Source organism: Arachis ipaensis, chromosome B10, assembly GCF_059453495.1.
Source record: "Arachis ipaensis isolate K30076 ecotype BB chromosome B10, ASM5945349v1, whole genome shotgun sequence".
Lineage (NCBI taxonomy): Eukaryota > Viridiplantae > Streptophyta > Magnoliopsida > Fabales > Fabaceae > Arachis > Arachis ipaensis.
Genome location: NC_142435.1, coordinates 9,952,871 through 10,009,949, shown reverse-complemented (window position 1 = coordinate 10,009,949; position 57,079 = coordinate 9,952,871). Strand labels below are relative to the sequence as shown.

At 33.7% G+C, this 57,079-nt stretch overlaps 2 protein-coding genes across 6 annotated transcripts; both read left to right on the top strand.

Moving 5' to 3' along the window:
* The first annotated feature begins 22,688 nt into the window (after positions 1–22,688).
* Positions 22,689–46,522, top strand: LOC107624440 (MADS-box protein JOINTLESS). 5 transcript variants are annotated; one of them, XM_088505419.1, is made up of 10 exons: positions 22,692–23,118; positions 23,335–23,482; positions 32,260–32,445; positions 36,062–36,143; positions 36,270–36,307; positions 44,926–45,025; positions 45,320–45,361; positions 45,517–45,555; positions 45,639–45,692; positions 46,263–46,522. In XM_088505419.1, the coding sequence occupies exons 3-9, from the start codon at positions 32,264–32,266 to the stop codon at positions 45,663–45,665; spliced, it is 510 nt and encodes a 169-aa protein (XP_088361545.1). In that variant the 5' UTR covers positions 22,692–23,118; positions 23,335–23,482; positions 32,260–32,263; the 3' UTR covers positions 45,666–45,692; positions 46,263–46,522. The 5 variants fall into 5 exon arrangements, with proteins under 5 accessions (XP_088361563.1, XP_088361545.1, XP_088361555.1 ...); XM_088505429.1 differs by lacking the exons at positions 22,692–23,118; positions 23,335–23,482 and adding exons at positions 26,224–26,567; positions 26,840–26,871; XM_088505437.1 differs by lacking the exon at positions 45,320–45,361 and having other exon boundaries at positions 22,689–23,118.
* A 7,543-nt stretch (positions 46,523–54,065) lies between these two features.
* LOC148579123 (uncharacterized) lies at positions 54,066–54,566 on the top strand. Its single transcript, XM_088488702.1, has one exon. The coding sequence runs from the start codon at positions 54,066–54,068 to the stop codon at positions 54,564–54,566; it is 501 nt and encodes a 166-aa protein (XP_088344828.1).
* The last annotated feature ends 2,513 nt before the right edge of the window (positions 54,567–57,079 follow it).

Below are 57,079 nucleotides of genomic sequence, written 5' to 3'. Positions count from 1 at the left end.
ATTGGAAAGGACCCTACAAAGTTAGCGAGGTCTTAGGAAAAAGTTATTATAAGGTGACCGACTTAAACGGCACCGAGCTACCAAGGGCGTGGCATGCTTGTAACATGAAAAGGTACTATAGCTAAAAGCGAACTCTACTCCCTGATGTACTCTTTTCCCAACTTCATGATTTTTTCCCAAAAATTAAAGGGTTTTTTCTGAAGAAGGGTTTTTAACGAGGCATCATAGTAGAGGCTAAGGGGGGAATAGATCATTAAACCCTTAGTAGCCGTAAAGTACCTTCCCAAATAAATAAAGATCTTTTTTACAATATTTCTTATAAATTCCTTCTCGTTTACTTTTCTACGAAACGCGCCGACTTAAGCTCGACAAAACGTGAAAATCCCATGAACCGACCTAGATGGTCGTCAGGATAAAACGATGAGGTACAAGTCGGTGTAAAGAGGTTATAAAAGTTGATCGTGAGAAACTCGGAAACATTCCGACTCATAAGTCGAAATGAAAAACCGAGTAGAAAAGAAAACGCATCGCAAAAATAACCTAAGTCATAAGAACTCAATAAAACAAAGTTGAGTATAAGGACTAACAAAAAAAGGGATCGAAAAAACCTAGAAAAAGCTTAAAAGCTGTCCTAAAGTCCTTCAAGCGAAAAGGCTCAGAAAGACAGACAAGCCAAAGAAAAGGTTTTCAGAAAAGATCAAGGGGACTTCGAAAAATCAAAATAAAAAAAGCATGCACACAGAAAGGTAGCTGAAACCTTTATACCAAAAAGCGCATTTTTGTTAAATAAAACCCTTATCCAAAAAAAAGGGGCAATTATAAATATTTTTATTTATGGCCATAAAAGACCAACACAAATGTCAACATACCACCACCACGAATATAAAGAGTTTAAAAAAGAGGGACCCACAGGCCGGGCCCCATATAGCCAACAAATTTTTAAAGAGTATCACCACCAGGACCGAAGGGAGTAGTCGGATCACCGCCAGAGTCGGAAAGAGAAGTCGGAGCGCCATCAGGACCAGGGAGAGAAGTATCCATAGGAGTCGGAGAAGAGGTGCCGTGAGGTCTTGAGGAACTCGGAACATCCTTTGGACGAGGAGGGGACTCAATGATTCTCTGCCCCCGAGTCTTCAAATCTGACTCGGTGACGACCTTGGGAGCTGGGGGATAAACTATGGCACCATCAATAACGACCTTGTCAGGATCCAAAGGAGAGAGATCCAGGTCGGGAGCAAGAACTCCGACCTGCTCCTTAAAAATCCTCCAGGCCTCCTCGGCCCCCTCAGCAATAGAGTCCTCCAACTCGGCGTAGGCAGTCCGAGAGTTCAACAAATCCCTCCTTACAGCCACAAGGTCCTCAAATAAACTCTGATAACTCTCCTGCGCCTTCTTTCTCAAGCCCTCCTCCATGTTACATTGGGCTTGTAACTTGCTCTCCTTCTCTCGGAGGCCATCCCTCTCCTCCTTCAATTTGGCGACCTCCATCTTCAACTCTTTCTCATGTTCCTGATATATGAGAAGCCTTCCCTCCAACTCTTCAACCCTAGAGGTTGAACCCAAAGAGCTAAGAGGAGTCTTCTCAAAAATATTGAGGAACTTGGCACACATCCGGCATCCCCGCCACCCTGATGCTCTCCTCAGCCAGAATAGTGAGGTGGTTCCGAATAGAAACATCATTCATACCTATACGGGTATGGGGGTAGATGAATCTTCGGATAAATGCAGGAGCATCTACCTTAGCCTCACCTTCAAAAGAAGAGCCAGACTCTAAAGCCTTGCGCTTCTTCTTCTCTGGCTCAGGGGAAGGTCGGGGAGGAGGGGACGGCTGAGAAGAAGCCGAGGAGGAGATAACAATGGGTTGAGAAGGAGTCTCCAAATTTCGGGAAGAAGGGGGAGGAAGAGGAAGATGAGAGCTAGTTACCCTGGCACTACCGGTTCTGGCGCGAGACCTCGCCTTGGCCTCCTGGACTCTCTGGTAAAACTCATTGGAATTCTTCCTCGCCATCTCTGTAAAAGAAAACAATTAGTAAAACAAGTCGGTAAACTTCAAGTCGGTAGAAACAAGTCGGAAACAAAGTAGATAAAAGCTACCTAGTTGTGTTTGGACAAAAGACGACGACCCCTGGAGAAATTTTTTGGTATCCAGATATGGGGCCCTCCCCCATACTTCTCGGAGGAACCCTATAATGGCTGCCTCCACCTCATCCAGATCCTCCAAACCATATTTCTCACAGGGGGCCTCTAACCAGTACAAGGGAAAGCAAGGAGAAGAATTCTCATCCAAGAAAAAGGGGTGGTGACCCTTTACGGCTTGAACTTTGAAAAAATAATTTTTGAAGTCATGGAAAGATTCATCAAAAAGGGTAAATACCCTCCGACCTTGTATAGCTCGGAAGGACACCCATTGTTGCTTATTATTCTGCCCACTGAAGGGCTTGGTCATGTGGAAAAGAAAGAAGAAAATCCTCAAAGAAGTCGGAAATTCCAAGGCATGGCTGATAAATTGATAAATTTTCAGAAAACCCCAAGAATTGGGATGAAGCTGGGTAGGTGCAACACGGCAGTGACGTAAAACAGCAACCTCAAAATCGGAGAAAGGGAAAAAAACGCCCAGGCGGGTAATCATACTCTCATACATATAAAAGAAATGAGGGGCTACCTCTGAAGCCATGCCAAAGCAAACCCGGTCTTCCGGACCCGGGGCAAGCAGTTCATACTTTGTCTCATCCTCATCAGAGGTGCAGAGCCGGTGACGAGTGCGAAGGTCAGTAATAAAATCAGTGTCAACTAGAGGTTCCTCTCCTAAGACTGTGACATCAACCCACTGAGCAAGAATTTCTACGGAAGAGATTTCTTTTCCTAAAAAGGTGAGTGAAACCTACAAAGAAAAAAGAAAAGAAAATAAAAAACATGGTCTCTAAGGGGAAATACGGAATCAGAGCCTACGAATCAACTTCTCTCTATCTAAAGAATAAAAGCATGCAAACAGAAAGCACGTCATAAAGAAGAGAAGAAAAGACTAACCTTTATCTGGGAGTAAGGTAGAGGAAGATAAAAGCCTTCAAACAAGGGGTACTCCACGAACGGATGAGAAGAAGAAAATTTGAAAAATCGCAGAAACGAAGCAACGAAAGAGAAGGAAAGTATTTATAAACACATTAGGGGCATAATGGTAAAAACGGACACAGTCATTAATGGGTGCACCGTTACCAAGACAATCCCTACGCAAACCTCTAACGGACGCGACATTTGATTAGACGTAACTGTGAAAATCAAAAGTCACAAAAAGTCACGTCGGTTCCAAACCATCACGTCGATCCTCCAACAAGTCGGCTACGACCCCGAGTAGAATACTCGAACCCAAGTCCTAAAAAGAAATTGGGCTCGAGTAGGGGCACTGTTCATACCCTGGCCCAATGATAAGGCCCAGGTCCAAACGAAAGGCCCAATCCAAAGGATTGAGCCTCGCCCTACACCGACCTTCACCCTACGAAGTCGGTCCCTACCACGGCTTGCTCTAAAGAAGTCGGGACGAAGATTAGCTGGCAGATAAACACCCATTCGAATGAGTAACTGCCCCTAAAATCTCTCTACCCACTTCCTGGAGCCATATCTCAACCTCCCTAAGATAAAGGGACGGTTATCCCCCATAAATAACGGAACTACACCAACGGTGGTTATGGGTTCACCACTATAAATACACTGACACTTCTCAGGTATCTCAGAAGTCCCAATACTCTATAGACCTGCTTATCCCCCTTTGTTGACTTAGGCATCGGAGTGTCTTTGCAGGTACCATCCCCCATTCACTCGTATTCACAAGTCGGACGGAGATCCTGAAGACGCGAATTCGCCCGAAGGCTTCTCTCCATAGACGATTGGGTCAACCCAGCAAGTCCAGCCCAATAATCTCCGGTTACCCATCGTAACAACTAGATTTTTGTTTCTCATTGTATTTAACTGTTAACATTCTTACTAAGTTCAAAGAAAGATGACAAAATTGCCCCTTAAAAAGGGAAATTTTTTAATACGTTAAAATAAAAATTTTAATAACTTTTAATGTCCTCACTTTCTCTCCAAGAAGAGAGTTGCTATTCTATCACTGAGACAACAGTTTTCGACTAATACAGTAAGTCGGTAACTTTTGGAAGAGAGACAATCGAAAAATTGGGACTGAATTATAGAAACTAAAATAAATTTTGGTATTATATTTGGTATAAAGTGAGAGACAGATTAAAATAAAAATAAATTTTTAATTTAATTTATACAAAAAATAAAGCTAGAATTAATTATTTAAAATAAAAATATTTTAAATATAAAATATTATTAAAATTTTAATTTCAATTTTTAAAAATTTTAGTCTCAGGATATTTAATAATTATGAGATATTTTATGAAGGTTTTTAATAATTATTTTAAGACACTCTTTAGATAGCATAAATTTAAAAGTTGAATAAAACTACTTTTTTATGAGTTTTTAGTAGGGGTGTGCATGACCCGGCCCGGTTCGAAGACCCGGCCCGGTCCCAAACACTTTAGGGGCTAATTTGGTGTGATTTCATCGGGTCTAGGGTCGGGTATGGGTCTCAAAAATAGACCCGGTCATAATTTCGGGTCGGGTCCGGGCCATAGCTCGGGTCACCCGAAATCGGCCCGATGGCCCGGTCATCATATATAATTAATATTTTGTGTTATTAGTGATGGATGATGGCTATTATTATGTGAAATTTAAGTGTTGTAAACCTTAATATTTTGTGTTATTAGTCATTATATATAAGACTATAAGTTAATATTTTATGTTTAAAATGCATAAGACTTTAGACTAATGCATAATATTGTGTTATTTGTATTGATTTAAATATTTGGTGTTATTAGGCAATATTAGTATTGATTATGGTTATGTTTTAATTTTAGAGAAGAGTTGGTTCTTAGTATATATATTTCTAAGTGAATTTTATCATGTCAAATAATGATTGGAGTCTTGGAAATTTGGATATTTTTACATGCTAACTTACAAGAAGGTATCAAGGTAATATAATGTTAACGGCCCGGTTTTCACCCGGTTTTTACCCGGTATAATCGTGGCCCGAAAGTGTATAGATTTCATCGGGTCTAGGGTCGGGTTCGGGTTTTAAAAATAGGCCCGGTATATATTTCGGGTCGGGTCTGGGTCACACCAAACCCGGTTTCACCCGGCCCATGCACACCCCTAGTTTTTAGTGTATTTAAATAATAGGGTTGCACACGGATCGGATTGGATATAGTGTAAAATTCTATCTGATCCACACTGCACTCATTAGATCGAATCGGATACGATATCTGTATTTTTTTAAGCCCGATATCGGATCGGATATTGAGTATATCCGCATAATTCAAAAAAACTATTTTAAGATTTTGTTTGGCTATTTTTACAAAAAAATATCCAAAAAATTTATTTTGTATCTGTTTAAACTTATTTACTCCTAAAATATTATCAATAATAGTTCTTTTGAATAACAAAAACAAAATAATAACATAAGATTTAAGTTTAATTATTCTAAGTTGAAGTAAAGTATAAAAAATTAAAAAAAAATATCATAAAATTCATAAAATAACACACTAAAATTCATATCACATTAGGGTTTACTTTCTTAAACTATGCTATTTATATGTGATGGGCGGATATGCAGATTTGCGAATCGAATCCGCTGATATCACAGCCGAATCCGCAATCCGATCCTACCAGAGTGTGGATCCAATGACTTTGCGGATCAGATAATATTCACAAAATTCGGATGGGATGCGAATAATTATTGTGGATATTATTCGATTTATGTGCAGCCCTACTAAATAGTCAAAAACTTATATTTTAAATTTTTTTTCACTAATATGTTCAAGAATCAATCTTTTTTTAAAAAACAAAATAAAAACTACGTTGAACTTGTAATTGAGTCGGCAACGAATATTACCTTACCTTCATTCTTCAACGTCTTAATTTGTTATTTAGTTGCCTTAGGATTTTTTTCTCTTTTATTTTTTGGTCAGAGTTTTTTTTTTCTTAACAAAAATAACTATCTTTTCATTTCTCCTTTTATTTCGCATTGTTTATTAGTATTTTAAAAAATTTTGAAATTTCAAACGGTATTCCACATTTAACAGTTTATTATATTTCACCATGTCAATGTTTTGTTTTGGTTTTCACTTTTGATGCTTACTAGGAAATTTTATTTTTCTTTTAAAAATGCCCAAATATTTTTAAAGTTTGTTTATGTTTATTAATATAAATATAAACATAAGCACATAACTCTTAGTATAAATTGATTTGTCTCGTCCCAACTTTCTCTCTTTTCCAGTTAATCTCTTTCTACTACCTTTTAATTACTTTTAAGTTTTATTTTAACCAATTATTTATTCGTCCACCACAATTTGCCCACCAACCCATTGTTTACTTATATTTATATAAATGAATTTTCATTTTCTATTAATTATATTTTCCTGATTATTGTGTTTTTTTTTCCCCTGTGATTATTGTTGTTTTTCAACCAGCACTATTCTTTCTTATATTTTCCGGGTCCAAATTCTTTCTTTCTTCCTTTCCTTTTTTTTTTTTTTTTTTGTGTTTTGTTTGATGAATTCAAACTCAATTCACTTTTTATTATTACAAAGTCATCATATGTTTTGGGTCATACATTGCAAATTCTCTTTTTGGACGTTGCTCGTGGATTCATTTACGATGGCAACCATATTGGGTGCATGGGCAGTGGGCTTATAGAAACGCATCATACTTGTTGAAACTGCTCAACAAGTTTTCTTTATCATATTAACAAAAAAAAAAAGTTTTCTTTATCAAGTTTCCAAGACAGACCCCTTTCCCTTTCTCTCTTAAAAATATAAGAAATAGTAACATAATTCAAGCAAAAAAATTTCTTTGAAGTTATAAAATAATAAAATAAAATAAACCCATAGCACATGAACTTTTCTAATTTCTATTCAAGAATAACTAGATTTTTGTTTCTCATTGTATTAACTATTAACATTCTTACTACTTTGACTCAAAGACCTGCAAGAAAGACAACAAATTAAGAATATTTTAGTATTAAAATATATTCTTTTTCTATTCTATTTTTATTCTCTTTTTCTATTCGAAATCTTATTCATTTGATAATGTCATATGAATAGTTAAAAACATGTGAAATATACTACTAACTCAATAATAAAAGTTTTGCAAAGAAACGGAAACAAGCTACCAATCACTCTAATTTTTTAAATGAAATTCAAATTAATTTAATCTTTTTATGATAATTATATTTTTTAATACTAATTCGACATATTTAATCTTTTGAAGATTATATAAATGCACTCTTAAGATTTGTTTGGGCGTTTTTAAATCGATAAATTTTTTTTTTATTTTTTAATATGTTTGACAAATTTTTAATAGTAAAAATAAAAATACTGGAAAAATAAAAATAAAACATCTTTTTTAAAAAATTATAATTTACATTTTTTTTAAAAAAATATTTTTCTTTAAAAAAATTATTTTTTCTTTAAACAAATTATTTTTCACATACTAAATAAACAAAAAAATAATTTTATTTTATTTTACTCAAATATAATTAATAAATAAATTTTTTTTAATATAAAATATCTAAACATAAATTATAAAAGATCTTTTCAAAAATTATCATAAAAAAAAAAGTTTTTTCGAAAATGGCGCCAAAGAAATTCTTAATCTTCCATAAACTATTTTCACTATTAAACCAAAAATAATAATAATAATAATAATGCAAAGAATACGGTTACCACAAAAGGAAGGATCAATCACAATGGGAAATGATTATTTTATTGATATATTTAGATAAAAGAAATAGGAAAGAGTACGTACTCCGTACTCAGAGAGAATGAGAGAAGGAGAGAGCGGGAACGAGTGTTTGAGGGCGAAACACAGTGAGCATGGCGGCCATGCCGTCGGAAGAGATAAGGGGGAGAGTGTGGGTGGGGGTGCATCCGGTGTCAAGGAGGGTTTTTCACGAGGGGGTTTTTCAAATCCTACAAAGATCTCCTTTAGAGATAAAGTTATTGGTCCAGAGAAATCGAAGGCGTTTGCACTTGCAGGATCTCTATCTGGGGATAGTATAGCCACGGTGGTGGGCAAGCAGGGCGATTCCCAACCTCCATGTGTAAACTTCACTGAAGAAGCCAAGCTTTGTTTGGCAGAGCCTTATCGAGAAGCTTTAGTGATTAAGGTTCTTGATAAAAATTATAGTTACACAGCTCTTTCACACAAGCTTCGGATGGTTTGGCGCATCAAAGGTGGCTTTGATCTGCTTGATGTGGGGTTTGGGTACTTCATGGTAAAATTCGATGCATGTGAAGATCGTGAGAAGGTCATGCTTGGTGGTCCGTGGTTGATTGAGGGGCACTATGTTGCTGTAAAACCGTGGGATATAGATTTTCGGCCATGTGAGCAATCCTTCGGGTCTACGCTTGTATGGGTTCGGATTTCGGGGCTCCCAATCTGGTGCTATCAGGAACAGGCCATGATGCGTATTGCTTCTGCAATAGGAGTTCCCATCAAAGTGGACTTAGCCACTAAATTGGCTGAGAGAGGACGATATGCCCGAGTATGTGTTCAAATAAATTTAGGACTGCCAGTGATCAAGCATATCATTGTGGAAGGCGTAACTCATGTAGTGGAGTATGAAAGTTTAAATTTAATTTGTAACTCTTGTGCACGTTATGGTCACGATATGGCACAGTGCTTGGGTAGAGACTCTAGGGAAGGAAAGAGTGTTGATTCCGATGCCACCAAGCCACGGGACGGTACAAAGGCAGTGCCACATCCTGAGACCAAAAGTCATAATTTAAATGAAGTAGAACCTAATGTGGTAGGTGGCGTTACTGGCGAGAATCCTGCATCGAATTTGCAAGAAGATTTGGAGGCTAATAATTTGGAAAGAAATAATGTTGAGGAGGCTTGCATGCATGATGAACCAGGCTGGGAGCAAGTTGTGAGGAAAGGTAAAACCAAGCTGGGTCAGAAGCAATCTAACAAGGTCCAAAGAGGCATTCAATCCAGAATCGATTCGGGTAGAGTAATCAGGCCCACCATTCACTTCTCTCACACGAATGGATCAAGCTCCTATCGTGCTAGGGTCGGGTCACGAGTCAAGGTCGGACACAGCGCTTCCCGTGTTGGTGAGACGTCGATCTCCTCAACCCGACACACCCCAGTGCCTTGCGGGTCCTCTCTCCGGAAACGACCAAGGCCGGGGTCCCTACAGAGCTCGCCAGTTGAGAAGAATGGAGGCACGGTGGTGGAAGCATCGTCATGTCTTCCTGCAACCGTGAAGGAGGGTGTTACCGTGGCGGTTCCATTGGAGAAGGAAGGCGCATTGCCGGCTGTTACTGCGTCGGTAGGCGGGATTAAGGAGATATTCCAGGGAGATCCGGCAAACCTGAAGGTCACGGGAGTCACTTCCGCTGGGCAAGCCTCGGTTTGAGGTTGGTGAAGCACTTTGATTTCCTTGTTTTATATTTTTATATTTTATATTATGGATAGTTTAAATATAATAGCTTGGAATATTAGGGGTGCTTCTAATAAGTTAGCCCGGGTGAATTGTAAAGAGCTGGTTAGGAAATTTAAACCTGTAATTTTTATTGTGGTTGAAACTCACTGTCCTTTTCAACACTTGAAAATGTTCTGGGAAAGACTTGGTTATCACCCTATTGGTATAGTGGAGGCGTCAGGACACAAGGGGGGTATTTGGTTCCTTTCTGCAATACAGGGTGTTCACTGCAAATGGGTTGATGCTTTCGATCAGTGTGTTACAGTTGAGGTTCAGGTAAATAATGTGATTTGGAGGTGCAGTGGTATCTATGGTAGTCCTCAATTTAATACCAGAGTTTTGCTATGGGATTATCTTGTTACTCAATCTTCGTCTTTCTGCGGGCCATGGATTGTTCTTGGTGATTTTAATGAAGTACTATTCTCTCATGAATCTAAGGGTTGCCTCTTCTCGAGTCATCATGCAGATCGGCTTGCTGCCTCTCTAGGGGATAGTAATCTGTTTGACTTGAAGACTATTGGAAGACAATTTTCTTGGTACAGAAGGGTTAAAAATGGTGTTGAGGTGGCGAAAAAACTTGACCGGGTTTGTATCAATAGTGGCTGGCTATCTCTATTTCCAGAAGCTTACGCAGAAATTTTAAATAGGCTTCAATCTGATCATTGTCCTATCCTAGTACGCTGTACAGGTCGTCCCCAACCGAAAAAGAATAGACCTTTTCGGTTTATCGCAGCTTGGGCAACTCATCCGGGGTACAGAAATATTGTGAACCAGTCATGGCAGGCTGGCTACAGAGAGATGCACGGCAAGCTTTCAGAAGTGCAGAAGAACTCTTTGGAGTTTAATTCTAAAGTGTTCGGCAATATTTTCGTTAGGAAATGCAAATTGGAGAGACAGATTAATTTCCTTCAGAAGCGACTTGAAGTAATGGAAGATTTGTCTATGCGGCAAAAAGAAAAACAGCTGATTGAGGAATTTAATAACACGCTTGTGCAGGAGGAACTTCTATGGTTTCAAAAATCCAGAGAGCAGTGGGTAAAATTTGGGGATAGAAATACCAAGTTCTTTCATGTCCAGACTCTTGTGCGGAGAAAGCATAATAAGATTCATGGTCTCTTTCTTCAAGATGGGGTGTGGGAAACGGACCCGGATGTCCTTAGAAGGGAAGCTGAATCCTTCTATAAACGCCTATTCTGCCAGTCGGAGGATGTAGACTTAGGTTGTCTTGGTGATGTGCCACTGCCTTCCCTGAATGATGAAGCCTGTTGTAGCCTCACAGCGCCAGTTACTCTGGAAGAAGTTAAGTCGGCTGTTTTCAGTATGCATTCTTTTAAGGCGCCGGGCCCTGATGGGTTTCAGGCTTTCTTCTTTAAAGAATACTGGAAGATTGTTGGTTTTGATGTTTGGACTATGGTTCGTCATGCGTTCTCTGGTTTGGATATGGATCCAAGGATGATGGAAACTCTTGTGGTTCTTATTCCGAAGGTAGAAAACCCGGTTTCCATGAAGGATTTCCGACCAATTAGTCTCTGTAATGTGGTTTACAAAGTTATAACGAAGGTCCTGGTCAATAGACTTCGTCCCCATCTCAAAGAGATTATTGGGCCCCTTCAAGGAGGGTTTATCCCGGGGAGAGGAACCCCTGACAACATCATTGTAGCACAAGAGGTTCTCCATTTCATGAAGAAGACAAAGTCAAAGAAAGGCACCCTGGCCTTTAAGATTGATTTGGAGAAAGCGTACGATAGAGTGGATTGGGGATTTCTGAAACAAACCCTGGTGAGTTTTGGCTTTCCTCCTCCGACAGTCAATCTGATTATGCGTTGTGTCACTGCTTCCTCACTGTCTATCCTCTGGAATGGGGATAGATTAAATAGCTTTACTCCGAGCAGGGGTCTTAGGCAAGGAGATCCTATATCACCGTATCTGTTTGTGTTGTGTATGGAGAGATTGTCCTGTTCTATTAATCAGCAAGTTGATAAGGGCGTGTGGAAGCCAGTTGCGGTTTCTAGAGGGGGTCCAAGAATTTCTCATTTGATGTTTGCCGATGATTTGCTTCTTTTCTGTAAAGCTGAAAAACAGCAAGTTCAAACTGTAATGGTAGCTTTGGAAAATTTCTGCAGAGCCTCTGGGATGAAGGTTAATGTGGAAAAATCTAAAGCGCTATGCTCCAAGAATGTTTCAGCGACAAGAAAAGAGATTTTCACTGGAGTCTCCTCCATCAGATTCGTTCAGAACTTGGGCAAGTATTTAGGGGTGAACCTTAATCACTCTCGGGTGACACGCGCAACTTTCAACGATGTTTTGGACAAGATTCGGGGAAGGCTAGCCAGCTGGAAAGGAAGATTGCTTAATAAGGCAGGCAGACTCTGTTTGCTCAACTCGGTAGTGACTGCGATTCCTACTTATCGCATGCAAGTATCTCTCTTCCCTAAAGGGGTAACTAATAAGATAGAATCCATGATGCGAAACTTTCTATGGAAGGGTCAAGCTGATGGTAGAGGCCTGAATCTAGTTAACTGGAAAGTGTTGGTCACTCCTAAGAAGTTTGGAGGTCTGGGAATTAGAGATCCCTTTTGTGCCAATATTGCTCTTCTTGGAAAACTAGTTTGGCAACTTTTTCACCATCCCAACAAGCTATGGGTTCAACTGTTGACGGAGAAATACCATTCTTCTAAGGATGATTGTTTTAGTCGGTCTCGAGGAAGTGGATCTTATGTTTGGAAGAGTATATGTCGAGCTTGGGATATCCTAAAGGAAGGTTTTAGTTGGTGCATTGGGGATTTGGAACAGAACTTTTGGTTTTCTAAATGGAGAAGAGAGGGGCGACTGTGTCAGGAGATGGATTATGTTCACATTTCTGATTCGGATCTCAGGATCTTGGACCTTTGGTCATCTGGACAGTGGAACCTTGAGAATATCTCTTCTCCTCTGAATCAGTCTCTGCAGAGCAACATTAATTCTTACAACCCAGATGTTCAAGCTGGTTCAGAGGTCGGTTGGTGTTGGACTGGTGCGGCCTCAAAGGTTTATGATGCTCATAGTGGTTATTTATGGCTCAGTAAGAAGATGTTTAGTTGGGAGGATAGGGGTAATTGGCTTTGGCTTTGGCGTCAACATGTTCCGGAAAAGCACAAATTTTTGGCCTGGCTATGTCTTCGGGAGGCTCTTCCTACTGCTGCATTTCGTTTTAGAAGGGGCATTTCGCACACGGATAGCTGTCCACGATGTTTCTCAAGTCAGGAGTCGGTTTTACATTGTATTCGGGATTGTCCAAAAGCCCAACTTGTTTGGCAAGCTTTAGGGATCTCCGATCAACCAGTGGATTTGATGAGTTGGTTCTTACATAATAGCAAACAGCGCCCCTTTAGATTCTTTTCTGGTCTCTGGTGGATTTGGTGTTCGAGAAACAACGAGATCTTTCATCCTCACGAGCATTGGACCACAGATAAGGTGATTGGTATGGCTTTGTCCTTAGAAAAGGAGCTCCGAAATATTTTTGAGTTGCAACGACTATCTATCCCCTCAACCATTAGTGGCTCTTGGATTCCCCCCTCAGTGGGTACCTTTAAGATTAATTGTGATGCTAGCTATCCTGGCAGTGGTGCTCGAGTTGGTTTTGCTTGTGTTAGCAGAGATTGGAAGGGAAGGTGGCAACGCGGCTGTCTGGGAACAATTGAGAGTCGTAGCATTTTGCAAGGAGAGTTGTTTGCTATTTGGAGAGGCTTTCTTTTAGCATGGGACTCGGGACAAAGAGACATTATATGTGAGACAGACTGTGTGGAGGCTTTTACTATTGTCAATAATTTACAAGATTGCTCTGGGTTTACTGATCCTTTGGTGTTAAAAATCCGAGATATCATGTCTTGGAAATGGCGTGCTGATCTTCGGTTGATCTTGAGAGATGCAAATACAGTAGCAGACATCATGGCAAAGACTGCAATGAGGACTATTTCTCCCCAAGTGGAGCTTCCATTGCCTTGGAAGGAGTTTGAGAGTAGTATTCAGCGGGACTGCCTTTCTTAAGCAGTTTCTTGTTTTTTTTTTCTTTCTTAGTTTTTGTTTATTTTTCTTTTAAGTCACCAAAAAAAAAAATCACAATGGGAAATAGTCACAAAAAAAAAAGGCAACTACTTCCATAAAGATGCCAAAAATATCTTCTCATGATAATTCTTGTTTAAAAAATATAACTTATTTGTTTAACAACACTTTGAATAAAGGTAACATTTTTACTTCAAATAAAAATCAAGCCCTACAATTTATCATCCAATGGTCAAAATGAAATATCTTCACATGATGACAATTATAAAATCTTCGTTGGACTAGCGACCAAAAAAAATATCACAATGGGAAATGCAAATCCAACCGTTGGGGTCAAGTAATGAATTGAGATCGGATGCTCTGTATGCACTACAAGTCTACAACAAATTCTGATCGCTGGAGGTCTCGTCGGAGCTATCGCTGCTCAGCTTGGCACTACCGCCTCCCTTGCTCTTCGTCGTCGTCAATTTAGGTAGGCATCGTCCTCCCTCTCAGCCTTTCACTGTATTTCCGTGGAGTGTGAAACTGTGATAAGTATTTTACTTTCAGAATGTTAAACAATAAGTAATTTGTGACTGATTTTCCATTTGTGTTCTATACATATTTGTTCCATTTCTTAGGTTATTGTGAAATTATATATTATATGTTGCATTTCTTGGAGGAAACACAACGATCATTGTTCCATTGTTTTGTGAAATTCTGTTGTATAATTCTGATTATCATAAAACTACTCATTTTAAAAATTTAAACTGATAGGAGAATAATCCTCAAACAAAAATTTCTTTTGGATGAACTCTAGACCTTTCCGACATAGAGTTTTGATTCTATGTCATGAAATCACTCATCCCAAAAGTTTAGCTGATAGAAAAAGACAACAACAATAGTTATATTTTTTTGAGAATTTCAATTTTTTTGAAGTTCTATTTTTTTTTTAAGCTTGCTGGTTGCTTCTGAGTTGTTTTGCTTTTGGTGCTTCTGAAACTGGTATGCTATATGGATGTTTACATTTAAACATACTTATCATAATTTTTGTTTCGTCTTTTATTCATGAAAATTTGAATGGTGCTGCTATTGTAAATTTTTGCACTTCCAGTTCCGGATAAATGGGTTGGAGGTTCATAGTGACATACATTGTGGATCCACCAACTTCCCGAGATATGTTCTGAAAAGAGCCTAGCAGCGGAAACGACACAAATGTCCAATACAAGAACAATATGGAAGCACTCATAACACAATATAGCAGCAACTATAACAAGCAAATATAGCAAGTAAAACAATAATAAGAACACACCGAGATTTTAACGTGGAAAACCCCCTCAATGTGAGAGGTAAAAACCACGAGTCGTCCAGACCAATGAAATAGCTCCACTATAATCAAATGAGGTACAAGAGAGTCTCAAACAAAGCACAAAAATGTGCATATAACCAGCCAAAACATCAAAGCACCAAAGCTCACAAATGAAAAGTAAGAAGATGAAATATACCCAAAAACAGAGCTACTGTCGAAGCCAATTTCTTCCTCTGCAGACCTCTAATTAAAATCTCCACCGTCCAGAATAAAGAACAAGATGTGAAGAATCTACATTTCAAATTTCACGTCGATCCAACGGTGAAAAAATGAGAAACTGCCGTTCCAAAATTGCTGCTCTGTGTAAAAACGGGAAACCTAATTTCTCTCTTGCGAAGCCAATTTCTCTCACTGCAAATCTCCAATCAACATCTCCACCGACCAGAATGAAGAACAAGATGATAAAAACACGCAGTTTAAATTTTAAGCCGATCCAACGGTGAACAACTGAGAAACTGCCATTTGAATATTACTACTTTGGGCAAAAACGGGAATTCTGTTTTTCCCTTCTCTCTCACTTGGTGGCTACTCTCTCTCACTCTCAATGACCCCCAAAAATCTGAACTAGGGTTGTGGCACAATGAGTGCAAGAGACACCCTCAAAATGTTGGGCTTGGGCCTCACAAATGAGAGAAAAAACCCAACAAATCTCCCCCTTCTCGACTAGGTGGAGGCTCTCGCCATTCCGGCGATCAAACAACATGTTTCAAACTTTTCTCTTGACAATGCTTTTGTCATCATATCAGCACCATTGTCATCAGTGTGAACTTTCTCAAGTTCCAACAACTTGGAATCTAACACATCCCGTATCCATTGATACCTAACATCAATATGTTTAGATCTTGGATGAAAAGTAGAATTCTTGGCAAGATGAATAGCACTTTGGCTATCACACAACAACACATAACGGTCTTGCTTGAAACCAAGTGCTGCAAGAAACTTCTTCATCCACAACAACTCTTTACATGCTTCAGTTGCTGCAATAAACTCTGCCTTTGTGGTAGAAAGTGCAACACACTTTTGTAGCCTTGACTGCCATGAAATAGCTCCCCCTGCAAACTTGACCAAATAACCTGAAGTAGACTTTCGAGAATCAATATCTCCTGCCATGTCTGCATCAGTAAAGCCAACTAGCAAAGGTTTCTCACCACCAAAACTCAAACTCAAGTTAGTTGTACCTTTGAGATATCTCATAATCCATTTAACAGCATTCCAATGTTCTTTACCTGGATTAGAGAGAAAACGACTCACAGTACCAACTGCATGAGCAATGTCTGGTCTAGTACACACCATAGCATACATCAAGCTTCCAACAGCTGAGGCATAAGGAATTTCATCCATTGCTTGTTTCTCCTCATCAGTGGTTGGACACTGCTTGGTACTTAACTTAAAATGAGGAGCAAAAGAACTAGCAACACATTTGGCATCATTCATGCCAAACCTTTGAAGCACCTTCTTTATGTACTTCTCCTGTGACAAATAAAGCTTCTTGGAATCTCTATAACGAGTAATAGTCATGCCCAAAATTTGTTTGGCAGGACCCAAGTCCTTCATAGCAAAGAACTTACTCAACTATTTCTTCAACTCATTAATCCTCAAAGCATTCTTGCCCACAATCAAAATATCATCCACATAAAGCAAAAGAATGATAAAATCATCATCAGAAAATTTTTGCACAAATACACAATGATCTGAAGTTGTCTTACGGTAACCATGCTTCCCCATAACAGATTCAAACTTCTTGTACCACTGTCTTGGAGCTTGCTTCAACCCATAAAGACTCTTCTTAAGCTTGCACACAAAATCTTCATTTCCTTTAACAACAAAGCCCTCCGGTTGCTCCATGTAGATCTCCTTGTCTAAATCACCATGAAGAAAAGCTGTCTTCACATCCATTTGCTCAATCTCCAAATCAAGAGACGCTGCTAATCCAAGCACAGCACGAATGGATGACATCCTCACAACAGGAGAAAAGATCTCCTCATAATCAACACCTTTTCTCTGGCTAAAGCCTCTAACAACCAATCTAGCCTTATACCGAGGCTTAGAATTGTGTTCTTCATTCTTGATTCTGAATACCCATTTGTTCTTCAAAACTCGCATACCCTTCGGTAGCTTCACCAACTCATAGGTATCATTCTCAAGCAAGGACTTCATTTCTTCTTGCATAGCTTCAAGCCATTGAGCTTTGCTTTCATCTTCAACAGCCTCTCCAAAGCATTCAGGTTCTCCCCCATCAGTCAACAAAACAAACTCATGTGGAGAATACCTTGACGAAGGCTTTCTCTCTCTTGTAGACCTTCTAAGTGCATTTGCAGGAATTTCTAAAGCTGGTTCTTCATCTTGATCATCATCACCAACTTCATCAAGTATTGGATCAACTGTTCCATCTTCACCTGCACTTGTATCATGCTCATTATTTTGAGCTTCAACTCTACCATCTTCTACCATAGGCATAGAGGGAGTAATATCCAAGTCAGAAAAATCATCAATAGGCTGAACCATTGGCTTTTCCGCATTATCAACATCCTTCAATGTTTGGTCTTCAACAAAGACAACATCTCTACTCCGAATCACCTTCTTGTTAACAGGATCATAAAACCTGTAACCAAACTCATCCATGCCATAGCCAATAAAAATACATTGCCTAGTCTTTACATCAAGCTTAGATCTCTCATCTTTATGAATATGAACAAAAGCTTTACATCCAAAGACTCTTAAATGATCATAAGAAACATCTTTACCTGACCATACCTTCTCTGGCACTTCAAATTGCAAGGGAACACACGGTGTCCGGTTCAAGACATGAACAACAGTGCTCAAAGCTTCACCCCAAAAGGATTTTGCCAATCCAGACTGTGACAATAAGCACCTAACTCTTTCAACCAATGTTCTGTTCATCCTTTCAGCCAAGCCATTCAACTGAGGAGTCTTCGGAGGAGTCTTCTGATGTCTTATACCATGCTCTTTACAATAAGCATCAAATGGACCTGAGTACTCACCACCATTGTCAGTACGAATACATTTCAACTTCTTCCCAGTTTCTCTTTCAACAGAAGCTTGAAATTGCTTGAACACATTCAAAACTTGATCTTTAGTCTTCAAAGTGTAAACCCATAATTTCCTAGAATGATCATCAATAAAGGTTACGAAATAGATAGACCCTCCAAGTGTTCTTGTCTTCATCGGCCCACATACATCAGAATGCACCAAGTCAAGTATCTCTGACTTCCTTGAAGGTGGGTGGCTCTTGAAAGAAACCCTGTTCTGTTTCCCAGCAAAGCAATAGTTGCACTTTTGCAAAGCAACCTTACAACCAGATAAAAGATTTCTCTTGGATAACATATTCATGCCCTTCTCACTCATATGACATAATCTCTTATGCCATAAATCAGTTTCATCAACAAACTCAGCAGCATTCACAACATCTTTCACAATCTTTGCTTGAGTTAAATAAAGAGTAGAGTGTCGAGTACCTCTAGCAACAACCATGGAACCCTTGGTGAGCTTCCAACTATCACGAGAGAATGAGCTATCCAAGTCTTCATCACACAACTTACCAACAGAAAGTAAGTTCAACCGAATATCTGGAACATGCTTCACACGCTTCAAAGTCAACTTGGTACCATTGGAGGTTTCCAAGCAAACCTGTCCAACACCGGCACATTTTGCAACACCTTGATGAGCCATTTTTACATCACCAAAATCACCAGGAGTATAGGACGTAAACAAATCCCTCCTAGATGTAACATGAATAGAAGCACCGCTATCAATCACCCAACTAGTGCTATTATCAACGAGGTTAACAGATTCAAACTCCTCAACAACAAGAAAATCATCATGAGTTACATTAACCTTGTCTTCCTTGCTACCATCATCTTTATTTGTGCTCTTGTCTTTACTTGCCTTGGCTTTCTCCTTCTTTAGCTGCCAACAAAATTTCTTCACATGTCCCTTTTGACCACAATGATGACACTCAATATTCTTATACTTTCCTCGAGACTTGCTTCTGCTTTGATCTCTACCTTTAGGACCTCGACTTTTGCTTCTCCCCCTAGACTCAGAAACAAGAACATCTGAATGTGTAGTCGATGTACCTTGTGACTTTCTTCTCATCTCTTCATTCAAAACACTGCTCTTGGCAAGATCCATAGAGATTACACCATCAGGAGCAGAATTGGACAATGACATTCTGAGAATTTCCCACGAGTCTGGTAAGGAGCCAAGAAGTAACAATCCTTGAACCTCTTCATCAAACTTGATACCCATGGAAGATAACTGATTCATAATTCCTTGGAAATTATTCAAGTGATCTGTCATTGATGTCCCATCTGTATACTTCAAAGCCAACAACTGCTTGATCAAAAACATCTTGTTATTCCCAGTTTTTCGAGCATACAACTGTTCAAGCTTAATCCAAAGAGTCCGAGCATGTGTCTCTCCAATAATATGGTTCAACACATTATCGTCAACCCACTGCCTAATATATCCACAGACTTGTCTATGCAACAAAGTCCAATCATCATCAGATTTATCATTAGGCTTCTCTGTACCAAAAACTGGTTGATGAAAATTCCTGACATAAAGCAAATCTTCCATTTTTGACTTTCACAAATCATAATTAAGACCATTAAGAGTGATCATCCTACTAGTATTAGTATTAGCTTCCATTGTTCACAAACTCACAAGCCCAGAAAAATACCAACAAGCTCTGATGCCAGTATGAAAAGAGCCTAGCAGCGGAAACGACACAAATGTCCAATACAAGAACAATATGGAAGCACTCATAACACAATATAGCAGCAACTATAACAAGCAAATATAGCAAGTAAAGCAATAATAAGAACACACCGAGATTTTAACGTGGAAAACCCCCTCAATGTGAGAGGTAAAAACCACGAGTCATCCAGACCAATGAAATAGATCCACTATAATCAAATGAGGTACAAGAGAGTCTCAAACAAAGCACAAAAATGTGCATATAACCAGCCAAAACATCAAAGCACCAAAGCTCACAAATGAAAAGCAAGAAGATGAAATATACCCAAAAACAGAGCTACTGTCGAAGCCAATTTCTTCCTCTGCAGACCTCCAATTAAAATCTCCACCGTCCAGAATGAAGAACAAGATGTGAAGAATCTACATTTCAAATTTCACGTCGATCCAACGGTGAAAGAATGAGAAACTGCCGTTCCAAAATTGCTGCTCTGTGTAAAAACGGGAAACCTAATTTCTCTCTTGTGAAGCCAATTTCTCTCACTGCAAATCTCCAATCAACATCTCCACCGACCAGAATGAAGAACAAGATGATAGAAACACGCAGTTTAAATTTTAAGTCGATCCAACGGTGAACAACTAAGAAACTGCCATTTGAATATTACTGCTTTGGGCAAAAACGGGAATTCTGTTTTTCCCTTCTCTCTCACTTGGTGGCTACTCTCTCTCACTCTCAATGACCCCCAAAAATCTGAACTAGGGTTGTGGCATAATGAGTGCAAGAGACACCCTCAAAATGTTGGGCTTGGGCCTCACAAAGAAGAAAAAAAACCCAACATGTTCTACACAATCGTTTTAATGCTCTAGAGAGGTATGTGCAGATTGTCCTTATCTCCCCTCCATTTTGAGTAATTGATGTGAACCTTCAAAAAGGGTGTAGTGTATTCAACAATGGACTCCAAAATATTTGTTTCAGACATCTACTAAGAGAAGTAACTAAAAATAGCTACCATTTTTCTACCGTGTTGCTATAAAGCATAAGAGAAGAATAAAGATAAATAGTCTTATTTTATGGCTCTTTTATGCTAAGTTGCTAACCTTATCTATAAATATTTTGAGTTTAATTTTGATGCACCGACAGTCGTGTAATCACATCCATTCTTTAGATGACTATTCATGTGGTCAATATGAAAAATAATTATTTTTGCTGATGTGACATTAGTAATTAGATGTACGTGTAAAACTACTTTACACTAACAGCGCATTAAAATTAAATCCAAATATTTATGTAGAGTATGATATAAATTCTTATATTCTTACTTTGGGCCTTTGGGGTGCATAAAGTGATTCATTACTGTTAATATTTCTGCAGATATCTCATGTTTGGAGATTTATCTGCTAAGGCAGCTCACATGATATCACTTACTAAGGTACTTCAAGCTATTTTACTTGGCTATAAGGTTTCAGATTTCTTTACAAGGCAAATGAAATGAACAGGTACTTGCTAATTTGTTTGCAGCTATGAACCCCAAAGTTATGAAACAAGAACTTGCACTTGCTGATTCTTTGTTCTTTATCATGAGAAGTGAGAACTATTAGCAAGCTACATTACTAATTTTCTGTTTTCTTATATTTACCCGAACACTACAAGAAACAAGACTTGTATGTGCTGGTCTTAGCTAGTACATACTTTATTGTCCCCTGTTTCGGTTCTTGTTACATGCCTAATACCTCTTTCTCTTTTTTTGCATCTTTTTTATTAGAGTTGTCCTCGTATTGTATCTGGTAGTAAAGTTTCCAGCAACTTTAAGATGTTCAAGTTCAATTTTCTTTTTCTTTTTCAAATAGAGATTTGATTTCAAGTTTCAGTGGACTTTTAAAATGCGATTGATATAATTCTCAAACTACCTGTTTAATTTTGATGGTTGGAGGATTTCGTATGCATTTGTATTTTCCTGTTGCATATAAAATGTAAAGAAAGTTGATAATTCTTTTAAACAAACTATCATGCTTATGCAGCCTTGATCCCCTAAAAAAAACAGGATGTAAAGAATAGAATAACAGCGAAGACAAAGCTGATAATTTCCAGTATCCTTTAAACTGGATAGCAGCTTGTCTAAATAAAAAGTAATTATATGATATACACTTGAACTTGTTTTCATATTTTGTTTGTTCTTTGAACAATTTGAATTTCAAGTATTGTCTGGAGTGCAGAACAACCTTCTGTTTGCTTCTTCCACCTATGTTACCTCAGAGGAATCAGTGGAAACAATGGCAAAGGAAGAGAAAAAGGGTATGCAAGGGAATCTACGGGTTTCATTGACTAGTCAATTGTAGATTATTGATTATGGCTTTGGTTGTAATCTAGTTATTTAAGGGGTTTTAAAGCGCTCTCTATTCTAGCACTTTATGAGAATGAGTATATTAGTATTGGTTATCGATTATTTATCCAATTTTCTATTTTTAGGTTATTGTATATAACGATCTTTTAAAAATTTAAATGTGATATTTAATTTTATTGTCTGTTACTTTTCTTTGTGATTAATATATAATTTGGGACTTTATCTTGTATTTTTTGGAATATTTAGAATTTTCTTAAATACTTATAATAAGTATAAATAAATAAATTAGAGAATTAATTTGAAAATATATATTTTAAAAACATAATCTATTTATGTCTCTAAAATTTTATATCGCTAAAAATATAAATTTTGATATTGAAAAGCGATATCTTTGATAATAATATAATATGCTCTCATTTCATAAGTAATCTCGGTTAAAACCTCTCGATAATTAAATAAGCATAATTTTTAGTAAAATCGTCACTTCTAGACTTCTAGTCACACTTTTTAAGTTTTTATTGAAGAATAAATTTGTTGTAGTGATGGAAGAATTTTCATATGCTGAATCTCGTGTGGTGCTAGAAGGTGCCAGCAAAGCAGCCCAGAAAAGGAAAGGAAAGATAAAAAATAAAAAAATCAAGAGTTTCCAAAAATAAATAAATAAATAAATAATGGAAAATGGTCATTAGACATTAGTACGAACAGCTTATTTGTGCGTCCCTCACTCCCTCCCCCTTACGGGCTTACCATTCCTTACCCTCACTCACTGCTCCAATGTTACGCATGGTTTGGATTAGTAATGTTCGTACCTGATTTCATCAGTGTTAAGCAAAGTTCCCTTTTTCCTTCACTTGTGACTTGTGCTGCACTCTTACCTCGCTTTTAAAAATTTTTTTATCCCTTTTTGGTCGAAGAAAAAAAAAAAGAAAAAGAAAAAAAAGGAACTCCTGTACCTATCTCCTTCTCTAAATAGTAAATAACCAAAAACGTCTGTGTTTTAAGTTTTTCTGTGACTCCTGAGGATCATGTTCATCTCCGATCCTTCTCTCGGAAGAAGCAGCCGCTACTCCTTCTCTCAGATCTGGCTCACGGGATCGGAGTCTCACTTTACTAACTTCTGCAAGGTTACGTTTCTATTATCTCTTTCAGCTAAAAATAATTATTTATTATTTTCTTATCTGCACTCCTGATTTGGATCTGAGGTTTCAATACATATTTGTGCATAAGTTCGATCTTCTTCTTTTCACTGTCTTCCCTTTGAGTGTAACTCCAGTTTTAATTTATCCCTAATTACAGCTCTTAGATTTATTTATTTGTTTGTTTGTTTATTTTTGGTTCAGGTAAACGAAGAAGAAAGTTATACCGACTTCAACCGTGGATCTACTGCGCTGTATATGGTATATACAACTTGCTACTCTTCTTGTTTCACCTCCAATCCGCAAAACTACAGTAGCTGTATGTGTCTTCAGATATTTGGTGTATCTCAAGGTGCCTCTATATATTCCTTTCCCTTTGTACTGTGATGTCTACCTATATCATTATTATATGTTTAGACTCAAGAGTTTTACAAAAATCACCATCTATGCTCTCTTTTTTTCCTATATTCATCGTGTTCTTTTGTGTTTCTAACTCATCACTCTCATCACTAGCTAAAGATCTTATAGTTTAAGAGATAACAGCAATTAACTTAGTGCCTAGATGAGTACAAACAATTTTTTATCCTACAGAAAAATTCTTATATACAAAGAAAAACATAACATATGATGATATGGTAGAGCAATTAAAGGATTCACATATATCATGATTTAATCTTCTGTTCGCCTTGTAAGAGTGATATATGAACATAAAGGATATTATTTATAAGGTGCATAGTGAAATTGAGACTATTTTAATTTGCAAAGATGGTGGTGACTTCTTCTAGTTTTGTTAAATACCTTAATATATTACAAATCCTTTAATATATTCAATAGTTTTAGACTTTGTTCATATATATTATCATTTAAAAAAAAACAACTCAACATCATAGGAATAGAACTTATTACAAGATAAATAATAAATAAAAAAATGAGAGTCTTTCTTGTGTGCTCAACATGTACTCAAAAATATTGCCGACTTAGTTATAGTTTTCTTCCTTATTTTTCCTTAAAATTTTTTCCCTTCCTCTCTTATCTTTATGGCAAGATAATTAACAAGCTAAGCTAGCATGTTTCTTTCATTGTCTCTCCTTCTTGCTAAATTATATAGTCTATAAGATTTTAATATTATAAAATAGAAAATATAGAGTGATATAGTTGGCAAAAATAAAGAGGTTCAAATATTTTTATCTTCAAATATCATATTAATTATTTGAATTAATTAGATGGTTGCTATGCAGTAGTATATCAAGTACTGCCGATAATGTTTTTCAACATAAAAATAATAACTAATATGAAAAAACTAAAGAATTATAAATACTTGGAAAGCATATGTATTTTGTGTCATTTGATAGTTGCTATCATTATATTTATTATTAAAGGTAGAGACTCACTGAATTTGTTTTTATGCGAGGTTAATAGTTAAGAATTATTAAATAATTTGATAAATTTAACTAAATTATAATCTAACATTTTTAATTATCAATTTCACATAAAAACAATTGCATGTGAATTTTTATCATTATTAAAATACTTTTTTCTTTGCCTTCTAATAAACAATAATTTATGATAACTCATTTGTGTATTTCTTTTGTTTAGAATGATATAAATATATTTATCCGTCAAATTGTTTGAAGTTTTAACATAAATTTGATATTGAGATTAATCTTTACATAATATTAATATATTAGTATCTCCTAGTATTTAAATTTTGAAATAATCATCATTAGTACGTTAGTTTTAAGTTATATTCCTTCTTTTTGTTTGTATATATAATGTTTTTTTATTAAAAAATATTAATAACATAAAATAAAACAAATATATAATTATGATAGATGTATATTAAAATTAATTATTAATTAAAATATTTATTAAAGTATAAAATATATATTATAAATGAATTAAATTATTTATACATAAATATATTATAACTGATTTTAGTCATTCATTTTAATATAAATATAACATTATTATTCGTGTTTTATTGAAAAAATGGTATTAAATTATTAATTAATATTAAAATTTAAAATTTTAGAAATAAATTGATTGCAAAAATTAAGTGAAGATATGGTGTTAGAAAAATTTATTTTAAGTTTAACTATAAATCTTTAAAATATTTTTATTCTAAATATTTTACAAAAAAAAAATTATGATGTCTTTATCAAAGACAACATAATCAGGCTGACAATTAGCCTTTGGAAATTATGAGGGAAACGACTGAGTTAGTCTTATATATATAAAACATGATAGATAATGGATATATATTGAACTTGGTGGGTTATTAAAAGTATCTATGTTAAAAAATATTTTCATGATGTCTTTGTCAGAGACAACACAATCAGGCTAAGAGTTGGCCTTTGGAAATTATATGAGTCAAACTACCGACTTAGTCTTTTATTTATATATATATATATATATATAACATGATGGATAATGGATATATTGAACTTGGTGAGTTATTAAAGGTATCTATCTATGTTGCCATATACAGTGCAGAATAAAGATAGGTATATTTTTTACTCATTAAAAAATTTATAGTGCCCTGTAAAAAAAATTCCTATGACTAATATGAGCTGATCATGGCATGTGAAAAGTTGATAGAGAAATAATTGAGTATAAATGCTAGAACATCTGTTCTGTATTCAACCTAGAAAAGAATATTTATCCAAAACTCCATTAAAGAAAGAAAAAAAAAAAAAGACAGGTTCCAATGTCCTTATAGTACAAGATTTTGTAGATTCAATTTGCATGATAGAATATATTTACTCAGGTTATTATGAGTTAATATTGTATTTTTATATATCTTGTATTGATTTAATGAAGATTTAGTTTTAATATTGTTATAAAATTACTTTTTTAAATTTAAATTAATAAAATAAGACACATAAATAATAATTAATTTTTAATATATTTTTTCATGTAAATATATATTTTGATTTTGTATGATATATTATAAAATTATTTTTTCAAAAAAAGTTTAAGCATGAAGAGACAAAATAATTCTATTTTTAATAAATATTATATTTTTATTATGTAATTATGATTAATTTTTTTAATATTTATATATACATATAGTCACTCCCCATTCATAGTATAAATCATTAGAATATATAGTTTATCATGCACTATTTTAACCCGCTGTTGGGGTGTTTTGAAATTTTTTTTTATTCTTTTTGTAAAACTCATTCAATTTTTGTTTGATTTTCATCTTTTTAATTACTTCAATGTTTCTGACGATGACTTTAAAATCTCGTATTGAATTATGGTGTATTTGTTTTGCAATCTTTTATAACATTATCAGTTGTCATTTTTAGCATCCATTCGACAACTAAAATTTGTTACCCATCTATTGTCACATATGTCATCTCACTATATCCGGTATTAAACAAGCTGCAATTCAAATGGAAGGAATATCTGCATTTGTATCAATCAAATTTAAGGTTATCGTACATTTTAATATATTTTGATTTATTTTAGCTGTGTTTCTTTTCGTATGAAAAAGTTTTAGTATTAGAAATTTTTGATAGGTAAATTCTATGACATTTATAATTTAGTGTCTAACTTTTGTTTAACTTATTTTTTATAATAAATTTTAAATATTTAATAATTATTTATTTTTATACTTTTAAAAATAAATATTAATTTTTAATTTTTTTAGTACGTTAGACAACACTTCTAAGTACCATAACAATCACCTTCTTGATATAAGCAGGAATGATATTCATTACAAGTTTTGGACTACAGGTAAAACTTCTTAATTATTTTTTACTTACAAAAATCAGCTTTCATATTACAAGGATAACATAACAATATGATAGATACTTGCTTGACATAGTTATGAATATACTTTGTGTATTTAATTTTATGAAGCATCATGTTTTCATAATAATATGTATGGGTGCTATACATACTGGATATAATGCATGTGTAAACAAACTTGTGTAAATTATTGTTGATAATCAAACCTATGACTATAATGCACGTGGATAGTCAAAAATCACACATTATAAGGATGAAGTACAAATATAATATAAATATAATTATGAGTTGAGATTAAATCAAATTAGTATAATTTTAATAATTATGTTATCATTAAATTATTTTTTATTATAATAAAATTTTTGTAATTATCAAATTAGAATATATATATATATATAAAATGAAATATAATACTAACTCAAAAATATAAAAATTAAAGTACTCAAACAAATATGTACTCACACATAAAAATATTTCATTCCTTATTTTTATATTATTTCTATCAAATTTATTAAAATTATTTCTAAAATAATTTTATTTTTTATATTATAATTTTGTTTGATGTTTAATTCTTTATTATAAAATAATACAAATAATCTTTATAGTAAATAATTGATATTTAATGTTAGAGATAGAAGTTAATTTTTTAAGAAAAATAAGAGTGTTGTAATTTTGTCTAAAGTATATTATTTAATATTCGGTTTATAATTATGTACTATATGACTATATCTTTTACTAATTTAAACATAATATGCTATCTTTGTTGTTTAGATAGGAAAACTCAAGTTACATGAAAAGAGAATTATTGAACAGGTGACCACAAGTATTTAAGTTGTATATTTTTTTACTGTTTATTAATCACTTTGGATGTTGTATAGCAGAACTCTTAAAAAAATGTGAAAAAAGATGTGCACGGATAACATTGCATTTTGTATTGACAACTATCTTATGCTTGGATAATCTTAGAAAAATGTCCATGAGGATTTTGATGAGTATACAAATGCAAATGTTCAACCAAAATTTTTATTCATTTAAAAACTGAACATGTGAAAAATCAAGTGATTTCAAAATGTATTTCACACCATACATTTATGTAGTCTTTTTACTCTTAACATTGTTTGTTTATTCATTTTAAATTGGATATCTTATAATGGATTCTGTACTTATTATTATATTCAGGACATTCTTCTCTCCTTTTGATGTATAGGAGATGAAAATATATTGTGTTAAGATAGAAGAAGTAGTATATCTTATGAGATGAGATGTGTGGGAAATGGATGCTTTAATTTCCTAGTAATAGCTAGATTAGTTTTAGTTTGGTATGTGGAATGGTCTCTAGCTTTTTATCTCCCATTGTTTTTTAATTAACTAGTGAAATTTTTTTTATATGAAAATTCTTAACAAGCAAAAATCACATGAACAGTATTGATAAAAATTGTTTTTAAAATTAAAAATAATTATAAAATAATTTATGTATTTTCAAAAGAATTTTCCACAAATAATTTTGAGTATAATTACATCAGTAAAAATAATTTTTAAATACATGATTTAAAAAGTCATCTAAATGTATGATCTAAATTTGATGTTCGCATAAATTTTTTTATATTATCATTATATCAAAATTAAATTTATTATAATATAATATTTGAAAATAAAATAAATTTTAAAGAAAACTATTTCATACACTCATTTGATTTTGTGATATTTTTTTAAAAATATTTTTTATGGTATATTTTCAATAGAAGAATAAATTATAAGTAAAAGTTATTTCAAAAAACCATCCACTTCAATTTATAATTTTTTAATATGAATTAGTAATTATGTGTAATTTTTATCCTTAAATAGAAAAAATAATTTCACCCAAGTATGTGATGTGAGATATAATGCTAAACAATTTCAAATCTTTTTTTCTAAGATCATTGTATTGAATAGGTTTTTGTAATCAAGCTTTTAAAGTAATTTAAAATTAAAAATTCTTTCAAATTCTTGTACCATTTAATAGGTCTAACTTAATTTCATATACTCAAAAGTAGAGAGATTTGTAAAGGTTATCCTTCAGGTTGCATTAGAATAAGTTATTTCCCTCAAAGAGAGGTAATTTAGAATTGGATTAATTTTGTCTGCAATGACTAAATTAGATTAGTTTAGTAGTTTATTTACTAATTTCTTTAAGTAAGTGTTAAAAATTTAAATTTCATTTTGTATATACAATAATTTATTAGCTAGTTGTCAACCTAAAAAAAACTGTCAATAATTGATACAATTTATAGAAAATTGTATTTATTTCTGTGAGAGATATGGTATTGTAAATTTGTACTTATTCTGTAGGATTGTATTTGTTTATAAAGATGGGACATTAATACAAAGACACAGAAATACAAAATTATTTTTAGTAGATGAGATATAAACAAAGACATAGTATTTAGAAACATGGAATTAGTATATTTTATGTTTATTTTAATAAAAAAATATAAAAATTTTTTTTATTATTTTTGTTAATTTTTTATAATTATATTTTTTATTATATTTTTTTCTATTTTTTAAATAAAAAATAATAATAAATTATATTTTTATAATATATTTTATTTTTATTGTGTTATCTTATTTTTTTTTCAAAAACAAAATGCAGTCCTTTGGTTGGCCCATTTTAATTGATTGATTGTTGCACCCAAATGGGCGACACTTGTAAGAAGAGCATTCGGTTTATTTTTTAACACGTGGTGGATCACGTGATAGGCTCATTCAGTGCGCCAGTGCTCCCTCAGATATAAAAGCTGCAGGGTGCAGCGCTAACAAACTACCCAACCAAAGGTGTCCTTAAGACCTTAACTCCTTATCTCTTTTCTCCTACAAAAAAGATAGACCCTTATGGCCTTATCCAACTAAACCATAGTTTAAATAAGTTTTGGTGAATGCTATGATGTTTAAAAAGTGGTGTTTATTTATTAAAAAAATTAAAAAAATAATATTTAATTTAAAAAATATAATAAAAAATAATTTTTAAAAAATTAAAATTTATTATAAAAGATAAGTTAGATAAAATTTAGACACCAACTCATAGATATCATAGAATTAGTTATAAGTTTTTTTTTTCAATAAAATCTATGAACTAAGTTAAGTTAATTTAGTAGTTAATTTATTAATTTATTTAAATAAATATTGAAGGTTTGAATTTCATTTTATGCATGTAATAATTTATTTTCAGACTAAAAAATACAATAAAAAACAAAAAAAAATATCAGTTATTGTTGGTTTTTATAAAATTTCAAAAATTTTTATTTTAGTCATTATTATTGATTTATTTCATCAAATACGTAATAGATTAACCGTTTATATGATAAGTCGAAACATGTCATTCAATATCTAACTTGTTATGTTAACATTTAGTGGAATCAATTAAGAATTTAATTTGATATATATATATATATATATATATATATATATATATCAGCAAAAATAATTTTTTTAATTATTTACATAAATAATTATTTAAAAAACAAATATATAATTAAAAATAGTTTACATTATTAGTGTATCAAAATAAAATTTATAAATATTTCTCTCTCAAACATCTTATAATCTTTAGCTAATGAGTTATAGTTTAAATGGCATATCTCCTCATACTCAATTAAGAGGTTGCGAGTTTGAGTCTCGTATCTTTGATAAAAAAAAAAAAAATCTTATAATCTTTATCAGCAGATCATAAATTGCATTGTGCAACGTAATTTTGCATATGGACTTATGGAGTGTGTTATTACTTATTCTTACTGTATAAAGGAGCAAAGAAAATCCAAGTGTTACAATTTTCAGCCATGCCAGTGTAGTACGTTCCATATTGAGTGGACTTGCATGCTGAAGCAATCTGATTACCAAAAAAATAAGACGAAAGGAGTTGCCTTCCAATTGAGGATAAAACTATTTTTTAAATCTACTTTTGATATTTCAAGAAAATGATCAAATAAAATAAAATGATATTGATATGCTATTAAGTTAAAAATAGAAAATACAGATGTATTAAAACATGATGCTCCTTAATTTTATTTTTTTTTTCGTTTTATATAGTTAAATATGACTATTCAAAAGGATGCTCCTTATAATTAACTCTCTTGAGAAAAAATATATATTTTTTTAATTTTTTTGTGTTATTATTGATTATTTATTTTTTTATTGTTTACGGTATCTTTTAATTTAGAAGATTAATTTGTCACGAATTTAATTAAATTTTATTTAAAGTCTATTGTTAACTAATAAATTAGTATATGTAATATGAGATTCAAATAAATGGATGAGTCTAGCTTTCTACTAACCCAAATTTGCTATCATTGGCTATTTGTTATCACTCACTACAATAGCCGACAAGAATAAGCCCAAAAAGTTTTCACTTATACTCCACTACTTTGCTGGCATCAGTTATCAGACCATAAAGGGAAAAATTAACCGACTTATGCACAAGGGATCCTAAAATATACTTAAAAAAGAAAAAAAGAACTAAGTGATCTGAAGTGCCAAAGGAGACTCCCATAAAATCAGCCAATTAATAAAAAAATTTTGCAGAATGAGATGTGGCCAACTTATATCTTACATAGCTAACATATTTAATTCGTTTTTCTATTATGTATAATTATTTATTTAAAAATTTATAAAAAAACACACACATACTCGTAAAATCACTTAAAAAAAAAATCCTCCCATTTGCATAGGTGTGTGTGATTGGTAAAGATTGGAGTTCAAATGTTTAACACCTGATTTTTTTATTGAAGAATGCTAATGTCAGTAGAATTTATGATGTTTAATCATCAATTAATTATCATTAATATTTTTAAGAATGTGAAATAACATCTAATAATATAGAATTAATTATTTTTTTCGATGATTAAATGCTAACCAGATTTTAACAAAAATGCTGCCCCTTTCTCTTTTTTTATTACCCCTTTCTTTCCATTTTATCAAACGGAATGGCTTAAATATTCTTGCTAAGAGGAGCACCTTTATTTTTTTCTTTCTTTCTTTCTGTGCATATTCCAAATACGAAGAAATCTTATCTTTTATTCTTTTGGAAGATAATTCTTTTTCAATTTTTTTCCCCTCTCTCTCAACAGGCTTCCTTTTTAAGATTCTCGTTTCTTCCTAGTCATGCATATATATATTGACACCCTTTACAACGTGGTGTTCCGATCTTATAACCCCTCTTATTTCACCTTCAAGGTTTCCCACTTTCTATCATAGCACGCAAGTTTCACTCAAATTTTTTGCATCATATTCTATCATATAATATTATTATTATTATTTATATCTTGTTCTCTACATAGAAACTAAAACTAATAATTTTATCCTGAATTAGTTATTAATTTCTGACTCTTTATGTGTTTGTAGAAATATGACGAAACATAAGATAGAAATAAAGAAGATAGAGAACATAGCAGCAAGGCAGGTGGCTTTTTCAAAGAGGAGAAGAAGTCTGTTCAAGAAGGCCGGGGAGCTTTCAACTCTCTGTGATGCAGAGGTGGCGCTCCTTGTCTTTTCTGCTACTGGCAAACTCTTCCAACACTCTAGTTCAAGGTTTCTCTCCTTTATCTTTGTTTTTCTTCAATTTTTTTATATTTATAGAGAGTAAATGATCAAATTAATTTTAAAAAATTACTTGTTTTTTAAATGGATTTTCAAATTTTTTTAATCATATTCGTCTTTTAAAAAATTTAAGTTAGTCCTCTTAATTCTGTGTCACTTCCATTACTAATGACATAAAATTTGATGATATGTCACGTTAAGTGATATCCAACACATATTTATTAATTCAAATTGGCAGCTAACATAATAAGTTTACCAAACTATATCAAATCAACTCTAAATTGAGAGATTCAGTGTCTCAAGTTCTCCCCTTAATTAAGTTTTGATTTGATCTAATTTTGTAAACTTACGTGAATTAAAACTCTTAGGTATATATTGTGGTGTCACTTGACATATTATATTAACAAATTTTGACACCAAATCAACAAAAAAAGTGACAGAAGAACTAATGTGATTAACTTAAAATCTTTAAAAGATGAATTTGATTAAAAAAATTTTAGGATCCAATTTGAAAAATTAGTAATCTTTCCGGAACGAATTTGACCAATTACTTTATTTATAGAGCAATGCAATGCAAGGTGACAAGCAAATATTATTATGTGAGATTAGCACTTAACTAGTAATAATTTGCATCGTATTTATAAGTATTTACATATAAGAAACATATAATTTGCACATATATTTAACAAAATTTTATATAAATGAACCAATATAATTTACATTTATATTTTTTAAAATTTACACTTATAAATTAAAAAAATTTATTTATTAGGGAGAATTTAATATTTATACTAATGACTAAAATTACTAAAAAGTACTAGAATTTCTCATATTTACATATTAATATATTAGGAAAAAAACAGATAGTTCTCTGACATTTTAAATTTTTGACAAATACATTCTTGACAAAATTTAAATACAAAAAAGTCATTGACTTTAACAAACGGAGGACAATTTAGTCCTTCCGTCTATTTGCCTCTCATACACCAAACGGAACTGGGCTGACGTGGCTGAAACGGTGTCCAGGTGTTTGTTACGGTGCCACGCTGGAAGGAAAATAAAGTTCGAAGGATAAATAGGTCCTTGAGAATTTAGTTCATTATGCTTCTATATGTATCATATATTACTATCTAATTGAAATATACCTATATTATGTATCATATATTACTATCTAATTTAATAATTAAATGTGTCACACGACACTCTTATTAAAATTGAGAGAAAATATTTTTTTTTTTCAAAATTAATAAACTCCTTTCCTAAATTCTCTCATCTACCTCTCTCTATTTTTCTATTTCTCTCTACTATTTTTACTCTATATATAATTATATTTTATGTTAGTAATTTGACAAATCAAAATGTCATCCGATATTTTTTTACAATTAAAATATTTTAAATGTAAAAATATACACATTAAATTATTTTAATTTTTAGATAACGAATGTTAAAATTAATTATTAATAAAAAATTAGACTTTTCATATAAAAATAATAACTAAAAATCTTATTATTTAATTTTTTTTATCTGTAGATATCTTGGTCTTCTTAGCCAGAGACTTTTGTCAACTTACGATTTTTTTGTAAAGGTAGTTTGATTTTATAAATCTTTTGTGCCATGCATAGTTTATACTATTAGAACAAAGTGAATTATAATTTAAAAAAAAAATTATTCTCGTAATGTTATTATGAATAAAAATACTAGTTCTAATATAATACACAAATGCACTAATGCTAACTTAATACATGAATAATGCACAAATGAACTAATACTAACTTGATGCATAAATGAACTCATGCTAACTAATGCCACTGGTATTATAAAAACTGAACTAATGCAATTTAATAAATAATTTAAATTACAGAATACAACAAGTTAACTAGATTTCAAAATACAAGCATAATTTTATAAACTAAATTCTCATAATAGAAGCATAATAGAAGTATAATGAACTAAATTCTCAAGGACCTATTTGTCCTTCGAACTTTATTTGCAAAATGACGTCAAAGACTTATTTGTCCTTCAAACTTTATTTCCCTTCCAGCGTGGTACCATAATGGATATTTGGACACCGTTTCAGCCACGTCAGCCAGTTCCGTTTGGTGTATAAGAGACAAATAGACAGAAAAACTAAATTATTCTCTGTTTGTTAGAGTCAAAAACTTTTTGGTATTTAAATTTTATCAAGAATATATTTGTCAAAAATTTAAAAAGTCAGGACATATCTGTCTTTTTCCCAATATATTATACAACTTCTATAAAAGACCACAAATAATCACAACAGCTGAACGTCATTATATACACACATAGCCTATCAATAAATAATAATATGTCTATTAACTCTCCTTTTATCTATTAAATATTTATGTATAAAATTAATCAAAATGTAAATACTTTTTATCCTAGAAAAAAAAACTTTACATTTCAAATTTTAAAAGTAGAAAAAAAGTTTTTTTTTTTTTAATAAATATATACTAAAATATATTTTAATAACAAAAAAATTGTACATCAAAACTATTTCAATTTCTATTATATATAGGACATATATGGTAAAATTCGTTTTGTTTTTTTAATTTAATACTACTTAGATTGATAAAATTCAATGTCAAAAAAAGGGTTATTAGGTTGAGTAGTGTATAAATTTTATTTTTATGATATACTACTTATATAAGGATATTTTCAATTTTTCACACTGTTGTAGATTAAATTTGCATCTTGCTGAAAATTTTATGATATTTTTTTTTTAAATTAAAGGATGAACTGATTATCTGCATATCATAAATTATAGTTACAAAATATCATATTAACCCCAAATTATTTGATATATATAAATATATAATATAATATGATATAATATTTAAATCAATGTAATATATAACTTTTAAGTGTATATAAAAAAACTATCTACACGTACAGTACACAAAAAATTAATTACTAAATTAATTATTCGTATAAAATATTATTGAAATACATAATAAAAATATATTTATATACAAATATATAATAATAATTTAGTAATTATTTTTTTTTGTATGTACATAGTTTTTTTTATAAAAAAAAATTACCTGATCATATTATTCCAATCCTCACACAAATTAACATTAATGATCATATATAATTATAATGAAATCATTGAATTAGTAATATTTGAACGTAAAAATGTAAAGCTACTAATAATTACATGTAATATTTATTATATTAAGCCAATGAGTAATAGCTCAAATGGCATAGTCTTCCCATACTCAATTAAAAGGTTGCGGATTCGAATCTCATATCTTTGGTAAAATATATATATATATATATATATATATATATATATATATATATATATATATATATATATATATATTAAGTAAACTTGTAAAATTAAAAGCTTCATTATCCCCAAATTGTTCACAATCATAAAAATTTATTTATTTTTGCATGTCCTATTTGTTAAATTTATGCATTTTAATATTTTTACTTGAAATAACTATTAATTGGGGCTTTCATGAAATATTTTTTTTTATTTAATTTGACAGACTAAAAATTAATTTATTTTAAATTTAAATTCTATTTAAAAGAAAAATAAATAAAATGAATAAATCAATTTTATCCGTTATATGTTCAGTGTGGAACAGGTAGTAGAAATGCACAAAAATATGCATTCAAGCATCGACAAATCATCATATCACCCTCCAATGGAATTGCAAGTAAGATGTACTCTTCCAATTAACAATTCATTGTTATCTTATCACTAAAAAATTAAGATAATAAAAAGTATTACAGAGCATACAATATTTGATGGAATTTATATATCTTTGTGTATATGCTTCAAGATGCGCAATGAGGTGGCAGATAAGACTCATGAATTAAGGTACTATATATCCTCATTTTTAATTAACTATTCACTCTTAAACATAGTTTCAGAGTAACAGAATTATTTAAATGTATTAAATTATTAATATTATCATTAAAAAAATTAAAAATGTTACTCATTTTTTTTAGTATAAAAGAATGAGAAATTGATTGTTGACTCAAATATAAAATAAATATAATAAAAAATATTAGTTACTTGATATTTTTTAAAAAATAATTATTTTTTCTCATGTGTTAATTTATAATTATAATTTGAAAAATAAAATCAATATTACATTAACTTATTTAAAGGGCAAGTATTTATAATAAAAAAATAATTAAAAAATATTAAATTAGTACAAAAAGAGTACGTAATTATTTATATATAATAATTTTAGGTGGATAATAGACGTAATTAGTACAAAAATATATATAAGTGGATAATGGACGAATCTAATATTTTTTTTTATAACCAAAGATAGAAGACTCGAACCCGCAACCTCTTAAATGAGTATGGAGACACTATGCCATTTGAGTTATAACTCATTGGCCAAAATTTGGAAAGATAGGAGACGAATCTAATATTAACATTGGATTATATACAAATTTTATTATTGACTAATGATAACTCTATTTATATTAGTACAATCAAGTAAATATTTAAACTATGAGTTTCTAAAATTTGAGTTAGGTAATTTAGTATTTTTAATGATGATATTTAGGATAAAATAAATTGTTATGATACTTATATAAAATTTTAAATTTAAAAAATAAAAGAGTTTATTTATTATATTTATGTTTATTATGAATTTTTTATTTTAAAATTATTTTATTTTAAAATATTATATAAAATTTTAAAAAATTTGAAAAAATAAATTATTCTTCGTTATAAGTATGTTTTAAAAGGGATTTTACCAAACTTTATACGAACCACAGATCGTTCCGTGATAGTAATCATTATTGTGTTGTTTTTTTTTTTTTTTGAAGATTTAGGATGCAACCAAATTAGAAAGCCATCGTCTTTCAACGGATATTTGTTCTTCAAAATAAAACTCAATCCTTTCAACCTGAAAGACAAAGCAAATAACAGAACTAAGTACAGTTGAGAAATTGATGTCTCAAACATAATTGTAAAGATACCTGTATATTAGTGATGTTTAATAAAATGAAAAGAGTACATAAAAAGTATCCAAAAATAATAAAATTGTGAAACAATTTTTAATCAATTAATAATCAATATAAAATTTTTTTATTTTTTCTTTTCTTTCATTATTCTTTCACAATTTTATTATTTTTGGATACTCTTTCCGTTTTATTAACGTTTTTTGACTTTGTCATCACTAGAAGGTCCAAAAGCATTTTTTCGTGAATTTTGGTATTGGTGGTATTGATTAGTATTGTGGTGTTTTCCGGATTCTGAAATTAGAAATTGTTCTTTGAAATGAAAACTTCCTCCGTTCAACCTAAATAGATAGGAAGAGATATAAATATATGAAAAGAAAAAGATTGAAATATAACAAGCTACCTGTTCATTTAATTTTGGTTGTACTTCGAAAATGAAGGTGATGCCAAAAATGTATCTTCTTTCCTCTGCTTAATGAAATCCATTGAATGCAAGATTGAAGTTCTTGAAACTTGGTTTCTTGAGTAAACTGTAAAAGAGAGAGCAAGGAAAAGAGAGCGAAAATTTTTTTTCTTGCGGTGAAAGAGAGCGAATGGTTTTTAATGAACTCTGTTTTTTTTGGTGACTTAAAAGAAAATAAACAAAAACTGATAAAGAAAGAAAAAAAACAAGAAACTGCTTAAGAAAGGCAGTCCCGCTGAATACTACTCTCAAACTCCTTCCAAGGCAATGGAAGCTCCACTTGGGGAGAAATAGTCCTCATTGCAGTCTTTGCCATGATGTCTGCTACTGTATTTGCATCTCTCAAGATCAACCGAAGATCAGCACGCCATTTCCAAGACATGATATCTCGGATTTTTAACACCAAAGGATCAGTAAACCCAGAGCAATCTTGTAAATTATTGACAATAGTAAAAGCCTCCACACAGTCTGTCTCACATATAATGTCTCTTTGTCCCGAGTCCCATGCTAAAAGAAAGCCTCTCCAAATAGCAAACAACTCTCCTTGCAAAATGCTACGACTCTCAATTGTTCCCAGACAGCCTCGTTGCCACCTTCCCTTCCAATCTCTGCTAACACAAGCAAAACCAACTCTAGCACCACTGCCAGGATAGCTAGCATCACAATTAATCTTAAAGGTACCCACTGAGGGGGGAATCCAAGAGCCACTAATGGTTGAGGGGATAGATAGTCGTTGCAACTCAAAAATATTTCGGAGCTCCTTTTCTAAGGACAAAGCCATACCAATCACCTTGTCTGTGGTCCAATGCTCGTGAGGATGAAAGATCTCGTTGTTTCTCGAACACCAAATCCACCAGAGACCAGAAAAGAATCTAAAGGGGCGTTGTTTGCTATTATGTAAGAACCAACTCATCAAATCCACTGGTTGATCGGAGATCCCTAAAGCTTGCCAAACAAGTTGGGCTTTTGGACAATCCCGAATACAATGTAAAACCGACTCCTGACTTGAGAAACATCGTGGACAGCTATCCGTGTGCGAAATGCCCCTTCTAAAACGAAATGCAGCAGTAGGAAGAGCCTCCCGAAGACATAGCCAGGCCAAAAATTTGTGCTTTTCCGGAACATGTTGACGCCAAAGCCAAAGCCAATTACCCCTATCCTCCCAACTAAACATCTTCTTACTGAGCCATAAATAACCACTATGAGCATCATAAACCTTTGAGGCCGCACCAGTCCAACACCAACCGACCTCTGAACCAGCTTGAACATCTGGGTTGTAAGAATTAATGTTGCTCTGCAGAGACTGATTCAGAGGAGAATAGATATTCTCAAGGTTCCACTGTCCAGATGACCAAAGGTCCAAGATCCTGAGATCCGAATCAGAAATGTGAACATAATCCATCTCCTGACACAGTCGCCCCTCTCTTCTCCATTTAGAAAACCAAAAGTTCTGTTCCAAATCCCCAATGCACCAACTAAAACCTTCCTTTAGGATATCCCAAGCTCGACATATACTCTTCCAAACATAAGATCCCCTTCCTCGAGACCGACTAAAACAATTATCCTTAGAAGAATGGTATTTCTCCGTCAACAGTTGAACCCATAGCTTGTTGGGATGGTGAAAAAGTTGCCAAACTAGTTTTCCAAGAAGAGCAATATTGGCACAAAAAGGATCTCTAATTCCCAGACCTCCAAACTTCTTAGGAGTGACCAACACTTTCTAGTTAACTAGATTCAGGCCTCTACCATCAGCTTGACCCTTCCATAGAAAGTTTCGCATCATGGATTCTATCTTATTAGTTACCCCTTTAGGGAAGAGAGATACTTGCATGCGATAAGTAGGAATCGCAGTCACTACCGAGTTGAGCAAACAGAGTCTGCCTGCCTTATTAAGCAATCTTCCTTTCCAGCTGGCTAGCCTTCCCCGAATCTTGTCCAAAACATCGTTGAAAGTTGCGCGTGTCACCCGAGAGTGATTAAGGTTCACCCCTAAATACTTGCCCAAGTTCTGAACGAATCTGATGGAGGAGACTCCAGTGAAAATCTCTTTTCTTGTCGCTGAAACATTCCTGGAGCATAGCGCTTTAGATTTTTCCACATTAACCTTCATCCCAGAGGCTCTGCAGAAATTTTCCAAAGCTACCATTACAGTTTGAACTTGCTGTTTTTCAGCTTTACAGAAAAGAAGCAAATCATCGGCAAACATCAAATGAGAAATTCTTGGACCCCCTCTAGAAACCGCAATTGGCTTCCACAAGCCCTTATCAACTTGCTGATTAATAGAACAGGACAATCTCTCCATACACAACACAAACAGATACGGTGATATAGGATCTCCTTGCCTAAGACCCCTGCTCGGAGTAAAGCTATTTAATCTATCTCCATTCCAGAGGATAGACAGTGAGGAAGCAGTGACACAACGCATAATCAGATTGACTGTCGGAGGAGGAAAGCCAAAACTCACCAGGGTTTGTTTCAGAAATCCCCAATCCACTCTATCGTACGCTTTCTCCAAATCAATCTTAAAGGCCAGGGTGCCTTTCTTTGACTTTGTCTTCTTCATGAAATGGAGAACCTCTTGTGCTACAATGATGTTGTCAGGGGTTCCTCTCCCCGGGATAAACCCTCCTTGAAGGGGCCCAATAATCTCTTTGAGATGGGGACGAAGTCTATTGACCAGGACCTTCGTTATAACTTTGTAAACCACATTACAGAGACTAATTGGTCGGAAATCCTTCATGGAAACCGGGTTTTCTACCTTCGGAATAAGAACCACAAGAGTTTCCATCATCCTTGGATCCATATCCAAACCAGAGAACGCATGACGAACCATAGTCCAAACATCAAAACCAACAATCTTCCAGTATTCTTTAAAGAAGAAAGCCTGAAACCCATCAGGGCCCGGCGCCTTAAAAGAATGCATACTGAAAACAGCTGACTTAACTTCTTCCAGAGTAACTGGCGCTGTGAGGCTACAACAGGCTTCATCATTCAAAGAAGGCAGTGGCACATCACCAAGACAACCTAAGTCTACATCCTCCGACTGGCAGAATAGGCGTTTATAGAAGGATTCAGCTTCCCTTCTAAGGACATCCGGGTCCGTTTCCCACACCCCATCTTGAAGAAAGAGACCATGAATCTTATTATGCTTTCTCCGCACAAGAGTCTGGACATGAAAGAACTTGGTATTTCTATCCCCAAATTTTACCCACTGCTCTCTGGATTTTTGAAACCATAGAAGTTCCTCCTGCACAAGCGTGTTATTAAATTCCTCAATCAGCTGTTTTTCTTTTTGCCGCATAGACAAATCTTCCATTACTTCAAGTCGCTTCTGAAGGAAATTAATCTGTCTCTCCAATTTGCATTTCCTAACAAAAATATTGCCGAACACTTTAGAATTAAACTCCAAAGAGTTCTTCTGCACTTCTGAAAGCTTGCCGTGCATCTCTCTGTAGCCAGCCTGCCATGACTGGTTCACAATATTTCTGTACCCCGGATGAGTTGCCCAAGCTGCAATAAACCGAAAAGGTCTATTCTTTTTCGGTTGGGGACGACCTGTACAGCGTACTAGGATAGGACAATGATCAGATTGAAGCCTATTTAAAATTTCTGCGTAAGCCTCTGGAAAGAGAGATAGCCAGCCACTATTGATACAAACCCGGTCAAGTTTTTTCGCCACCTCAACACCATTTTTAACCCTTCTGTACCAAGAAAATTGTCTTCCAATAGTCTTCAAGTCAAACAGATTACTATCCCCTAGAGAGGCAACCCTTAGATTCATGAGAGAATAGTACTTCATTAAAATCACCAAGAACAATCCATGGCCCGCAGAAAGACGAAGACTGAGTAACAAGATAATCCCATAGCAAAACTCTGGTATTAAATTGAGGACTACCATAGATACCACTGCACCTCCAAATCACATTATTTGCCTGAACCTCAACTGTAACACACTGATCGAAAGCATCAACCCATTTGCAGTGAACACCCTGTATTGCAGAAAGGAACCAAATACCCCCCTTGTGTCCTGACGCCTCCACTATACCAATAGGGTGATAACCAAGTCTTTCCCAGAACATTTTCAAGTGTTGAAAAGGACAGTGAGTTTCAACCACAATAAAAATTACAGGTTTAAATTTCCTAACCAGCTCTTTACAATTCACCCGGGCTAACTTATTAGAAGCACCCCTAATATTCCAAGCTATTATATTTAAACTATCCATAATATAAAATATAAAAATATAAAACAAGGAAATCAAAGTGCTTCACCAACCTCAAACCGAGGCTTGCCCAGCGGAAGTGACTCCCGTGACCTTCAGGTTTGCCGGATCTCCTTGGAATATCTCCTTAATCCCGCCTACCGACGCAGTAACAGCCGGCAATGCGCCTTCCTTCTCCAATGGAACCGCCACGGTAACACCCTCCTTCACGGTTGCAGGAAGACATGACGATGCTTCCACCACCGTGCCTCCATTCTTCTCAACTGGCGAGCTCTGTAGGGACCCCGGCCTTGGTCGTTTCCGGAGAGAGGACCCGCAAGGCACTGGGGTGTGTCGGGTTGAGGAGATCGACGTCTCACCAACACGGGAAGCGCTGTGTCCGACCTTGACTCGTGACCCGACCCTAGCACGATAGGAGCTTGATCCATTCGTGTGAGAGAAGTGAATGGTGGGCCTGATTACTCTACCCGAATCGATTCTGGATTGAATGCCTCTTTGGACCTTGTTAGATTGCTTCTGACCCAGCTTGGTTTTACCTTTCCTCACAACTTGCTCCCAGCCTGGTTCATCATGCATGCAAGCCTCCTCAACATTATTTCCTTCCAAATTATTAGCCTCCAAATCTTCTTGCAAATTCGATGCAGGATTCTCGCCAGTAACGCCACCTACCACATTAGGTTCTACTTCATTTGAATTGTGACTTTTGGTCTCAGGATGTGGCACTGCCTTTGTACCGTCCCGTGGCTTGGTGGCATCGGAATCAACACTCTTTCCTTCCCTAGAGTCTCTACCCAAGCACTGTGCCATATCGTGACCATAACGTGCACAAGAGTTACAAATTAAATTTAAACTTTCATACTCCACTACATGAGTTACGCCTTCCACAATGATATGCTTGATCACTGGCAGTCCTAAATTTATTTGAACATATACTCGGGCATATCGTCCTCTCTCAGCCAATTTAGTGGCTAAGTCCACTTTGATGGGAACTCCTATTGCAGAAGCAATACGCATCATGGCCTGTTCCTGATAGCACCAGATTGGGAGCCCCGAAATCCGAACCCATACAAGCGTAGACCCGAAGGATTGCTCACATGGCCGAAAATCTATATCCCACGGTTTTACAGCAACATAGTGCCCCTCAATCAACCACGGACCACCAAGCATGACCTTCTCACGATCTTCACATGCATCGAATTTTACCATGAAGTATCCAAACCCCACATCAAGCAGATCAAAGCCACCTTTGATGCGCCAAACCATCCGAAGCTTGTGTGAAAGAGCTGTGTAACTATAATTTTTATCAAGAACCTTAATCACTAAAGCTTCTCGATAAGGCTCTGCCAAACAAAGCTTGGCTTCTTCAGTGAAGTTTACACATGGAGGTTGGGAATCGCCCTGCTTGCCCACCACCGTGGCTATACTATCCCCAGATAGAGATCCTACAAGTGCAAACGCCTTCGATTTCTCTGGACCAATGACTTTATCTCTAAAGGAGATCTTTGTAGGATTTGAAAAACCCCCTCGTGAAAAACCCTCCTTGACACCGGATGCACCCCCACCCACACTCTCCCCCTTATCTCTTCCGACGGCATGGCCGCCATGCTCACTGTGTTTCGCCCTCAAACACTCGTTCCCGCTCTCTCCTTCTCTCATTTTCTCTGAGTACGGAGTACGTACTCTGTTTAATTAAAACAAAACAGTATATGTAGATAAAAAAAATATGAAAAAGTATAGGTAACCAACAAGATTTTTGAACAATGTATAAACAATGTGAATTAATAGGATTAAAAGAGTAAATTTAATTAGTAGCATTAAATTAGGATGTAATGTATTTTCATTTGATTGGTGGTTGTTCATGTTGTTCAAAATTTTCATTGTTCCCCTAGCACTCCCCAAAAAATATATACTGTATTGTAATTGCTCAAAAACAGTCTGATCCACTGTCGTTAAACGTTCTTTTGCAAACCACTCAGAAACCGATAAACTGGCTAAGAATTGATCGGTTGGACCGGACCGATAACTGCCAATTCTAGATAAACTGCGCCGTTTTGAGAAAAAAAAAATCCAACCGATTCCCTCCTTCATTTGTGAAACTGAATTCTTTAAATTCCTTGACCGAAGCAAAGTTTAAAACTTCAAATTGGTACCAAATCAAAACTCTAGTTCCTCCTCAACAGTTATGCTAATGGTATTTTACTTGAGAGCCAAATAGGTCAAGAAGAAAGTAGTATTGTCCCGGAGGCTCATAACTAGCCAGGACATAAGTGATTTGGGATTATCCTCAATTAACTTGAATATTCTGTACAAAGTTTCACCAAGAATAACTCCAAGGAGCACATTAACCACTGAAAAATAAAAGTATTTTCTAAAAACAGTCTTGACTACTTAATGAAATCATACGATCAAAGTAGAAATAATATCTAATGAATTTCTTTATCAATACTTATTTAAGTAAGAGTTTGTTTTAATTTATTTTAAATTTTTTGTGAAAATTTCTGATGATAATATAGTACTTTTTATTTTGTTTCTTATTTTAAAATTTAGTTCTTTAAAATAATTTATTCACAATTTAATAATCCAATGTTAAGAAAATAAAATTGAAATTTAATATTATACTCCTCGATAATCATAAGAATATATACGTATCATAAATCAAATATGTTTATAATTTGTAAAACTTTTAAAAATAATAATTTCAACAATGCATTTAGGTCCACCTCCCCTAGAGAGATATTAAATTAGTACAAAAAGTAAGTAATTATTCATATATATCAACCTATCATGAATTATTATTATCCGGCAGTTAGTATAATTAATTATTATTATCAGACAGTTAAATGGAGAAGAGCTTCAAGAATTAAAATTTCAAGAACTAATGAAACTTGAAGAACGTCTACTCAAAGGTCTGACCCGCGTTTTAAAAGCTAAGGTATTTTTTAATTTTTATATATATTCATATATTTTGTATTTTAATTAATATAAAAAATTAGTTAAAATAATAAATATTTTATATTTTAATTAAATAATTTAAAATAAATTTTTATAAATAATCAAAAATATTTTTATAGATAAATATTATTAATAATAGTTATTTTAGTTAATAATTATATACAAAAATATTTTTAATTTTTTAATATATCTAAATATATTATTTAATTTTTGCAACAATAATGATTATGTACATATTTTTAGTATATAAAGAAATATTTTTTGTTTATTTCAGGATGAAAGAATGGCAAATGACATCACTGTTCTCGCAAAAAAGGTTTTAATAACTATTATTACTATCCATAAATGTATCTTTAAAAAAAAACAATTTATAACTTGGTCTATTTACTAAGTGAAAGGTCATATTCCTCTATATAGTTAACATGCTAAGTATCATTCCATCAATAATGTTCATCCTTCGTACTCATGTAGGGAGTGGATCTAATGCAAGAGAATAAGAAATTGCTGCAGGTAAAAAGACCATAATTAATTTTTGGTTGTTCAAATTATTATTCATTGTTTAATTTCTATTTAATATCATTTTTATATTGTAGATTGCTGATGAAAAAGAACAAGCATGAGTTGAAATAGTTATCATCAATTTACAGGTTATACATTAATTGTCTTTCTACTATGTATTCAAATTATATTTTATTTTCTAATGTGTTTATGCGGAGATTTTTTTATAAATAAATAATTTAATTATTTTATTTATTAAAAATATAATTTATAGCGTATTTATCTATTTATTTTATATTAATTTATTTTATTTATTGTGTAAATAAAATAATTATAAATATATCTCATTTACACGTAAATGTATCTTATTTATATTATAAATGAAATATGTATAGTATTATTAAAAAATATAATTAAAATAACATTAATTTTTTAAAAACTAACTCATTTAAATTAGTACTCAAACTATTTTAATCGTAATTTTTTCAATAATAATACACATGTATTATTCATAATGTAAACGAGATAACTATAAATATATCTCGTTTACAAATACAATCATAATTATTTTATTTAGTGGTAAATAAGATAAATCAATATGTTAATAAATTAATAAATATACTATAAATTATATATTTTAATAAATAAAATAATTAAATTATTTATTTATAAAAAAATTCGTTTATGTCTCTCATTTGTGATCTTATTTTATGTTGCAGGAAATTGTCCATCTTTAACTCTTTGCTATAAATATAATGAAAAAGTGCTTGGGAGATGTGTTTTGTCTTCCATGGCTTCTCCAATGACAAACTCAGCTGAACTTTATTAACATGTATTTTATATATTTTACTTTCAATAATTTGATCCAAATGAAATGGTGTCACTGACCATGCTTGTCTATATTATCTTTAATGTAATTATCTATGTCGATAAGATGTTAAACTATCCTTTTTTTTTTTTCCAATTAAATGTCTTAACAGATGGAGTGTGGCTTAATTTATTTATTTATTTGTTGCATGCATGATAGCTTAGCAAACTAATTTAAAATAAAACTATATCCTTTTGTGAAAGTAAAATACCTACTTTATATTGACTTTTAAAATTGTTTATTCACATAAATAATACTATTATATTTTTAAGAATAGCTACACCATTTATTTATAGTTATATTTGGTGGTTCAAAATAAAACAATTTGTAATGAAGCTTAATAGTTAAGCTTGGATATAAGGGCAGTAATTTATTGAAAATTGTAAAAGAAACTCAACTTGTCACATGTATTATTGAAAGTTATGTAAATTTTTGAATATATTTAACCATGATCCTTTATATCTTTTTTAGTTGCTTCTCATAGTCATTGCAAATTTTACTTCCTTCAATTTTTGACTAAATTTTGACTAAGCTTTTGTATATAATAGCGGTGAATGATTTTTGCAAGTTAATTTAATTATTAACATTGTCTTTTTTTAAATCAAGCTTATAAAATTAATTATCTTAAGCATTTTCTTCAACTTATAAAAGGAATAAGATAGGGCCACATATTTTGTAATTTTTAGCCATCAATTAGTTATTAATGATGTTTTAATGGTGTGAGATTGTATCTAATGGCATAAAATCATTCAATTTTGTTTTGATAGTTAAGTGCTGGCCAGAATTTAACAAAAATGCTGGCCCTAACACTTCTCCTTATAAAATAATTCTGTTTTCAATAGCTTTGTAAAGATATCTGCAATTTGGTTTTTAATGGGAGTGGGATAGTACTCAATCAAAACTTCTTTTTCATTCACCAACTCTCTGATTTTGTGAAATCGAATATTAATATGCTTTCGATTTTTCATAGAACATAGGATTTTTGCAAAGTGCAATAGCTGATTTGTTGGAGTACTTTGTTTCTCATTCAATTTCTCAAAAATTCTTTTTAGCCAAACTTCTTGTGTTGCACAACTTGCTGCTGCTATATATTCTGCTGCTTCTGCTGTAGAAAGAGCAACTAGTGGTTGTTTTTTTGAAGATCATGAAATTGCACTAGAACCAAGATGAAATGCAAACCCTGAAGTACTTCTTCTTGTTTCTATATCTCCAGCCCAATCACTATCAGTGTAACCGACAAGATTCACTTCATTAGTATTTTCATAATAAATACCATCATTTAAAGTACCTTCGATATATCGAAAAATCTGTTTTGCCGCTTACAAATGGTTGGTGTTAGAAACAAGAGACTAGACTGGAGAAAAGATTTGTATATTATTAAGTGTATTCAAGCTGTCTGGAATGATACAATATAAAAGGGTATTTATAGGTACTAAGAGAATCGTAATAATAAAAACGTAATATCCTATAATAAATATTCAGATATACTAAATAATGCTAATTGATCCTAATTGATCCTAATTATATTCTAACATCCCTCCTCAAACTCAAGTGACAACTTAAGTTTGAAACTTATTTAAAATAACGAAATAAAGAGAAAAGAGAAAAAAATGCATAAACTCTCTAAAACAGGTGCAGACGGAACTGCTGGAAGGAAGCGTAGACGGAACTGTCGCTTGTCTGAAGGAAGCGCAGACGGAACTACCGCTTGTCTGAAGGAAGTGCAGACGAAACTGCTGGAAAGAAACGCAGACGGAACTGCCACAAGGAAACATAGACAAAACGCAGACGGAACTGCCACGAGAGAACGCAGACGGAACTGCCACGAGAGACGCAGACGAAACTGCCTAAAGAGAGCAAAAACTATGTGATTTTTTCATGAGAATAGGAAAACAGCGAATGATATTGGTGTTTGATCATTCGACTCGAAAAGACACAAGACGGAGAGAATAGGCTAGTCGGTGAGGTGAAAAAGCATCAAAAGAGTGACAAAAGGTGTGCAAAAATGGCATAGAAAAAAAAAGTGCAAAAACTACGGTGATGTTACCGCAAGAAAAATAACCTATCCTCTTCAAGGAGGATACCATGACTCTGATACCATGTTAGAAACAAGATACTAGACTGGAGAAAGGATTTGTATATTATTGAGTGCATTCAAGTTGTCTGGAATGATACAATATAAAAGGGTATTTATAGGTACTAAGAGAATCGTAATAATAAAAACGTAATCTCCTATAATAAATATTCAGATATACTAAATAATGCTAATTGATCCTAATTATATTCTAACAATTGGTACAAGGCTCCTCCATAAATCTGCTAGGCAAACCAACTCCAAATACAATATCTAGTCTGGTTGCACTTAAGTACCTCAACTTCCAATCAAGCTTTTGTAATATGTAGGATTTACTGCTCTTCCTTTATCTTCTCTCATCAACTTGAATTTCTCTTTGACCAAAGTAGGAAATGGTTTTGAGTGCTCCATTTGAAATTTCTTCAAAATATCATTTACATATTTCTTTTATGAAATGAAGATTCTATCATCTTTTTGAGCTACTTCCATGCCAAAAAAGTAAGACATCAAGCCCATTATCCGTTATTTCAAAGTGTTTTATCATAGCCTCCCTAAATTCAACAATTATCTTCAAATTATTGCCAGTAAAGATTAAATCATCAACATAAAGACACACAATTAAGATATCTCCAGATTCAACGAACTTGATATAAAGTGTATGCTCAAATGGACATCTTTTGAAACCATTCTGAGTGAAATAAGAATCAATCTTTTTGTACCACGTTCTTGGTGCTTGACTGCTTGCTTTAACCCGTACAAAGCTTTCTTCTAATTGCTGTCTCTAGAGACTTCTTCAAAGTTTAATGGCTCACAATATGAAAATAGAGCAAAATTTATGATTTCTTCATCGAACGGATTGTTGTCATTGCCAACATTATAATCTGCTAATCTAGCAGGCAGTCTCCGCTCTCTTTGAAGTCTTCTAGATGATTTTGGTTGTTCAGTTGCATCCGGTTGTCTTTCTTCTTCATCATCACATGTATTTGAAATTACAATCGGCTGCTTTTCTATCTTTGTGTCCCAGTCCCACATGTCTTTCTTGTCAAACATCACGTCTCTACTGATGATTACTTTCTTTGTTTCTGGATTGTACAGCTTGTATGCTTTAGAGTCTGTGCTATAGCCGATAAAGATACACTTCTCGCATTTGTCATCTAACTTCTTCCTAATTAATCTGGTACGTGGGCATAAGCGATACACCCAAAGATTCTGAAATGATGAATGGAAGGGCGCTTTCAACTCTAAGCTTCCTCTGGAGTTTTATCAAGAACACTTTTTGTTGGATACCTGTTTAAAATATGAACTGTTGACTGCTTCTGCCCAAAATTTTTTAGGCATTTGTTTTGACTTGAGCATGCATCTGACCATATCCATGATGGTTTATTCTTTCTTTTAGCAATTCTATTTTATCGAGGAGTATATCTAGTTGTTAGTTGGTGTTGAATTCCGTGTTGCTTAAAATAATCTAAACACACAAAATATTTTGTTCCTCTGTCTGTTATGAGGATTTTGATTTTATAGCCACTTTGTTTTTCGACAAACGCCTTGAATGTCTTGAAGGTATCACATGCTTTTGATTTTTGCTTCAGAAAGTATACCCATGTATATCTACTAAAATCATCAATAAAAGTGATAAAGTATCTGCAACCACCGTTGCTTGATTTTTCTATAGAAATTTGAATGCACAATTTCAAATTTTGGCTCTTATGACTTTCCTGTAGGGAGTGGATCTCTGTGCTTCTTTTCCAATTGACAAATCTCATAAACACAATTGAAAATATGAACCCGTGATAGTCCAAACACAAGTCCTTTTCTTGACAGGTAGTTTAGGCCAGAAAAATAAAAATGTCCAAACTGCATGTGTTACAACCAATTATCATCAAGTATCACAGAACTCATGCAAGAGGGATTAACATGTTGAATTTTCAACGGAAATATTCTGTTTGAAGTCATCTTTGCTTTATCTATGAACCTTCTGTTGTTGTCAAACACAGTGCAATATCCACGATAAGTTATCATCTCAGATAATTGCCCCATACTTTGTAAATTGTAATCAAGTTTAAGAGCATAGAAAACATTAAAAATATGACTCAGAAAACAATCCTTCAATCTAATTGGTATGTGCCTTTTTCCTTCAATAGGTATCTTTGTATTATTACTAAATTTCAATAATAGTCATCTAGTGAAGAAAATAACTCTTTTCTACCAGACATATGATTACTACAGGCATTATCCAAGTACCATATATTTTTATCTTTAGCACATGGATTACTTGTAAAAAATAAAGTTTGAGTACCCAGATTATCATCAGTATTTTGATGCTGCTTTTTTGTAATGTGTGCTTAATTATTATTTATCATTTTGAATATGCAATCTATTGCTTTGTGTCCATACTTTTCACAATGAAAGCAGTTAAAATTGATTCTTTCTTGATAAAAATTGCCTCGACCTCTTTCTCGATTGACTGGCCTAAAATTTGTTCCACCTCTTCCTTGATTAGGTGGTGTAAAATTATTATAACTTTCTTGGTTGTAATTGCCACGACCTCTACCTCTAAAACTTCTTCTACTCTATTTTGAAAATTGAAACCACGACCTCGTCCTTCTTGTGTACAGCTTGATTCTGCAACATTGTTTAAATTTACTCGACTTTTCAGGATTTTTTCGGTTGATTTTTGTGATTTCTCCAGTATTCTACTGATGTGTCTTTCCATGGTTCCTTACAACTCTGCAATCGTCATGGTATCCATATCGTGAGACTCTAGTATCATAGTCACCACATGGTCATACTTCATCGGCATGGTGCGGAGAATTTTTTTCACCACTTTGCTATTGGACATATCTTCTCCATAGACTCTCATCTTATTGACAAGATTTGTAACACGAGTAAAATATTGCTCATCAGTTTTTGAACTAAACATCTTATACCTTTCATATCTTTTTCTGAAAGATTGTAGCTTTGCTTTCTGAGCTTTATCTATGCCTTTGTATGGCAGGTTCAACGTGTTCCATGCCTCTTTTGCACTTTTTGTATTTGCTATTTTGTCAAACACAGTATAATCTACACCTTGATGAATTTGAGATAGCGCTAATTGATCTCTCTTTTGTTGGGAAGCATTTGCTCTTTCTTACAAACCCGGTTCAATAAAATTCCAGCCTTTAAATTGGCAGATATCAAAGTCTCCCAATAACTATAATCAAATTTTTCATCTAATTTGGGACCGGACCACACAATATTAAAAGTGTTTGCAACACTGATTCTATGAACAAATAATTATGTGAAAACTCTTCCACACCTCACAAACTCTTAAACACTAGGCGCTGGATTAACCAGCTCTAAAATTAAATAAAAGTAAAATATCCCCTTTATATTGACCCTCATAATCGTTTATTTACATAAATAACGTTATCATATTTTTTATCTCTCAAATCCACTAATACTCAAAACAATAAAAGAAAGAATTTTTTAAAAACAAATACTAAACATTTTTTAATTCATATGGAGAGATTAGATACCATCTATTTATAGTTATATTTGGTGATTTAAAATAAAACAATTTGTAACGAAGCTTAATAGTTAAACTTGGATATAGGGGCGATAACTTATTGAAAATTGTAGAAGAAACTCAACTTGTCACATGTATTACATGTTGATGTCATCAAATGATTCAGTTGTAAATCTTTGAACATGGCAACGATCCTTTGTAATTCTTTTAGGGATAAAAAACCATTATAAGCCAATGCCATTTAGAATTGACGTATATAAGCCAAACTGAAAATCGTTTCAATAATGCGCTAGATGCTATATTTATATAATTCGAACCAGTGTGGTTCGAACTGCATATGATAGTAATTCGAACCTGGGCAGTTCGAATTACCAGTTGATTGTTCTTCATAAATCGAACCAGGTTGGTTCGAACTAAGAATGCACCTAATTCGAACAAGGTTAGTTCGAATTACACACATCACGCGTTTCCAAGTAATTCAAATTTGACTATTAAAAAATTAATAATTTATTAAAAAAAATTATTAAAAAATTTATTAAAAAAATTAATAATTAAAAAATTAAAAAAATATATTTTATTTCATACATTAAAAAAAAGCTAACAAAATATTTAATTACGAGACTTCTTTAAAATATTTCTGATCTATCAATTCGAATTCCAGACAATACTCTTTTGTCCATTTTTAATAGCTCATGAATATTTTTTAATAAATTTTTTAATAAATTTATTTAAATTATACTACAAAAAATATTTTATCCTATGCAAAATAATTTAAAAAAAATGGCTTAAAAATGTTAGGAGTACTATAAAAATTTGTAATGTTCTAATAACTTAGGTAAATACATGCATGTACTCAAATTTTAAATAAAATACTCTACATAATCAATAATAATTTAGAAATGAAAGAAAATATTTTATTCCATACAAAACAATTAAAAAATATATTTTGTGAAAATAAAATATATTTCATAACATATTTTAAGCCATTTTTTTAAAAGATGTTATGAAAATTGCTTAAAAGATATATTTTATTCTAATACAAAATATTTCATAACATCTTTTAAGCCATTTTTTTTAAAAAATGGCTTAAAAGATGTTAGGAGAATAAAATATATTTCATAACATCTTTTAAGCTATTTTTTTAAAAAATATATTTTATTCTAATACAAAATAATTTTATGCCATTTTTTAAGCCATTTTTAAGCTATTTTTTTAAAAAATGGCTTAAAAGATATATTTTATTCTAATACAAAATATTTCATAACATCTTTTAAGCCATTTTAAGTCATTTTAAAAAAAAATGGCTTAAAAGATGTTATGAAATATATTTTATTCTCACAAAATATATTTTTTAATTGTTTTGTATGGAATAAAATATTTTCTTTCATTTCTAAATTATTATTGATTATGTAGAGTATTTTATTTAAAATTTGAGTACATGCATGTATTTACTTTAAGTTATTAGAACATTACAAATTTTTATAGTACTCCTAACATTTTTAAGCCATTAGTTTTAAATTATTTTGCATAGGATAAAATATTTTTTGTAGTATAATTTAAATAAATTTATTAAAAAATTTATTAAAAAATATTCCTGAGCTATTAAAAATGGACAAAAGAGTATTGTCTGAAATTCGAATTGATAGATCACAAATATTTTAAAGAAGTCTCGTAATTAAATATTTTGTTAGCTTTTTTTTAATGTATGAAATAAAATATATATTTTTTATTTTTTAATTATTAATTTTTTTAATAAATTTTTTAATAAAATTTTTTTAATAAATTATTAATTTTTTAATAGTCAAATTTGAATTATTTGGAAACGCGTGCTGTGTGTAATTCGAACTAACCTTGTTCGAATTAGGTGCATTCTTAGTTCGAACCAACTTGGTTCGATTTATGAAGAACAATCAACTGGTAATTCGAACTGCCCATGTTCGAATTACTATCATATGCAGTTCGAAATTTTTCATTTAGCATTAATTTAGTCCCACAGTGAGGTCAAAATTAAATAATTAACAAAATGTCCTACATAACAACAGTTCAAAAAAATAATTAGGGTTTCTTCCTCTCTCATGGGAGGCAGAGGGGCTGTGAGAGGTGAGTACTCCGGGGGTAGTACGAGAGGAGTACAGTTAACACCAAAGGATCCTAGAATTTGGAATCAGGAGGCATATCATCGTTTGGAAAATGATTCATTCTCTGTGTTTGTGGATAATCTACCGGCTGATATCTCAAGGAGGGAGCTGTATCACTTATTTTGTTGGACGGGAAGAATTAACGACATATATCTTGGCCGAAAACGAAAGAGTGGTGTGATCTATTTATTTGCCTTTGTTCGGTACACGACAAAAGGGGGCGCTCTCAAGGCGATTGCAGAAATGAAACAGTGGAGATTACGGGGGAAGGTAATTACCGTCGGGGAAGCTAAGTATCGAAGACAGTTTCAGTTTCAGAAGGGTGGCACAGTGCGGAAGGAAATAACAAGTCCCATTGGCGGTGAAGCAGGATTCTTATCAGGGGAATGGGGTGGCTGCGGCCAAAGCTATGAAGGAACAGCCAGTGCGAGACCATAAGAATGCCACAGAGGGGAGTGGACCTGTGAAAAGAATTGATGTGCCGGTAGTTGAAGCAAATATGGAATGGTTGGCGAGGAGTTTAGTGGGGCACACTTTACACCCAGTGGACCTCAGATCAGTGAAGACGGTGGTGTCTAAAAATTTGCCCAACATTGTGGATGTTAGGGAGATCAGGCCGTGCAAAGTGCTGGTAATATTTGATACTGTGGAGCATGCGGAGGGAGTGTTTACATTCAAGATGGATAATTTGTTGCAAGTATTCCATAGGATCTCGCGTTGGGAGGAATCGGAACGGTGTATTACTCGACGAGCGTGGCTGGAGTGCTACGGAATTCCTTTACATGCATGGGCGCCGGAAACGTTCAAGAGAATAGGAGGGCAGTGGGGCAACGTGGTCCAGTGTGATGTAATGACGGGGGAAGGAGCATCGTTTGAAGCAGGGAGGATTCAAGTTGAGACGGGGGTATTCGATGTAATCCGAGAATGGATGCAAATTGTTGTTGGGAAGACGGTGTTTGAGATCTTTGTGAAGGAGGTAGAACCACAGGAGGGCGGTGCGGTCAGCATGGGGAGAAGCAGAAGTGTCTATGCGGAGAATGAAGTTTCTGGCACCGCTGGCACGGCCATGAAGAAGGGGGAGGGTAGTTGGGACCCGGCGGCGGAACTGGTTACTGGTAGGCCTACGGAGGCTGAGCACGGTGAGGACAGAATAGTAATCTCTGATGTGTTATTGAATGATGTGGACGATGCCTTTTTGAAATTCAAAAAGGATACGGTTGTACCGGATTCAGCTAGTACCAAGGACGGTGAAGTAGCGGGTTTGAAGGGATTTGAGATAGTTCATGAGGGGGAGTCGGAGAATACAGTCACGCAAGTATGGGGAGGGGTGGGAGGAGTTCATGCAAAGTGGGCTGATCCATTTGGTATGACTAAAGAGGCCCATCCGGATTGGGACCAAGCTGGGACACGGTTGGAGTATTGTAACAGTATGGGCTCGCATTCAATTGGCCCAACACCAACTAAGAACGGAGGGGGGAGGCTGACCGTAAGGGACATGAGTATTGAGAGGGAGCCTGTTGTTGGGCTGGGCCAGGATGGCCTCCTAACTGAAACGGCGTATGGTTCTCTTTCCATTGGAGGCCACGACGGGTCGGGCGGCCTGAGGATCCGGAGGGATCCACGAGAGCTGTTTGAAGCGGCGCCGATGGAAGGTTTGCGAGGGCTGGGGTGCTCACCAGCGGAGAAGGATCCTGAGGCGAGAGGGTTGCCGCTTAAACTCGGGGGTCCGTCGGTGGATAAGAACCCGGAACTAGAGGAGATGGTGGGGGGCGGAGGACCGATCGATGGGGTGGGAGTTGAGCTTGATGGGGGAAGGGTTGCGCAGGAGGGGACGGGAATCAGGGCGGCAGTCCACCGGCAGGAGCAAGGGGCGCAGGATGGGATAAGTGAGGCCGGCTTGCACGATGAGGGATCCCAAGCGGGATTGAGCTGCCTAATGGGGAAGGATGGTACCTCGGGAGCACAGGAAAACGCAGTGAGGGACGTCTCGGAGGTGGCTGCCTGTGGCAATGCCCGGGGGGCAGGAGCAGGGGCTAGGCTGGGCACAGTTAGCCATTTAGAAGGCGAGGGGACACAGGAAGAGCAGCGCCAGGAGAATCAAGCAACTTGGGTATTGGCTGTGGAATCAGGAGCGGTTTTATGCGATGAGGAAGAAGATATTATGGCGATTTTGCAAGCACAAAATGAAGAAATAGCAGCTAAGAGAAAACTGGCGAAGCAAAAGGAAAAGGCGAGAAGGAGTCGACCAAAAAATCAAAATAAGGTGAGCAAATCTTTATTTAAATGATTGTGAGCTGTTGGAATATTAGGGGGTGGAGGGGGGACGGTAAATTAAGCATGCTGAAATCTTTGAAGAATAAATATAATTTGAACATGTTGGGATTGCTTGAAACAAAAAAAGAAGTGATTACTAAATATGAGGTTGCAAGGCTTTGGGGATCTAGTACTGCTGGTTGGGAGTTTGTGGAATCTGCAGGAATGGCGGGGGGTCTGCTATTAATTTGGGATGAAGGAGTGTTTCAAGTAGATCGAAGGTATAAAGGTGAGAGGTGGCTATGTGTTGAAGGCGTTTTAACAAAGACCAACTTTCGATGTGCTTTCTGTTTGGTGTACGGGGCGCATGGGAGGGAGGCAAAGAGGGGGGTGTGGGAGGAACTGAGCTATGTGGCGGGGTTGTGTCAGATTCCTTTCTGTTTTCTCGGAGACTTTAATGAAATTTTACAAGTAGAGGATCGTAAAGGAGCTACTAGCTTGATGGCGTCATCGGAGGAATTTAAGGAATGGGTGCGAGACATGCAGTTGATAGATTTACCTCTTACTGATAGGAAGTATACATGGTTTAGGGGGCGTTCCTGTAGTCGGATTGATAGGGTGATGGTTAATGTTGAATGGACTGAGGTGTTTCCGGATATTAGGATTAAGGGTGGCCCAAGGGGATTGTCTGATCACTG

Bases quoted from the DNA above. Each gene is read 5' to 3' on its own strand.
- LOC107624440 (XM_088505414.1), top strand. From the start codon at position 27,677: ATGAAAAGAGAATTATTGAACAG. The intron at 45,362-45,516 runs GTTTTAATAACT...GTACTCATGTAG, and splicing joins TCACTGTTCTCGCAAAAAAG to GGAGTGGATCTAATGCAAGA. The intron at 45,556-45,638 runs GTAAAAAGACCA...TTTATATTGTAG, and splicing joins AGAATAAGAAATTGCTGCAG to ATTGCTGATGAAAAAGAACA.
- LOC148579123 (XM_088488702.1), top strand. From the start codon at position 54,066: ATGGGAGGCAGAGGGGCTGTGAGAGGTGAGTACTCCGGGGGTAGTACG.